The sequence below is a fragment of the Barbus barbus genome, assembly GCF_936440315.1.
Source record: "Barbus barbus genome assembly, chromosome: 13".
Classification (NCBI taxonomy): Eukaryota; Metazoa; Chordata; class Actinopteri; order Cypriniformes; family Cyprinidae; genus Barbus; species Barbus barbus.
In genome coordinates, this window is record NC_136741.1 from 3067417 (window position 1) to 3134674 (window position 67258).

At 37.1% G+C, this 67258-nt stretch overlaps 3 protein-coding genes across 6 annotated transcripts; 2 read left to right on the forward strand and 1 right to left on the reverse strand.

Annotated features, from left to right (window-relative positions):
- The first annotated feature begins 3033 nt into the window (after window positions 1-3033).
- On the forward strand, window positions 3034-26288 carry LOC306879377 (glutamate decarboxylase 1-like). 4 transcript variants are annotated; one of them, XM_079432255.1, is made up of 17 exons: window positions 3034-3304; window positions 4273-4403; window positions 6542-6604; window positions 8888-9031; window positions 9797-10039; window positions 11043-11133; window positions 18508-18620; window positions 18951-19066; window positions 19831-19910; window positions 20018-20072; window positions 20311-20427; window positions 20583-20647; window positions 20740-20818; window positions 21471-21620; window positions 22220-22327; window positions 22429-22518; window positions 24783-26288. In XM_079432255.1, the coding sequence occupies exons 2-17, from the start codon at window positions 4328-4330 to the stop codon at window positions 24954-24956; spliced, it is 1764 nt and encodes a 587-aa protein (XP_079288381.1). In that variant the 5' UTR covers window positions 3034-3304; window positions 4273-4327; the 3' UTR covers window positions 24957-26288. The 4 variants fall into 4 exon arrangements, with proteins under 4 accessions (XP_079288381.1, XP_079288383.1, XP_079288384.1 ...); XM_079432256.1 differs by lacking the exon at window positions 3034-3304 and adding an exon at window positions 3817-3948; XM_079432257.1 differs by lacking the exon at window positions 6542-6604.
- A 1032-nt stretch (window positions 26289-27320) lies between these two features.
- On the forward strand, window positions 27321-35579 carry LOC306879378 (Golgi reassembly-stacking protein 2-like). The gene is made up of 10 exons (XM_079432259.1): window positions 27321-27835; window positions 28907-28987; window positions 29375-29578; window positions 29844-29930; window positions 30856-30986; window positions 31062-31194; window positions 31268-31391; window positions 31502-31588; window positions 31698-31811; window positions 34045-35579. Exons 1-10 carry the CDS (start codon window positions 27773-27775, stop codon window positions 34314-34316), a joined length of 1296 nt encoding a protein of 431 aa, XP_079288385.1. The 5' UTR covers window positions 27321-27772; the 3' UTR covers window positions 34317-35579.
- Window positions 35580-37622: 2043 nt separating this feature from the next.
- Window positions 37623-58453, reverse strand: tlk1b (tousled-like kinase 1b). The gene is made up of 22 exons (XM_079432345.1): window positions 58130-58453; window positions 53998-54116; window positions 53144-53215; window positions 52992-53030; window positions 52310-52385; window positions 51676-51719; window positions 51326-51415; window positions 51148-51234; window positions 50542-50634; window positions 50347-50457; window positions 50121-50257; window positions 48203-48388; window positions 47867-47933; window positions 47584-47681; window positions 47284-47365; window positions 43417-43508; window positions 43244-43333; window positions 42991-43160; window positions 42517-42652; window positions 39953-40064; window positions 39738-39845; window positions 37623-38562 (listed from the first exon to the last, which is right to left on the reverse strand). The coding sequence occupies exons 1-22, from the start codon at window positions 58263-58265 to the stop codon at window positions 38398-38400; spliced, it is 2310 nt and encodes a 769-aa protein (XP_079288471.1). The 5' UTR covers window positions 58266-58453; the 3' UTR covers window positions 37623-38397.
- Window positions 58454-67258: the final 8805 nt, after the last annotated feature.

The following is a 67258-nucleotide window of genomic DNA, read 5'->3' on the forward strand; positions in this document are numbered from 1 at the left end:
ACGAATGTATTTTTACAAATAAGCATCTTTTCACTTCAGAAGATGCTAACTGATGGACTGGAGCGGTGTGGAATATTGTGATGTTTTTATCAGCTGTTTGGACTCTCATTCTGACGGCACCCATTCACTGCAGAGCATCCATTGTTGAGCAAGTGATGGAATGCTACATTTCTCCAAATCTTGAATGGGCTGAGGGTAAGGAAACTATTTCTTTAAACTTATTTACTTGAAATAAGAATGCTTATTTACAACATTTTTATTGTACTGATCCACTTCCGTCATCATTTAGATGCTTTGGTTTTGATTTTGTATATATAGGCAAATGAAAGCAAAACCTGGTGAAAAGACAGAGGGTCAGGATCCTTCTATAAAGACAGAGGTCAATCCTTCCCTGAACTCTGAAACATCAGATACCACACTCAAAGTGCACACTTCCAAGAGTTAAAAACAAAAGCAACAAGTTTTTTATACTAGAGAATTAGGATAGGTGCACAATACTAAAAGGAATAAAGAAACAATCTTATTTTTAATTTGAGTATATCAGTTGCTTTTTGTATTCCGGTCAGCATGCTCTTTGGGTCATGCATGGGATGTGGTTTATGGGCCGTACATGCATAAAGCAGGGAAGCTGATGGCATTCATTCGCTCCAGTGATCTCTAATAGTTTACCTTTTATCACCCATTTTTTTTTCGGCAGCAGAGGGTTTAATGCCTCTAAAGCTCCGTCCTTCAGAAATGTAACCACGCATGGACATAAACTACCTAAAAAGGTTCCTCCTATTATGACAGGCACTGAATCTGTTTTATCCTTTAGTTCTTTTCAGCACATTTATTGTTCAATCTATTTGTCTCAGAGTATCTGAAGCATTTTGTGATACCCATGATGTCCAAAATGGATTTTCTTTTTCAATTAAAGCATTAGAAAAACAAGGAGAATGTGATGTCCAGTCAGAAAGTGTGCATGAACTACATATCCAGGCCTCTCGAGTAGTGCTGTCTGCAAATGACCAGGATCCTCATGAGGCACAGAGAGAAGAGGATGGAAATGAGAGCGCTGAAGGACACGTGCCGCTAGAATTGTTTGCAGAGGTGATGCATGTAGGACACGTCATGTACCTGATGTGTTTGAAAATGACTGCTGACTAAACAAATGTTCTGTTTTTGTTTCTATGAATCCAGTTTCTAAAGGCCATGATGACAAAGAATTACCAACTTGCAAAGAAACTCTGTCAGATGAGTATGTAGCCATGTGACTTGGTGTTGTTTACAATTGCCACTTCTCATATAAATTATATTGATGTTTTCATCATTCTTTAAATTCTTTATGAGCCTCAGAACTCAGAGGCTAAGAGCTTCCTGACTCTCAGAGAAGAAAAATTACTGATAGGTGAGATTATAATCTATCTATCTATCTATCTATCTATCTATCTATCTATCTATCTATCTAGTTTCACTTTGCTTTGACCCTTAAATTGTTCAATTGTAGAATTTACATTCTTATGACAAAAACATAAGCTTTTTACTATGATTTTCCTCTTTAGTCTTTAAATTAACATAGTGATATGTATTTCTAAATTGCTTTAACCAAACATGTTTTCATAAGCACTGCAGACATTAATGAAAATTAAATACCATTAATTAATTAGAAGCAATGTTCCAAATGGGTAACTTATATAATGTGCGAGCGAAGACTTGAAATGTTAGTGTGGTGAACTCACCTTCTTTATGTGGATGCGATTAATAATTCTAGAAGCGAATGAGGAATCTGATGAGTCTGACACATCTGATGATGATGAGTCGTCAGATGATGAGCTCTCTGACACAGATGAAGAGTCCACTGACAGCACAGATGATACATTATCATCTTCATCATAAACAAGAAGCAAACAGTTTAGTAGATCTAGTGGTCCTAATCACGTACAGTATGGTTTTAGTATTAATACATCGTTTTAATTGGACGTTTGTCTAACATTTATCTAACATTCATAAATGTTGCTACTTGTTTTAGAATTTTCAGAGAACATTCAAAGCGTTCCCATAATATTTACGGAACAATAAGATGGAATATTCCTTCAACGTTCACATAAGTTAAAACATATAAAAACTGGACGTTTTGAACGTTAAGACAACATCCAGAAATAACTTGTCCTTAACTGAGCTGGAACATTAGAAAATGTTCTGAATTTTGTTTAATTAGGTCATTTTTATAATATAGTCTATAGTAGTCCAATTAAACAAATGCTTTTTTTTCTTTAGCAGTGACTGTGTTGAATTCAAACGTTGTCGTGAATTTTATTCTCTATAATCAGTTTAAAGTATAGTATTATTTTTGAAATAGCTGTTGCATGGGTGAACACAAAACCACAATGAGTTAAGAGGAAATAACGATGTTTGCGTTCACTACTTTTTTTTGTTGTTGTTGTTGTAGTTGTCACAGCTTGCGCCTACAGGGTTTGAATATGGAAAAACCCACCCAGAGAAATACTGAAAAATGCGTGACAACTAGCCCCGGTGTCTTCTGGATGCAGGTATGGACCGAGCGGAGCTGTCCAGGTGCTGAAAAGGCTGTAATGATACTGCGCGCTTATAATTAACAGCAACCAATGAAAAGTTGCCGTCAGTTTTGACAAGCGTAATCAGCAGAGGTTCTGAAATAAACCATCCTACAGGCATTTCAAGTGATTTTCCAGGGCGCTGCCCAAAAATCCTTCATTCAAGTACAAGTTGATCTGTTCTCTGTTGCCATCTCGTGGATGTCGGTGTTTGTTTTAGTTCCAGATGTCTCATCAAGGTTATACTGGGGCTGATCCACAAGTCATGCAATTAAAGAAAAACGAATTCTAAAATGTTGTTACATTAGAATACAACAAGTGTTTATGGTTTCCCTTTAAAATAACAAGAAAACACCTGAGCTCGTCCTCGTGATGTCTCTCTCTCTCTCTCTCTCTCTCTCTCTCTCTTTCTCTCACGCACCGGTTTCTCACTCCCACGGTATTTTGACATATATATATTTTACTCGGAGAATTAAACTTCATGTGTCAGATGGCTTGAGTCCATTTAATAATCTCGAGACAAACCCGTGGATATTAACCGGTGGAAAATACAGCAGAAGTGAATTTTGGAGATTCTCCTGCATGTCGCCTTTTGAAGGATAAACACTGAATCAAGAATTGGCGCTGGATGGGTTTTTATTTTCTTGTTTTTTTCAGTTCTGGTTTTCTGATATTAAGCGTCTCACGGCCACATCACGCGGTGTGAAACATCCTCAGTATTTCTGGATTTTATTGTGACACCTGTGACTAAGGTAAGCGCTCACCTTCTGCGTTTTGATCTAAATTCAAGCCCTTTTTTCTTGTCTACAATGTTAAGAGCGTACGAATATTTGAAAGAGGAGCAGAAACTTAATTGTGCTTTTATATTCGAAGATAATAAATGCATGTGCAGATATAAACCAGTTTATGCCATTATTGTGATCTTACAGGAACAGGTCTGGCAAAATAATGATCTAAAAACATGGTATAATTTAACACATGAGCAGCGCAATGATTTTTTGGCCATATTTCACTAACCCCGACAGTGATTGATGCGCGTTATTTGAAGATATTTAAAGATCATCTTAATTGAGAAATCAATAAGTCACTATTTGTTTGGGGGTGAGCATCGTTTAAAAGGACTGAGCATCTGACCTTCTTTAAAATCATCTGACACAAAGAAACATATTTATCATCGTCATCTTCACTAATAATGCATTCAAAATGATCATTTCTGTCCTGACTTCGTCGCCTTTGTTATGCTGCTGCTGAAGTGAGCAGATTCTTCATTTCTGGGTTTTAAATGCTTCGATTTAAAGACCTCGTTACAGAGCCAATTAAGTCAGACTTCACGGTCTGCTGCGCGCTGGAGCTCAGAGGTGCGTCTGGAGAACAAGCACCGGACCGAGTTATATAGGTCGGGGTATTTTCGGAACTTACTTACAATTCTTTTCGTTGTTTCTTAAGTGTGTTGCTTATTTCTCGCGCTTTGGATGTGCTGCTGCTCTATCAGAGCGCATTTCTGAACATGACAGAACACAAATGATCCTTGAGACGGGGAGTGAATTACTGCCATTTCAGAAGGAAATCACAGATGCGTGAAATTATGCTGGAGATTCCTTGAAAACAAAAACGCATGCTTTTATTTTTATAAGCAGTATTTGAGATACAGGACGGTATTATTTAGTATTATTTGTGCCATCACTTTGTTTTGTCCTAATTCCCCATATTTTCCGTTTAGTGTGGGGTTATTTTCTTCTTCAGTCTGAAAGCTGTGAGGTGTTTCTCCTGGACTGATGGCGTCTTCTGCACCTTCTTCCTCGGCTCCTGATATGGACCCAAACACGGCTAATTTACGACAACCTGCCACAAGTAGGTCTCTCTGGATAACGCGTTTTTCATTTGGCTTGTTTACTCCGTGGGGTGGCGATGTTCATCACTGCCTTAAAAAACACAGCACCGTGTGAAATATCTATTAGCTGACAGAGACAGCTAGAGAGACAAATGATCAATTATCTGATAGATAGATAGATAGATAGATAGATAGATAGATAGATAGATAGATAGATAGATAGATAGATAGATAGATAGATAGATAGATAGATAGATAGATAGATAGATAGATAGATAGATAGATAGATAGATAGATAGATAGATAGATGTTAAAACGGAAACTCTTTAATTTAGGCTTTTGTCAAAAAAATGAAAATTCTTAAATTTCAGGATCATGGAGGAATAAACAGACGATGTGTGCAGATGTGTAATGCTACTACTACAACTAATAATAATAATCTTATGTACGATTATTTTATCTCTTGTTCGTTTTTGGTATAATTTTAGTCTGAATGCAGATATGGAGATTGCAAATAAAATTATATTCTTAATTTTACTCTCAAATAAGAGCATCCTACTTCTGCCTACTTACGTGTTGCAGTTAATTATGGTACCGATTTGATAACAATAGTCCTGCTTTTTGCTACGTTTTTATGGCAGCTTAAATAACAGCAATCAGCCATCATCTGCTCTCAACAGTCCCACCTTAATAGCGTAATTACCAAAATTACCCGCCATCACGGTCCAATTCACAGTTTCCTTTGTAAATGTGCTTAAAATGCCCGAGTCAGGATAAAAAAAAAAATGCATAAAAGAAACGGATTTGATCTGATTTGATCGGGTTTAATAAACCTTAGTGTGTCTTTGTGCATATATGTAAAAATAAATAAATAAAATTATTTAAAATGTCATGCACAAAAATAAGCAATGCAATAATATAACGACTTAGTACATATGTTACATATTTTATGTCATATAAATTTAGTTATTAATCCATGTTGTCAAGAGAATGATATGTTTTGTTTTATTGTGCTTGCGTGCGCGCGCGCGTGTGCGTGTGTGTGTGTGTGCATGTTTATGTGGTTTATGAGGACACAAATTTGTATAATGACATGGGTATGACAGAGGTATTACAACATGAAGGTGGTTTATAAGGACACTGCCTATGTCCCCGTAATTCAAAAGGCTTAAAAAACATACTAAATGGTGTTTTTTTGAAAATCTAAAAATGCACAAAGTCTCCTGTGAGGGCTAAGTTTAGGTCTAGGGTTTGTGTAGGGCAATAGCACACACAGTTTGTTCAGTATAAAAACCATTACGCCTATGGAGAGTCCCCATAAACCACAAACACCAACGTGTGTGTGTGTGTGTGTGTGTGTGTGTGTGTGTGTGTGTGTGTGTGTGTGTGTGTGTGTGTGTGTGTGTGTGTAGGCTATACTGCGTGTTTTGCCATTATCTCACTGCCAAGCTCTATCTCACGCTCACTGACCTGAGGGGCGCGCGCTGTCTCTGCCTCGTGCTGAGGGCAGATAAAGCTAGATCAGCCTCCAGACACAACCCACCCGCGAGGATGACATCAATTCATATCAAACTGTTGATAATATGCCTAATAACAAATTTTCTTCGTTTCCTTTTCTATGCACATTTCATGCAAACACACTATATTATTTATATGCAATCTCAAAACGTTATGAATATTGTTGTTCTTGCTATTCAGTAGTAGCCTATATGCGAATGCTTTGTGATTGTGTGTGCTTTTTTGTTTCATTGGCATCTGTCTGGTCACTAATGCTGGAGGTCATCCATGGTACTTTTTCTCTGGTCTCACTGTATGACGGCTGGCAAGTCAAACACAAGCGTCTCACTCAATTAATTCCGAGACCTCATTTCATGCCCGCTTATTTTAAACCGCCTCTTTGCCGGATGTGTGCCACCATCTATTAGCTGCCTGCCTCTCTGATAGCCTCTATTGATTCCTTTCAAAAAACCTGAAATAGACACAGAAGAAGAAAAAAGCCACAGAGCCGGCAAAGACCCAAATCTGTTGCGCACATTCATTGCCTTCTGCGTCAATGCATGTTGACCCTGCCTTATTAAGCGCACACATCCTCACCCATAGCATAAAACATACAATGAAATATGGGATGTTGAACAGCTCTCCAAACGTCTCTTTTTAGCCGGCGACGCGTGGTACGGGGTTGCACACGGATGCACGAGGAAACTGGGCATGAAGATCTGTGGTAAGTTTCAGCCAACATCATTTCAGTCAGTGGGGTCACTCAAGGTGCCAAAACCAAAGGCACCTTTATCCATGCTGTTGTTGCTCTGTTGACCCAGGTGTGAATACATTTGTGCCCTAGATAGGGAGCAAGTGACTGTCATTGCGTGTTTCCATCACACCAAAGGTCAGCGAGCTGATATTTACCCTGTAGGCTACTGTGTGAACAGGGTCTTAGTCTTTTGTTCCCCCATATCACCCCTTGTTCACTCGCATTATTATTTTCCGGACAAAGGAATAGAAATCAGCCCGAAAGGAGAGGTTTACGTCAGCAAAAGAAGAGAAGAGTGCTGTGAATGGTCAGGGTTTGGATGGAAATATTCTCTCACGGTCATTTAGATAGGTGTTCGTAACTGGATTTGCTCTACAGTGAAACTCTATATATCAGGAGAAAAAAAGGGCTGCCGGTGTTGCTCTCTAGTCTATTAGTTTCCTAGTGGGTGGTTCTCTGTCTCTCTCTCTCTCAACTTGTCTTTTTACGCCACGCTGCTTTTTATAGCCTGCTAAAAGATGTGAAGAGGATTGGGTGTTTTTAAGATGATGACGTCTGGGAGGATGTGGCCATTGCTCCTGGTGAACTTTAAATCGTTTCATTCTCGTATAGCAATCCTCTGGATTTAATTTCGCCTTCATTTAAAAAAAATAAAATTGACATGTAATGATAATTATGCACTGATTATTGCAAAAACCATGATAGTAATTAATAATAAAATGCATATGCTACAACCTACAGGAAAGCACACACAAAATGAAAACCTGAATGATCATTCTGTCATTAAAAGTATTTTGTACTACAGGGAACGCACACGAATGCATAAAGTGAAAAAAACCTATAAATAATACAAATATATAAAAAAATTAAATTTCTTTAAAATGTGTTTTCTTTATGCATTCATGCATTTCATCATGTGTTTATTTTAGTATATTTCTTTGGAAAGAGCTCATGCAGAAATACATGTTGATTAAATTTAAAGAAACGAAAAGAAATTAAATGAATGCCTAATCCAGAGTGTGAAGTCATATCTTTTCTAATATTCAGAATATATCAAGCGTAAATGATTTTGTACAGCTATTTAATCAGAATGTGTGTTTTATTTAAATTGCATGCACAAATTGCTTGTGAAAACCAAAAGGCCTTTGGTCTTTAGCTTGAGAAAAAACAGAAAAATCCATTTTGATAGCCGCGATAAAATCGTGTCGCCTATTGATGTTCAGCGCATCGCCAAAGATTTACGGCATCGAATAGTCATTAGCTCTTATCAGAACCGAGCCTGAATGAGAGAGATGGGCTGCACGCGGGGCAGAGGGGGTCTGTTTTCTCTGATAATACTGTGTGATAGTCCTGCTCCAAATGAGAGAGATAACCGGGCCCTGGTGACCGACAGACTCTAAGGAAATATGCTGTTAAATATTGAGAAATATTCTTTATAATCTTACCAACCATCTGTGACCCATGTTTTACAATATTTAGTGGCTCTAAGCAGTCCTGCATAAATAAAACCAGTCAGTTCAAAATGTAGCCTATGAATTATGATTGAAATAAATATACACAGCCTATTTTGTATTGCTAACTATGGCGTTTGGTTTCTTTCACATTTAAAAATAATGAAGGTTCCAAATCGGGTTTTGATGAAACCCTGTGTTTTGAGTTCCCCAAAGAACCTTTCAGTGATCAGTTCTTAAAAGAACCATTGTTGGAATGCAAAGAACATTTTAAAACTCTAAAGAACGTTTTATCCATTATAAAGAACCTTTAATGGATTCTTCATGGAACAAATCGATGCCACTAAAGATCGTTTATTTTTAATTATAATTGGGTCTTTAAGCTTTGTCCATGATAATCACGTAAGATGCTGCAATGAAGCATCCTCGATAGATGGGAGCTTCGGTGTATTGAATGTGCCTGTTGGCAGTTAATGGCATGGATCATCTAGTCAGTCAAGCGGAATCTGTGAAGGATGACAGACCCAGACTCAATCCAAAAAACACACACCCTGCATGTCCTCTGATGTCATGGCTACTACAGTAACACCTCTGAACCTCCACCAATCTATAAACAGGCTTGCGCTGTCCTACTAAAACTCCAACCACTGGAATCAGCCTTAGGTATAAATATCAGAGAGCAAGCTGCTGTTAGTTGCTTATGTTAAAGCAACTGGTTGGAGATACAACTTTTTTCCTCTAGCATCCAGAATCAAGGCTGAGGATATGTTTTGCAATTCTTCCCCGTGTTGTAATGATGCAGGTTTCCTGCAGAAGAACAACAGTCTGGATGAGAAGAGTCGGATGGTGGGCTCCTTCAAGGAGAGCGCGAAGAACCAGATGTCTTGTGACAACAGCGAGCGCTTCACGCGCGCAGAGACAGACTTCTCCAACCTGTTCGCTCGAGGTAACGACTAACCTCATTTTGAATCATGTTTGCATGCGCTGCTGTATAGCACATATATGCCAGAAAGTGTTAAACTTCTGAATCTGATGCCTGGATCAAACACTTGAAGATTGTTCATATATTATTGTAAATTAAAACCATGAACACATATATCAGCAATATAGATAGATAGATAGATAGATAGATAGATAGATAGATAGATAGATAGATAGATAGATAGATAGATAGATAGATAGATAGATAGATAGATAGATAGATAGATAGATAGATAGATAGATAGATAGAATACAAACAAAAAATGTTTTTATTTATTTATTGCTGATATTTTCACTAGTTGTCTAAGGTGGAATAATGAACAAGAGATATATCAGGAAAATATATATTTTAATATTTATAAAATAAAATAAAATCTTTCCAACATGTATTATCAATAAAACTATTTAAAAGTTTATTTTAATTTATTTATTTATTGGTTTTATTTTTTTCAGAATTTTATGCATTTCCATGCAGAAACATGATCATGTCAGTACCTGATTATTGACCTATAAATAATGCAGAATCTTAAAATCTCTTATTTTAAAATCAGAACCAGATATTTTTAAGGATTAGATAAAAAAAAATCCATAATTTTTAGTGTGGGTTTTTAGACTTTTCACCTCCACTATATATTATTATTATTATTATTGCTTCACCTATCAACACATTGCACATAATCCATAGATATGTAAAATATGCTAACTCGCATGCTGGCTCACTCCATTCCAGAACTACTGCCTGCTAAAAATGGCGAGGAACCCACAATTCAGTTTCTTCTCGAGGTGGTGGAGATCCTCACCAATTATGTGCGCAAGACCTTCGACAGATCCACCAAAGTGCTGGATTTCCATCACCCTCACCAGCTCCTAGAGGGGATGGAGGGCTTCAACCTGGAGCTGTCTGACCAGCCAGAGTCGCTGGAGCAGATCCTGGTGGACTGCAGAGACACGCTCAAGTATGGAGTCAGAACAGGTACAGGCCATGGAGCAATTACCACAGCGTCCAATCATCGCGAACACCCGGCATGAGTCAACATGAGTCAAGCTTTAACTTTAATTAATATACTTTACAGATGACAACAGAGATATGAGCTGATTATGATATTAAATGATGATTCATTTATGACAGGTTCTTCCTATTTATTCACATAAGTTATATTTTGGTCATTTGAAAAGAGCAGTTTTGAATATTACTACATTGACAGTTGTTTTTATGTAAAGTACCGTGCAAAAGTTTTTTTTTTTTTTAAGAATATAATACTTTTATTCAGCAGGGATGCATTAAACTGATCAAAAGTGACAGTAAAGACATTTATTACATTTTTATTTCAAATAAATGCTGTTTTTTAAACTTTGTATTCAACAAAGAATCCTATAAAAATATAAATAAAATAATAAAATAATAATAAAAAATATATAAAAATAATAAAATATGTATTTATATATATGAAGAGTTCATTTGCAAAAACAGACAAGTTTTTAACAATTCTCAGAAATCATGTTTTTTCATTGTGCATTCCAGTTAATCTCAATCAAACTGCATTTGGGTTATTTTCACTAAATATATATATATATGTAAAGCACGGCTGTTTTTCCATATCAATAATAATCAGAAATGTTTCTTGAGCATCAAGCATATTAGAATGATTTCTGCAGAATCATGTGACACTGAAGACTGGGGTAATGATGCTAATAATTTAGCTTTGTATCACAGGAATAAATCATGTTTTAAAATATATTGCAAGAGAAAGCAGTTATACAAAGGGTTAAAAAATATTTCACAATATTACTGTATTTTTGGTTCAAATATACGCAGCCTCGGTGAGCATAAGAGTTTTTTTTTTTCAAAAATACTCAAAAAATCCTACTGACCTCAAACTTTTCAACAACAGTCTTCTGGTTGATTCATTTTATGATATTAAAGAGTACGTATTTGCAATTTGTGTTTATAGTTCCTGTAAAATGTCTTCTTCTAGGTCATCCTAGATTCTTCAATCAGCTTTCATCTGGTCTGGACATCATCGGTCTGGCTGGAGAATGGCTCACCTCTACTGCCAACACTAACATGTGAGTTACTCGAACCCACTGACCTCCTGTCCTCTCCCGTCCTCTCGCTGGGGTCATTCAGCAATAATAACACGTTGTCTGTGTTATGTATATAAGTATTTCCGTTGCTCTGAGGTTATGTATAGGGCTTGTTTGAACGCTATGGCTCGTGTCAAGGCTGTATCGAGTGATGTGTCTGAATGGTGAAGCCACCCCGTTGCCCTCCAGGCCTGTGAGATTGCATATTGATCAGCCCATAGAGTTACACATTTCACTGCTGATATCAAGAGCAAATTGAACGGAGCTGTTCTATTGGACATTTCTGTCTGATGAGTTGCTCATGCGATTTGCAAAGAAACGATAGTATAGATTGCACTGGCCCACTGAATATTTTTGTTTCCATTTAAATGGCAGAAAACACATACGCATGGGAAAGACTGAGGCTGCTTGTCACACATTTTCTCCAGGGAATATTTCTATTTTTTGCTTTTTTGAACACAGTAAAACAGTCCAAACTTAATTTAAGCAAATGACATTAACAAAACTGGCTTAATATAACACTTAACAATAACAGTCAGAAATATGACATTATAACATGAAAATGACATCTGACAATTGACCCCCCCCCAATTAAAAACACACACACAAAAAAAAATATATATATATATATAATTAAATAGAATATATACATATTTAGGGTTTAGACACACCACGGCCTCTTAGACTTTACATATATTTCTGCCATATATTTCCAGGGAATATTTCTATTTTTTAATGGCATTTTCTGTATCGACTCAATCCTTCAAATGTACCTAAAAATGTTCATAAAGTTAATGGTAAAATCCTGTTATTTACATTTCAATATACACAGTGAAAACTGCAAACATCCCATCTAATTTTACAGTAAAATTTACAGTTTTTGCACACATTATCTTATGATTTACAGTTGGAAAAACTCTAAATTGAATTCCCTTTGTGATACTTCACAATTTGATGGGTTTTCGTTGTATAATTATGTTTTGCTATCAGTTATGTACATTAGGGTATTATGTTATCTTATGTTGTTAAATGAATGTTGTTTATTGCATTATTTTAGTGTCGCTTGTGTTACCACGATGGTGTTTTGTTTATGACACTGTGCAACTTCTATATTTATCTCAGCTTGTGCCAATGTTACTTTACTATCATTAAAATATTAGTTTTTATTCATATTTAAAATAAGTTTTTATTTGTATATATTCATTTATATTAATTCATATTTAATATGAATTATATATTAATATGTTCTGCTTTCGTTTTAATTTGAGTTCAAATTGTAATAATTTTAAGTGGTTTTATCTTTTTTAGTAGTTCTTAATTAATATTTTATAAATGATTATATAATTTTTTTTCAGTATTAGTTTGAGCTATTTTAGTACATTGAGTTAAAATAAATAAAAATGAGAAATCAGTGAAATAAAGATCAATCGATTTTTATATTTTACAATATTTTATTTTATGGTTTTAATTTTAGTCAACTAAACCCTGGCTTGTGCTGAGATTTGATTCATCATGTGTCTTTATATTTACCACCTATGTTGTTATGTTATTAGTTAATATACTAACCTACTTTAGTGGGTTGGTATATTAACTTTATATAAAACATTTTTTTTACTGTAAATTTAAGTCAAATCCATAAAACCCTAAAACGTTGCTACCATAATTTTTGGTAAAGTTCTGGCCATTTTTTTCTTTACCATAAATTTTACTTAAATTTTTTTTTTAACTGAGTTCCTTATATACAATAAATCACCCAAATTATTACTAGAAAGAACAAGCATTTGTGCAACTGGACATTTGGAATCAAAATCCGGTACTTAATAAGCTATAACCGTTCCCCAGCTGAAAACTAGCCCCTTCTACAACAGAAGCTGATGGGTTTTTTCATGAATCGTATGCTGTTAGTGCAGCACTGAGGAGTCTTACAGCACTAAAGCACAGAATGGACTTGTACCAATCTATTTAACAGCCCATTGATTGCGTGTGACTGTGGGCTGGTAGGAAGTGTGTGCCAGCTGGGACCAGCCAGTCGAAGAGCGTGTCCCTGCGGGCCGAGCAGTCTGGCCATCGCATTTTACCCCCGGAGGCAATTTTGATCTCAGAGGACCGAGCACTTCATTACAGCTGTCTTTCTTAATATAAATAGAGAGCTTTTTATAATAGAAGTCAGTTAAGATGAAAAAAGCCTTATTAAATTGCCATAACTATGAACAATGGGCTTTGGCAAAAGGGAATTACTTTGATTAATATCCTCTTAAGCTAATTCATACCACATATGTAGAGGAAGAGCAGAGCCAAAAACATAAAAGAATCAAAGTTTTTACATCCATACCATATTTACACACTTGCATTTCTGTACTCGTTTCTCAATAGTGTGACATTGAATATTCATAGGATCTGTTCCATTGTGAGCTGCCTACATTTAAGGCATCATAATTGCATTCCAACATGAAATATGTTTGAATAGATCAGCATAAATATGTTGCTCTAGGATACCCTTATTCTGGTGTACATGTGATGCTGCTTTCAAGGTCATGTGTGAACCTCGTACCTCCAAGTCAGGAAAATAAAAAAACAAAATTAGCCTAAACAAAACAAAATAATTATATTATTTAAAAACAAAATCATCTGCATTCAAAATGATGAAAAGTATTCATTTCAACACTGAAAAAAAAAAAATTATACTTTGGACCAACTTGAAAATTACATTCAGACAAAATAAATAGATTTTTTTGTTATAAATTTAAACAATATACTATATAATCAATATACAATACTATTTGGCAACTATTTTTTGGCAATTATTTTTACAACTTAATTAAAAAATGATGCAGTAAATGTGTTAGCTTATACCTAATTACTATAAATAAAGACAGGAATATTCTGTTCAAAAGACTCATCTTTTTTTAAAATATGCATCTTATTTTCTCTTATATACCAAGAAAAGTCAGAAAATCTAGTCAGTGTCTGACCATCAGCATGTGGTGTCAAGCCAAAAAATTGTATTAAAATAAAATGTCTTTTTTTGTGTTAGAATGTTATTTTTCTTTCAGCCAAACTGAACTAACCAGGTTTAACCATGATTTTCTGTTAGACCGATACAAAAAAGGCACTTTAAATAAAGACGTTGTTTCATTTTTTCGGTTATTATACATGGTGTTACAACTAAATGTTTGTGTTACATACAGAAAATCACCAAAACTGAGTAATAAACTTGCTTTCCATTCACTGATCTTTATATATAGTTAATAATATCTATCTTTTAGATCAGTGTTTCTGCCATGTTTCATATCACCTCACTCCTTTAAACGTCACAACTCAACAAGTCGTGTATCATCTACAATTCAGAATTTGACTTTGCTTGGTCATTCATGTCCTTGGAACTCATAATTACAATATTTCCGACACCACTCTGAAGGGTGCATATAAAAAGATATTCCCAGAGAGCAGTGTGATAAGTTCAGTGTAATATTGTGGACAAAGCAAGAGCGTAACCCTAAATATGTATGTTTGCAATGTATTTTCATGCCATTAGTTTAGTATAATCTGTGTTTTTTGCATTTGTTTGATGCACACAGTCACCACAATTTTCATTTTACACATGCAGTGGATACTAAGGTTTCAGAACAGCTTGTAGTGTTTTCTTTTGTGACATTTTCTTTATATGATTTTTACCTCATTATAAATAAAGAACGTCCTCAAGTGCTGCTGACATTTGAGAAGCCAAGAGGTGTTCGATGTGTTGGACGGTTTTTCTGTATTAAACCTTGAATTTTGCCCTTTCTTCATATCTCATTCCTGTAAAGCACCAATATGAGGTTAAAAAGCACTATATTTGTATCTGAAGGCGGATGGAGCCAGGCTGGCTCTTGTGCATGAAGTACTAATGCCAGAGGTGTGTTAGTTCAGCAGATGAGAGTGTAGGAGTCTCTCTGGGAGGAGGATGTTGATTAGTGCTTCACTCTTACGCTGAAGTATTTTCAGAATCTCAGGATAAACGTTTCTCCATCTCTCCCACACGATGCCTTCGTCTTGCTCCAGGGATAAAGCTGTTCTGTCGGCCTCCCACCGCTCTCTGCCCCATTTTGAAGGATTTCACCTGCAATGTTTAAAAACGTTTAATTTCGTCACTGCTGAGAGTGTCGCTTCTGCTGTTGCCACCTTCACACAAACACACACACGTGCTATAGAAAGGGCTTTGTGAGAAGAGAAAGAGGAGTGTCCTCGTGTCTGTGATTCAGTGAATGGACGGGATGCAAATGCTGCTTATTCTGTCATTAATCACCGTGACTAATTTAGACCCATTATTTCTCATTGGCAGTGACACACACTGACAGGCAGCTAATGGACTGACACACACACACACACAACTACCCCAGCACCCTCAAAATAGCTTCACATAAAAGACAAGAAGAGATATTTACATGAAATCTTAGTAATATTTCCAGCTGGTTGCTGCATTGTAATGTGGTTGTGTATGTTTCTATGGTGTTGCTAGGTGGTTGCCAAGGTGTTTTGGGGTGGTTGATAGGGCTCTTTATCTCTTTGACAAATTATTTTCAATGGTTGATGAAGATATTGATAAGGCAATAAAATTCTGAACATTTAATGCATAATACAGTATATAGAATGTAAAATACACAATATTTACTCATAATTGAACTTGAGTAAATATTTGTATTACACTGCAAAAAAAAAAAAAAAATCATACTCAGTATTTTGTATTGTTATACAAATACCTAAACTTCTTAAATCAAGATACATTTACTTGAGAAACAAAAAGACAAGATATCAAGGCTTGTTTTCTGAAAAAAAATAATCTAAAGTGGATTTTTGCTTAAAATAAGAAAGAATATCTGCCAATGCACTTAATTTAAAAAAATAATAATAATAATTTCCCACCTCATATTTTTGTGATGGAAAACAAGATATTGTATATATATATATATATATATGATAAGAAAATTATTTTTGCTGTCTAAAGACAATTTGTAAACAGTCAAAAAAATTAATAAAAAAACAATATGTTCAGTATGGTCTCTTGTTCACTTGACCAACGTGTTGTGTTTATATTGAGCATTTGATTATGATTTTATGTTACGCACATTGCAAACGGTCGCAATATGCATTGTGCATTCAGGCAGATATTACATTTCCTGTTGGTTTCTCCTCCATTGTAGGCTATATGAAAATGTAATTTGTCAAATCCAACACATGTTATATGCCTGCGCAGGAAACATTGTTCTATTTATACGACATCATGACAGCTGGAATCATGTTTTCGCTGCGTGTTATTAATGATTCCCCGTTATTTTACTGTCTCAAATCTTTGTTCATTTTTGTGACGGAGCTGAACAATGAGAATGCCCGGGGCTGTTCCGTGTCCTAGTTGTGTTCCATCACACGTTCATCCACTTTCGTCCATCCTTTCTGTGAATGAGATGGATTTGTGCTGAAGCGTGGTCTTATCTCGCGCGCGCAGCCGTCCCCTCATTTGTGCGCTGCCTGTCCCCCTTCAGGCTGAACTCCTTCAGATAGCCATCAGAGTACTGACTCCCTTCATTAAAACAGCCTGAAATGAGCCCTTATCTAGTCTATCACAGCCATCTTTTAATTAGCGATATTCAAAGCAGCCGAGAGGGACACAATGTGTCTCTGATGGAACAGTATGTGATGTCTGAAGGAACTGGGATTCTCTAAAGCAGTTGTTGCCAGATTTGAACATTAATAGGCTGTTCATTTAATAGCACAAATACAAACCTCATAGCCATGTCCAAATTTGACATTTCCAGCCCAAAATCGAAGTAAAGTTAAATAAATAAATAAAAATACATTAAAAATAAACTTAATGTTGCTAGGTGAAATTAAGCTATTTTTTGGTTAAGGCTAGAAGGGATACATCTGCGGCTACTGCATGCGCTCAATTTTGTCACACAACAAGGCTAACTGTTTTTGCATTATTATAAGGGGTAGGGGTAACACTTTATTTTAAGGTCTCATAATACAGAGTAATTACCTAATTAAGTACTTAGTAGCCATTGTACGTACATGAAACAAAATGTACTTACCATGTAACTAAGTTATGGAGCAGCCTGTACAGTTTGTAATTATATAGATGTAATAGGCAGCTACTGTTACACATATGTAACAGACCGAGTCTGTTACACAGCTGCTTATGTAACCAAAAGATTGTTACATGTGTTGCAGACTTTATACAACGTAATTATAAATGTAAGTACACAGGCATAAGCTACTTAAAGTGTATCAAGATTGTACTTAAATGTACTAGTAGCTGTGTAACAGACTCGGCCTGTTACATATGTGTAACAGTAGCTGCCTATTACATCTATATAATTACAAACTGTACAGGATGCTCTATAACTTAGTTACATGGTAAGTACATTTAGTTTCATGTAAGTACAATGGCTACTAAGTACTTAATTAGGTAATTACTCTGTATTATGAGACCTTAAAATAAAGTGTTACCGGGGTAGGTTAATGTTTGCTGTAGGTGTAGAGTAGACGTTAATAAACCTGCTGAAAATACAACAACAGAAAATTTGTAATGGTTTTACTGGTTAGCCTATAATGGGACTTGTATTGGTTTTAATGGACCCTGTGGGTTTCTACTTGTAATTGGTCGCCTTCTATTGGTGGCTTGTTAAAACCAATAAGTCCTAAAGGAATATGTCCCAAAACACACTACAAAATCTTGATGGGCAATGTTTTTAATGGTATTGTAGTGGAAACCATGGTTTCTACTGGTTTTTTTGTTTGTTTGTTTGTTTTTCAGCAGGGAAAACACAATCTAGATATAACATTTATTGGCCGTAGCTTTATCCCTTATAGCCACAACCCTATTTATCGGTGGATGTGCGACACTTCCGATTCATTAGCTGCAATTAGTAAATATTAATTAAGTAGCCAAACTAAAAGTGCAGTTTCCCTGTTGAAAAACTCAAACCAGCAGCCATGCTTCAAAACATATAGCCTACGCTATCTATAACCAGCATATGCTGGATTTTCCAAAAGGGTTGCGCTAAATCAGTGTGTTAATGAATACGATAATAAATTAAAATAATATGAAAATAGCTACCAATTTACAATATTTAGAAGCGTAAAGTGCACTTTTTGTGCAGTTAAAATAACTAAAAGTCAATAACACCGGAGGTCTCGCATATACAAGTTACAAATGACCCACTGTTAGCCTACTTCAAAAAATAAGGTGGATACAAGAACTAAACATCTAGATATTTTTCTGTACTGGAAAAGATGAGTACATTTTACAAGAAAATACCATTTCAGTCTTTCTGCTTCAAGTCTCTCATTAATCTGGTCTTCCTGTGTGTTGCTCAGGTTCACATATGAAATCGCTCCTGTGTTTGTTCTGATGGAGCAGCTGACGCTCAAGAAGATGAGAGAGATCATTGGATGGCCTAATGGTGATGGCGATGGACTCTTCTCACCAGGTAAACTGGTCCATAACAAACTGAATAATATCACCATTGCAAACGTAACCCAAATACATAGCCTAATAAAAATACCATAGGTTGTTCTTAAAATTAGGGGATGGGGAAATAAATGGCTGCCCGCTGCTCCGGGTGTGTGTTCACGGTGTGTGTGTGTTCACTGCTGTGTGTGTGTGTGCATGTTGGATGGGTTAAATGCAGAGCATGGGTCACCATACTTGGCAGTATGTCACTTCACTTATTATGACATTTTCGTGTTGGCTGAACTATTCCTTTGGCTAACACATTTTATTTTGGTGCTGTAGCCTACTGTGATGAATCTGTTCACAGGTGGTGCCATATCAAACATGTACAGTGTGATGGTTGCGCGGTATAAGTATTTCCCTGAAGTCAAAACCAAAGGCATGTCTGCAGCACCAAGGCTCGTGCTTTTCACTTCTGAACATGTAAGTCCTCACTTTCACTGCAGTTAAGCAGAGGATTTGTCTCCCTCTAGGGATCATATATTACACAGCCCTGCATCTTGAAAATAAAATCGTCTGATTTGCCAAGAACACCTAATAATACCTAATTTGATGCTGGAGCTCAAAAATATCTTTGGTAAATTATATATCACATTTGATAAGTATATATTAGCTTTAATGCACTTACTAAAATAACAAAAGCAGTCAAAAGTTTTGGTTTTAATGCCAAAAGAAATAGTTAGAATGTATCATTTATCTTACAAACTGCAAAGAACTGTAAAAAAAAAAAAAAAATGCATTCAAATATTCAATGTAATATAAAATAACTTTTTTTTTTCACAAAATCTGCAATTTTCTGTCGCTCTCTAAAACACCCACATATGTAGCAGAAAACATCTGTCTCATGTTTGCATTTTCTTCTGTCACTTGCCATGATTATAACCTTAAAAATCACACGTGAAAATCAGCTGAGAATTGTTTTTAATAATTGTAACCTGGCATGTTTTAGTGGCAGTTTTTAAAAGGATATACAAAAATTCACCTTACAAATGATCATAGAAAGCAAATATGATATGAAATGTGTGGCTTACTCATGCAAAACAAGCACTATTATTACAAAAATTAGTATTTATATTTCAATCAGGAAATATGGTAGGCTATTATTTTTGAAGTAGTGTGCAGTTGCATTCATTTTATGCTATTTGGCCATTTGATTAATTGGCAACTCCACTGTTTGTTTTTTGCAGAGTCATTATTCAATCAAAAAGGCAGGAGCAGTGCTGGGATTTGGCAGAGAAAACGTAATTCTCCTGAAGACAGATGAGAGGTATCATCTTCTTTTGAGCTCGTAACCACTACGTTACTTTCTTTCAAAGCTCATGTTTTATTTGCTAGAGTCCCTCCCATTACACCTAATTGGCTGTCTTGTTTCAGGGGGCGTGTCATACCTGCTGACTTAGAGGCCAAGATCATTGATGCCAAACAGAAGGTAAGTAGATGCTCAGACTCACTGCGCTGTTCTGTGTTGCTGAGACAAGTGAGTGAGAGTATTTAACCTCAGTGCCTGGAGAGTTCAGTGGATCAATACTGAAGCAGGTATTCTCAAGCTGATGGATGATTTGACCTTTAAGTACCAATTCTAAGTCTCTCTGTTAATGTTAGGGCACTATCTTTAGGCCATGTACTGTACTATCAGCAGTGGATGTAATTTTGAATGTTTATTTTAGGGTTACGTGCCACTGTTTGTGAACGCAACAGCTGGAACCACAGTATATGGAGCATTCGATCCCATCAACGACATTGCCGACATCTGTGAGAAGTACAACCTGTGGCTACATGTGGATGTAAGTTTGATTCAAATATATACATGCATTTCCAATTAGTGCTTTCAGAATTCGCTGAAATGGTAACTACATAGATGAACATAATAAATGGAGCATTGATTAAATGAATTAATACATCTTAAATCATTCAGTCAATGGTGTTTGTACATGTCTAGGGTGCTTGGGGTGGAGGACTGTTGATGTCCAGGAAACACCGTCACAAGTTAAGCGGCATTGAGAGGTATGTAAAAATGACACGAGATGAGGTGCTAAAATGACTGTATATCAAAATAAAGGTGCAGCGTGACCTGAAAACCCACATGTCTGTTTCAGAGCAAACTCAGTCACATGGAACCCTCATAAGATGATGGGTGTACCACTGCAATGCTCAGCCATCCTGGTTAGAGAAAAGGTGAGACAGTAAACAGTCAAACGACATAAACAGTCAGGATTTATCACAGACTTGGGCCCCATTTATATTTGGAATGAACATTTGCCTCGGAAAAGCCCATCTATATACATTACTGTTTGGGGTCAGTAAGATTTTTTTAAAGAAAGTAGTACTTTTATTCAGCAAGGACACACAAAATTGACCAGAAGTGTCAATTTTCAAAAAAATCAGTAGCACACCTGATTTCTGCATTGATGATAATAAGAAATGTTTCTTGAGCAGCAAATCAGTATATTAGAATGATTTCTGAAGGATCATGTGACACTGAAGACTGGAGTAATGATGCTGAAAATTCAGCTTTGATCACAGGAATAAATGATGACATTGAATATATAATATATGCAAACAGAAAACAGTTTTTTAAATGGTAATATTTCTCAATATTTTTGTTCTTACTGTATTTTCGATCAAATAAATGCAGCCTTAGTGAGCAGAAGACACTTCTTTCAAAAACATTAAAAATCCTTTACAAGTCTAAAAAAGATTAAAAAATCTTGGATATGCAGATGCAGATTTGGATAAATGTGTCTGCTAAATGAATTCAAGTCAATTCAAATGCATTTAAAGTTTAGTTATACAGCTACTGATCACAGGAGATGTGTTTCTGTTGCAGGGCATTCTGCAGGGCTGCAACTCCATGTGCGCTGGATACCTCTTCCAACCAGACAAACAGTACGATGTGAACTACGACACCGGCGACAAGGCCATCCAGTGTGGCAGACATGTAGACATCTTCAAATTCTGGCTCATGTGGAAGGCCAAGGTGGGTCACAACAGCTGCTGTTATGCCATGTCAAATCAGTTAATATACCGTATATAGTGCTTTTCACAATACACATTGCTTCAAAAACAGCTTCACAGAAATGATGATGTATCTTAATATCTTCATGCCTTATGCTGTAGTTGTATTTAGCAGATTAGAGCTGGGCGATAATATAGTTTACATTTTGTGACAAAATAAACAATCAAGCAGGTATTTACAAGTATACTGTATACGTGTGTGACATATACTTATATGTCCAACTTTATATATAGAGCTGGGTTATACATTTTGCAACAAAATAAAACATTTAGGTAGTTGAGATTTGCTATATACTAAATGTTGCTTTATATATGCTGTATATATGCAAACAAAGTTGGATATAATATCTGCAATAATAGTTAAAATTTTTGCAACAAGATAAACAATCACAAAACCAAGATTTGCTATACAGTGTATTTCTTTATATATATATTATATATTATACTGTAATGCAGTATATTCCCACATTTTTAAATAAAAACAATTATGTGGCTATAGCAATGAGTATTGTGCTGAGAAACACACATTATTATTCTGACTGGTGAATTTTATCTGTGCAGGGCACAATTGGGTTTGAGCAGCATATTGACACATGTCTGGAGCTTTCTGAATATCTCTACAATAAAATCAAGAACCGTGAGGGATATGAAATGGTCTTTGAGGGCCAGGTTTGTATCAGGCATATGCATACTTAAGTACAGATTGAAAAAACTGCTTACCTAATACTGAAAGTGATGACTTTTTTATTGCTTGCTTTTGTCCTCTGCAGCCCCAGCACACAAATGTTTGCTTCTGGTATATTCCACCAAGCTTGCGTGGCATGCCACATGGAGACGAACGAAGAGAGAAACTACACAGGGTACTTCATCACATTTCAATTATACAAAATTTCAACAGATGAGGCTATGTTACGTCATACTTTTTTGAACCTTTAAAAAAAATCAAAATGACAAGGATTCCATTTTGGGTTCCCCAGATAAACTTTAAGCTCAGAACAGTCCTTAAAGGAATAGTTCAGTAGAATATTTACTCACCCTCAAGCTATTCTAGATGTATCAGTTTGTCTCTTCATTGGAACAGATTTGGAGAAATGTAACATTACATCACTTGCTCAGCAATGGATGCTCTGCAGTGAATGGGTGCCGTCAGAATGAGAGTCCAAACAGCTGATAAAAACATCACAATAATCCACACCACTCCAGTCCATCAACTAATGTTTTATGAAGTGAAAAGTTGCATGTTTGTAAGAAACAAATCCATAGTTCTGGCTAAAATATGAGTCTATGATCCATAATAACACTTGTGAAAAAGTCATTTCATCTGAATCAGGAGAGAAATGTGCACAGATCAAGACAACAAGACCTTGTGTTTTAAAGTTAAGTTTAAAGTTAAAACAAGACATTAATTAATGGACTGGAGTCATGTGGATTGCTTGTGGATGTTTTGATCAGCTGTTTGGACTCTCATTCTGACGGCACCCATTCACTGCAGAGGATCCACTGGTGAACGAGTGATGGATGATGCTACATTTCTCCAAATCTGTTCAGATGAAGAAACAAGCTCTTTCACATCTTGAATGGCTTGAGGATAAGGAAATTGTCTGCAAATTTTCATTTTTTGGTGAACTGTTACTTTAAAAGGACATATTCTTCTTAGTGTGAAGAAAATTTGTATAATCTAAAGAAGCTTTTTCACTACAAATAAAACTTTTTTGGAAAAGAAAGGTCCCTGGATATTAAAGGATCTTCAAGGAACCATCGATGCCAATAAAGGAATTTTATTTTTAAGAGTATACAGTGAGGGAAAAAATTATTTGATCCCCTGCTGATTTTGTACGTTGGCCCACTGACAAAGAAATGATCAGTCTATAATTTTAATGTTTATTTGAACAGTGAGAGACAGAATAACAACAAAAAAATTCAGAAAAACGCATTTCAAAAAAGTTATAAATTGATTTGCATATTAATGAGTGAAATAAGTATTTGATCCCCTATCAATCAGCAAGATTTCAGGCTCCCAGGTGTCTTTTATGCAGGTAAGGAGCTGAGATTAGGAGCACTCTCTTAAAGGGAGTCTCAGTTTGTTACCTGTATAAAAGACACCTGTCCACAGAAGCAATCAATCAATCAGATTCCAAACTCTCCACCATGGCCAAGACCACAGAGCTGTTCAAGGATGTCAGGGACAAGATTGTAGACCTACACAAGGCTGGAATGGGCTACAAGACCTTCGCCAAGCAGCTTGTTGAGAAGGTGACAACAGTTGGTGTGATTATTGGCAAATGGAAGAAACACAAATGAACTGTCAACCTCCTTCGGTCTGGGGCGCCGTGCAAGATCTCAGCTCGTGGAGTTTCAATGATCATGAGAACGGTGAGGAATCAGTCCAGAACTACACGGGAGGATCTTGTCAATGATCTCAAGGCAGCTGGGACCATAGTCACCAAGAAAACAATTGATAACACACTACGCCGTGAAGGACTGAAATCCTGCAGCGCCCACAAGGTCCCCCTGCTCAAGAAAGCACATGTACAGCCCGTCTGAAGTTTGCCAGTGATTCAGAGGAGAACTGGGTGAAAGTCTTGTTGTCAGATGAGATTATCAACTCAACTCGTCGTGTTTGGAGGAGGAAGAATGCTGCCTATGACCCCAAGAACACCATCCCCACCGTCAAACATGGAGGTGGAAACGTTATGCTTTGGGGGTGTTTTTCTGCTTAGGGGACAGGACAACTGTACCCCATCAAAGGGACGATCATGTTTTGCGAAGGGGTCAAATTTGTCAGTGGACAAACGTGCAAAATCAGCAGGGGATCAAATATTTTTTTCTCCCCACTGTATATGCTGTTGATCTTGTGGACCCATGTTCTTTAATGGTATTTAATTATTCGTAGATTGCATGTAATAACACTTTCATGAAAACATTTGCAATTATAGTTTGTAGAGGATGTCATCATATGTACATATTTGGGTTGCCTTTTCATTCCATTTACACCATTTTGAGTCAGAATGTGCCACCTGTGCTTTGAAACAATGAATCGTTTTACAAAGAAAATTGGTTTAGCTGAGCTTCATTTCTCCCATCACTACAAACTTGTCATAATTACTCTCCGTCTCCCCTGCAGGTGGCGCCGAAGATCAAGGCACTGATGATGGAGTGCGGCACAACCATGGTAGGATACCAACCACAGGGAGACAAGGTCAACTTCTTCCGAATGGTTGTCTCCAATCACGCCGTCACCAAGTCTGACATTGATTTCCTCATCGATGAGATCGAGAGGCTGGGTCACGACCTGTAACTAAGAGCAGAGAACTGCAGCTCTGTGGCTATATTCAAGGCTCAGGCGTCTTGACAGGATGGTTGCCCGGTCTACACATTTAATGGCTATGTTTCAACGTCGTACTGTGGTCCAATATGTTCTGTCCTTCTTCTCAATGTCCTTAGATCTTTAACTTACAGATTACATATAGCTAAACTGTCACATTATAACATAATCCATTGGGATCAAGTGTAACAGTCGGTGCTTGGGTTTGTAAATACAACATAAAGACGCGCCACCCTTTTAATGAAGCTCGTACCCCTTTCTGTGTAGTAGTGGGGTCTGTGTGTAAACCAGTGGTTGATCTGTACTTTAGTGTTGTGTTTCCTAAACTAACCTTGTAGTAGGTCATGTAAAGTGTTTAATCAACACCTTTGTGAGGTGAAACATAAGTATTCAATTTTCAGTTTGAAATGTACTGATATAAATTATTTATATTGTGAGCCAACGGTGCTCAAAGGTATTTCTCTCATTCGTAACAGTTCTTCATTTGTATTTTAACACAAGTTATATATAATCAAACAAGTTTAGGCTAATGTTTTATGGTCCAGTAGTGTACTTGTGAGCCAAAGACAGAACTAGTGCCATGCATTTTACAATATACTCAATAATCTTTGAAATAAGCAAGCGTATAAATTATATCATAAATCTATACACATTTATTTATATATGAATATATTGTATATGTTTGTCGTTGAGGCCCTTAACTCTGTGCAATCAGTGCGTTAGTGTTATAATGTTATCGTGTGTATCTTTGACTGAATGTTATAAGCAATCCTATCAATTATATGAAGGTAGTTAGTTACCAGATGTATATTACTAATTATTGATATTCAACTCAGGCGATTATAGCATCATATTTAAAAAAAGAGAAGAAAGAAAAGAAAACAAAAAGCACAAATTTAGAAGGAAGGCTGGAAATGTCCTCAGGATGCTGGAAGATTGTGTTCATGTTCATACTTATTAAAAGTTTATTGCTATGCGGTATTTAGATTCAGCTGTTGTCTTTGGAATATGTGAAAGATGACTGTTTGTTCAAAGTGTTTTTGACAAATGCACAATAATCGTTTTCCTCTATTGCTGTAAATGGTTGACTGTATATGTTGAATGTGAGGAGGGCGATCTGGTCTCCTCAGTAAGGCTGGCACTTTAAAATGCAATCGCATTATATGTAAACTGTCATTAACACATGTACATGGCACAATAAAAAGCTATTAAAGTATAAGAATGTTCTGTTAGTCGTCTTTTTAAAATGTAGAAATCTTGCACCTTTATTTTAAAGCATTTAATAAACTTGCACTTTACACTGAGTTTGTTTGTGTTTTCTTTTATTTCATTCTTATTTTAAACCAGCTGCTCTCAGGCACATGTCATAATGACAATATTCAAATATTTCAAAATGTACAGAAAAAAAAGTGCATTCGCTCAAATTTATTTCAATTTTTTTTTAAGGAAATATATTTTCTAACAATATATTATTGGCCATTGAAAGTATATATTTAAAAAATCCACTTTTGCATTTAGCCTAAACCCTGGAGCACAAAAGCAGTCATAAGTAGCTTGGTTATATTTGTAGCAGTAGCCAAAAATACACTGTATGGGTCAAAATTATCGATTTTTCTTTTATGCCAAAAATCATTAGGATATTAAGTAAAGATCATGTTCCATGAAGATATTTAGTAAATTTCCTAAATACATTAATTAGTAATATGCATTGCTAAGAACTTCATTTGGACAACTTTAAAGGCGATTTTCTCAATATTTTGATTTTTTTTTTTTTTTTTTTGCGCCTTCAGATTCCAGATTTTCCAGAATAGTTGTATTTCAGCCAAATACTGTCCTATCTTAACAAACCACACATCAAAGCTTATTTATTCAGCTTTCAGATGATTTATAATCTAAACAAATAGATTATTCATTTTAAAATTGGTTTTGTGGTCCACAAATGCAGGCTAAATACATGCTGTAAACGACTGTTTGCAACATATATTTAGCATATATTCATATATTTTGGCAATAGACACTATAAACACTTTTTAATCATTAAAATCTTGTTTATATATGAAAAATAATGTCAAAGTGCCCTAAAAAAAAATATTGTGGCAACAAATACTTATAACAAATAATGGTGTAAGTTGATAATACCTTTGCACTTTGATATATAAAATAACCTTAATACCGAATGATCAGCCTTTGATATTCTTATGCCATGCTACTATTAGAAAAATATAGATATAATGCTATTATAATTGCATGTTGCACACATATGACTTCCTCCAGGGGGCGCTATTTGATCTCTGCTGTTTGTCAGGAACTAAATTACATGGCAATATGCCCCCTAGTGGACAACATAAAATCAAACCCTAATCGATGCATAGTAAAATTTGACTGCTACCTAATCAAGCTAGCAAATACTCCCAGCTTCTATATCTAATGTTTGGAGATTAAAAACGTTATGCATTATTTGTATTGGTAGAGTAAATGCAAATACACACAAACACAGAAAAAGATTGTATTCGTGCACGAATTCGACATCGCTACTGTGCTTTCTATGGTTGCATGTCTTATCGTTCACATGCATTACACTTAGAAATGAGAAATAAACTATGATTTCTTTATTCATAATATGAGAAAAGGCTCGCCGCAGTCTCACCTGTGCGCCACACGAGCACGAGCCCTCCTTGCACTGCCACGTCATTCGCCGCCGTCGAGACCCGTCTGTCCACAAAACCAGCTGGTGATAGAGAAACGACTAAAACGGGTTATATTCTCACCGGTGACACGGAGCGGGGATCATGGGGGGATCACAGAGCGTGGAAATTCCCGGAGGTGGTTCGGAGGGCTATCACGTTCTCAGAGTGAGTGTGTTTTTGGAGGGTGTTTCTCGCGTTCACTCATGCCGTACATCGCGTGTTGCTAGCGGCACAAAGTTCAAATCGAGGCCGGGGATATCAGTGCGGCCTGTTAACCGTGGCTAAATGCTAATGTGGCTAAACGAAAATCTCTGCTGTTAAATGTAAATATAATGCATGGGAGTTTTCATCAGATGACATGCAAAGACCCTTTAAAAAGCACATCTTAATTTATCCTACTGTACAATGTGTGTTTTAATAATTGTTGGATGGACTATTGAAGAATACATGTCATGATGCTTTACTGTTTAAATGTTTAGTTTTGATCTGTCATAACTCGAATTGGCCCAACTTAAAGCAAAGTTTGCTTATGATCCTCGTGAAATATGTAGGAAATGACATGCTGTTCCTACACGCATCGGGGTTTTTTTCTTGCTTTTTTTAATTATTGGGTGCATGACTGATCAATGGTTTGCATCCCAGTCAGGAATCTGATAGAAAGGTTGGTAACTTAAGTGTCTACTTTGGCATTTACTTGTTGCAAAGCTTATTATTTCATGATCTTTGATATATGTGACAAAAACCAGTCTTAAGTCGCTGGGGTGTATTTGTAGCAATAGCCAAAAATGCATTGTATATATAAAATATATAACAAAAATCATTAGGACATTAAGTAAAGATCGTGTTCCATGAATATATTTTGTATATGTCCCACTGTAAATATATCAAAATAAGTAATATGCATTTCTAAGAACTTAATTTTGACAACTTTAAAGGTGATTTTATCAATATTTCGATTTTTTTGCATCCTCTGATTCCAGATTTTCAAATAGTAATGTATCTCGGCCAAATATTATCCAATCCTAACAAACCATACATCAATGGAAAGTTTATTTATTCAGCTTTCAGATTATGTATAAGTCTCAATTTTGTAAAATTGACACTTATGACTGGTTTTGTGGTCACATATGCCAGTTTGGAGTTTTGCTAGACGATTGTAATGTTTGTTTTTGGTTTTAATAGGTTATTAATTGGTTCTATTTGATTGTTAAATGGGGTGTTTTCTGTGTTCTGCAGGTGCAGGAGAATTCTCCCGGTCATAGAGCAGGTCTGGAACCGTTCTTTGACTTCATCGTGTCCATCAACAACACCAGACTGGTAGGTTCGTTGCACGAGGTGAAGGTCATCTATCGGCTATTCATTGAGCCAAGAAGCAAGCTTGACTTACCCTGTTTGAGCAGGTGTTAGGAATTTCAAATGGAAAATTGGTTTATGTATTGAATAACTGTGTAATAATGACAATCATGGGATAATCCAGTGAGTTAAACTCATTATAAATGAAAATCTGACATTATCTAATGCTTTAAAGGCTCTGAACTGTAAAACTGACAGTTCTGACTGTAAAATCTGATTGGATGAACCACATTTGAAGCCATTGTAAAAGCTGATATATGTACACCTGGATCACATGCCGTAGATCATGAGTATAGTGATAGTAGAAATGTGTCAACCGTATATGTTGTTTTTGCTTTATTCCCCCCTAAGAACAAGGATAATGACACGTTGAAAGACGTACTGAAGGCTAGTGTTGAAAAACCTGTGAAAATGCTGGTGTACAGCAGCAAAACCCTGGAGCTGCGGGAAGCTACTGTTACTCCCAGCAACATGTGGGGCGGTCAGGGTCTTCTGGGGGTCAGCATCCGCTTTTGCAGCTTTGAGGGAGCCAATGAGAACGTCTGGCATGTTTTGGTGAGTGCTGAATGCAATCATAGAAAGCTGAAGGCTTGAGTTATTTACATGGCATATTTTGTATGGGTGGGGTGGCGTTTGATGAAAATAGCATGTTTGCTTTGAGCTCATTTTGATTAACAACTTCTGGTCAATTAGTCGTAATTCAGCGAAGTGTTCAAAAAGGGTGTGTTCTTGTAAGACAGACCGGTCGGTTGAGCTGTAAGATGAAATGCAAGCCTCGCATGAGTTTTTTTTTCCATGCATAATTTACCTGTTTTTGTAGGAAGTGGAGCCAAATTCTCCAGCAGCATTAGCAGGTTTAAGACCACACACGGATTACATCATCGGAGCAGACACAGTCATGAACGAAGTATGTTTCTCTCTTCATTTCTTACTCTTTTCAGATGTCTTGATCATTGTGCACAGACATACAGAAATGTACTAAAATTCTAGAGTACATGTGTTTTTTTGGTTTTGGATAAAAAACAAACAAACGCTTGGTTTGCAAACAAACGCTGGTTTTTCAGACTCCACAGAAAAGAGCTGAAATGACCAAAAATTGTTGCGGTCATTATCCATTAATAATATAAAAAGACTAGTTTTAATTTTTAGCAGTGCATTTTTATATTAGAATAATTTGTATTCTTTAATAAATGTTGTTCACTTTACAAATTCCCCTTATAAAAAAAGAAAGAAAGTGAAATAAAATAAGCTGTGAATTACACCGCTAAAATCTAATTTTAAAAATTAATGAGCACAAATTTTCTGGAACACGATGGCGTACAATGCCAAACTAATTGCTTTGTAGTTTAACACAATGCTGGTGTTGAAAACAGCAGTAGTTATTGTTAACTTACACTATTAAAAATGATTTTTGAAAAGTTTTGCTGTGGCAACTAACTGAAATAAGTTTACAATAAAAAAAAAAGTCTAAAATGGTTAACTTAAAATAAAAATACTAAAAAATTACTGAAAGTAAAATTAAATCTGAAAATATAAGAAAATGCTACTTCAAAATATGAATAATTACTATAATAGTATATCAATTATACTAAAATAAGAAGTCATCTGTGTTAGCCAGCTAGATGGCATTATTTAGATGACAAATCAGCAGAATTTGCTACAATGAACATCACAAAGATCACAGAAAAGCGAATGTTGCAAGGTATTAAAAAAATGAATGTTCAAATCATAATGTAAAAATTTTAGTGGCACAGCAGCACTAACCCAAAAAAGGCAAATGACTGCTTCATCAACTGGTTTTTGATTTTTCATTTTGTGTGCTCTTTCTCCAGTCAGAGGACTTATTCTCATTGATAGAAACCCATGAGGGCAAAGGCCTGAAACTCTACGTCTATAACACTGACACGGACAACTGCACAGAAGTGATCATTACACCCAACAGTGCCTGGGGTGGAGAGGGCAGGTGTGTGTGAAACTCTCACTTTCTCTGCTTCCTGCCTCTGTGCGCATGTCTGACATGATTATTTCCTTCCTTCAGTCTTGGCTGTGGTATCGGCTATGGTTACCTGCACAGAATCCCTACTCGGCCCTTCGAAGAGGGCAAGAAAATCAGCTTCCCCGGACACACCCCCAGTGAGCCCGCCAGCCCGCTAAAGGACGGCTTCACAGAGGTTAGCATGTGTTTCACATGGTGTGTTATGATAGATTTGGTCAGACGTTTGACTTCTGTGATGTTTTGTTTAGGTTCAGTTGTCTGCAGTAACTCCGCCCCCTGTGTCACAGCCTGTTCCCACAGGGCTTGAGGACAGTCTGTCTGGCCTGTCGTTCAGCTCTGCCCCGTCCTCAATACCCAGAGAGCTCCACACAGGTGAATTGTTTCTGCTTTTATTTTGTGCTTCATATTTTTCCTACATTGCGCATAATTCATGAAATAATTAAATGTAGTGCAAAATGTAAAATTGGTGTCATTTCTGGCAGGTGTTCCCACAGTCCCTCTGCTGCCCACTCAGGTGACCCCGGGGCTGGGTCCGCTTCCCATTGTCAACCCCTCCACCACCATACCGGGTAAAGAACATACACTCATCTCTGTTTTTTATTAAGTGAATGAAATGCCACAGCAGGTATAATATTCAAATATTCATGTGGCTAAATGATTTTGATTTTGTCTCTTCAGGTTTGATGTCCTTACCGTCTGGACTTCCTCCCCTTCCAAACCTGCCTAACCTCCCAAACCTCAATCTACCGTTATCGTTAGCTGGAATCAGTGGGTTACCTCCCACTACAGCAGGTACACACACCAAAACTGTATTACAGCTTATTCTGACCAAGAGCCGCCCACTTAAACTGGGTTCCTGCAGTTCCTTACATAACACACACCGCTTCACCCAATCTCATGTTAATTTTGAGTACCTATAGAGTAGTACTGCATCCTTCATAGCTTCAAAAAGTCTTTAGTTTTATCATATTTATAAAAGAAAGATACACTTTACGATTCTCTCCGAAAAAAGCCGAGCTCCTGGAGGCGCGCCGTGGGCTTACGGCCTGCAGTTCTGAATCATGAGCGGGATCTTTTATAGCTGGGACCGCTCCATCTTTCCGTATCAAACGATGTGCAAATCCAGTGTCGAACTGGGCCTTGTTTATAAAACCTTCGTCAACAAACACGCTTGAGAAACTCTGTTGCTGCCCCGAAAAACAAACTGCATCCACTGTTTACATAATGCTGGGTTCTTCGGGAAGCTGAACAAGGTTATCTTTCCCTTACAACCAAAAACACACTTCTTTAGGGACATTCTTCCCGAGCGAGTCCTGTGCAGCGCTGCTGAATGAAGCGCGTTGATGGGCGCGCGCTTGCTCTCGCTCCGGTCGATGCGTGCATGGGCGTGTTCTTCCGGGAGAAATGCCCATATAAGGAGTTCCACCCTCGTTTACATCATCAAGAGCCACGATTGAAAAAAAACTTTCCGAAACTTGTACGAACCCAGAAGGAAGATTTTTGGCACATAAATACTTTTTTTTTTTTTTTTACTTTGGCCATGCTTAGCATGAGAATCCAACTCTTTAACAGTGTAAATAACTGGATAGTTCACCCAAAAATTTAAATTCTGTCATTTACTCACCCTCATGTCGTTCCAAACCCGTGAAAGCTTCGTTCATCTTCGGAACAAAAATTAAGGTATTTTTGATGAGATACGAGAGCTTTCTGACCCTCCACAGAAATTCATCAAATTACGGTTGAACTGCTGATGTCACATGAACTATTTTAACTATGTTCTCGGTACCTTTCTGGACCTTGATCGTGTAAGGACCCTTGCTGTCTGGAGGATCAGAAAGCTCTCGGATTTTATCAAAAATGTCTTAATTTGTGTTCCAAAGATGAACGAAGGCCTTACGGGTTTGGAACGAAATGAGGGTGAGTAGACGATGACAGAATTTACATTTTTGGGTGAACTAACCCTTTAAGTCTTAAAATCAGGTTGATCAGATTTAAGATCATAAAAAGTGTTAAATATCTGCAACAGAAGTCCTAATTGTTATTTTAATAGGTCTCAAATTTGGAGACTGAAAAGCAGTAATCCCAGTGTGATATTTATTGAAATTCAAAAGAAAAATATTTAATTACATTAACATTAGGGCTTCAGCGCTGATGCGTGTTCCACAAGCTTGCGGTTTCAGAGCCGTTCACAATCAGTACCGTTCATTTATGCCAAGTAAATGCTTATGATCGACTATTAACGTACTGTATTAAAGCTTAGCAGCAGTAGCATTTACAAATAGCAGAATATATGTAAAATTATGAGACGACAACAAACGAACATACCATTAAGGCAACATTTCTCGTTTATTTTTAAAGTTGAATTACTAAAATAACTAAAACATAAAAAAAAAACGATGTAGATGTAATTAGGGGAAAAACAAACAAAAAAGTAATAAATATGACAAAGCACACTACAAATAAAATGAATAAAACAGTACCATTAAAATGAAAACATAAAACATTGAAAATAATAAATGTATTGATTCAGCATATTATTACTTGGTAAGTTAACATAAACCAGTTTCATCACATATTAAATCAAATTTCTCGAGTAAATGAGTGTTACTTGCAGTTCCCATTTTGCTAATAAGCAGTGTTAAAACCTTGTTGATTGTAGTGGTGGGCAGAGCGAGGCTTCGTGAAACACTGAAGTGTCGAGGCTTCGAAACATTTCGACACCCGTCTCTATGGTGACACCTAGTTGTCATTTTCAAGTATTGCTCTGAAATAATTGCTCTGTTTAATCAAGTAAAGGAATCTGAGATGTGTGATTTATTTTGAGATCTGTTCTGAATTGACACACTGTATTAATTTTGTGCAGGTCCTTAATAAGGTCTTAAAAAGCCTTAAATTAGATTTTTATAAATCCTGCAGAAACCCTGTGTAAAGTAACCACTAACCAGCCATAATGAAAAAACCTGTTTTAATTTCTGTGACTTTATTAATTAAGACTGCTGAATATTGATCCGATCTCTCTCTGCAGGTTTGCCTCCTCTCCCTCCTCTGAACCTGCCCGGCATCTCTCCTCTGCCCATGCACACTGTTCTCCCTTCCACACTTCCCAGCATGCCCGGGGTCACGCTGCCATCTTCCCTGGCAACATCTGACCACATGCCGGCCATCTCTTTAGCTGCCGAGCAAACTCCAGCGCTCATACTGGATGCCACGCTCACCCCTGCGGTCAAAGACAGGCCTTCAGAGAAGCCTGCTGCGACGGAGACGACGGATGCGCAGGCGGCCCCAGAGTCCTCGTAACGGCCGGACCGGGGCCGGAGGGCGTCTCTCCGTACGTCTCTATTGTATTTATTCAGTACAAAAAGATTCCAGTGTGTGAACACACACAGAGATAAACACGGTTCTGTTGAGAGACGCCAGTGTCTGAGAGTAATGAGCGTGTGGATGGACGGCTAATATAGAAAAATACATTTAAAAAAAAACAGAGATGGTTTGCGCTCTCCTCAGAATCGGTGCCATCTCGTGCTTTTTCTTTCTGTACATCCTGTAATCAACTTTCAAATGTTAGTATAGCATTCCCTGTACAATTGCTATGTGATTTTACAATGTAATGTCTGACTTCTTTCTTCCTTTGCACCGTTTGTTTCGAATGCTTTGATTTCCTCAGAAACAACTATATTCATGGTCAGACTGGGCTCTGGGCCTGTCTCTCTCTCGCGTGTGCTCTCACACACTCTCTGTATGATAGCTCTGCCATCATGATGAACGGGAACACAGTTACAAATGCCCTGCAGGGCTGAATGTGCGCTTGTGCAGTTTGAAGCTTGAAGGAATCTCTTATTCAAACATACACAAGCAATAAACTACCCAGTTTTACACTAGGGCTGTCTCGTCTCTTTAATTTGGTCATTTGTGAGTTGAGTATAAATTACATGAGTTTAAGTATAGTTTGCATGAAATCACATTGCAATTCCTTGCTTTTACCATAGTCAAGCAATAAAGGTTTTCAGTGTTCATTTTTAGACAGCAGGTTGGATAAGGATGTATGTGGGCGTACAGTTAGAAGGTCATCACAAAATAAACCCATCGATGATCAGGGCCCTGATATAAAGCAGAAATCTTTAACCACTGACATATCAGAATCAAGTATTCTAGAAAGCAGTGTAATAAATAGATAAAATGTAGAAATTGCTGAATTAACACTTGTTTTACACATTTCACTTAATGCTTATAAAATGAACATTATGAACAAGGATAATCTGAAGATGAAACCTGGTAGAATGTTTAACCAGGCAAGCAGTTAGTAGTTATAGACAACTATTGGCCAGTAAATCGTGTGGGTCAGTGTCATGTAGTTCTGGGATTCTCAGCCATTGGGACTCGGTAGCTAAGATTTTTCTATGCATGCTATGTCTTTATACAACTTAATTTATAGCAACTGTAAGAGTTGCAATATAGAATCATCAAAAACTGAATGTTCAGACTTTTTATTAATATTTTCCAGTTGTTCAAGATTGTATTTTTAAAATTCCCTCATTTACACTCTCAAGGTTCTTGATTCTTAAATAAAAAACAGTTGTTGAGGGAACACATTAAAATAAGAAGTATATATGCATCTTTATTTGTAGCTGTTTTAGTTTGTTTGCTCATCTTACATCATGTTAAGTCATCTTGTGGCCCCCTGGTTGAGAACCACTTGTGTACTTTAAGAATTTCTGGTAATAGACACACAAATAAAACAAGCATTTAAAGGCTGTTAGGAATTGCCATTTAACATATAGGGCTCCCACAGCCCTGAAAAAACAGTAATTATCTATTTCCAGATCTGGAAAACTCATGGAAATCATTTTTGCACCATCATACATTTAAAAAGATAAATATACAGTTAAATGAAACCAGACATTTCTATAGTGAATATTTGCCTACCTATGCTCAGCTTTAAAATATTTCATCAAAGGATTTTTTTCTCCATACTATGGCTTTAAAATATAATTATCACTCGGCTGTGAAATACAGGTTGACTTTTGATTCTGTCCAGCAAGACCCTGAGAGCAAACATATAACAACAGCTCTGCTATTACAAGAAACTGTCCAAGAAATTAGGGAAAGAAAGCACATGTATCCAAATATTTTCAAAAATGTTTATTTCTCTTTTGGCTACATTCTCTACAATTGCAGCAGCACTTGGAGACAGATCACAATATGTTGAGCTGAAAACTGCTTCTGGGTTTGAAAGAGTATTTAGAGAGAGGGGACAACAAAAGCTGAGATTAGTCCCCTGAAAACAGACTCTGGAAGCTTCGAGCGTGGTCCGGTCCACGTCGTTCGGAGATGCTGGCCTTACTCAGGCTCCGGGATCAGCGAGGGTTGCTAAGCAACATGACAGCACTGGGTCTGGGCATAAAGGGGTTGATGAACAAGGGTGGGGTCCGGCCCACCTTCCGTCTGTTCTGTCAATCATCGCTCGCGTCACACACACACACACACACCTCTCATTCACAACCACAATGGAGGTTTATTCATGCTGTTTCCTGGTAAATCAAATTCATATTTGGTCTGAATCATAATCTGAGTAAATCGTGAAACTAAAAGCAACATCAGGGTGCAGCGAGGTGTTGATGCCGCATCAGACAACAAAAGTCACCAACAAACTGAGAAAATATGAAACCCTGCACAGGCTCGATTCATTAATGTACTCGTATGTGATGTTTGAGATCTGCTATAGGAGGTCTATTCTACTGAGATGATTTCACGGTTTCTCCTCCTACATGCAGGACAAACAGCTGAATCTCATGAAACTGGTCAACAACATGTCCAGGTCATTTTCCACTCCAAAATCTAAAGAAATAAAGAACCCGATTTTATTTGGCTGAAAATTACTCACTGTAATACGAAAGACACATATCGTATATACACAGTATTTATTATATTGCCTTTAATTCATGCTGATGTAAATGAAAAGTACTTTAAAAAGCACACTCACACACTTTTTCCATTCCCCTCACAGAACTGTCTGTCTGTGTGTGTGTGTGTGTCTGTCTGTCTGTCTGTCTGTGTGTGTGTGTGTGTGTGTGTCTGTCTGTGTGTGTGTGTGTGTGTGTGTGTGTGTGTGTGTCTGTCTGTCTGTCTGTCTGTGTGTGTCTGTCTGTCTGTGTGTGTGTGTGTGTGTGTGTGTCTGTCTGTCTGTGTGTGTGCGTGTGTCTTGTCTGTCTGTGTCTAAGACAATTTTCATGACAGTTGAACTTTTACAGGGAACAAATTTCTACAACATGTATATATACAAATATATTTATACACATTATATAAAATTAAAAAATATATTTACATCAGCATATATAGTGTGTATTTGTATGCATGTATGTGTGTATATATAAATACACGTGTGTGTGTGTGCATGTGTGTGTATATATCAATACACGTGTGTGTGTGTGTATGCATGTATGTGTGTATATATAAATACACGTGTGTGTGTGTGTATGTGTATGCATGTATGTGTGTATATATAAATACACGTGTGTGTGTGTGTGCGTGCATACTGATGTAAAATAAACATACATGTGTTCATTCACACACACATTCAAATACATAATTTTTATAAAACAATATAAAAATACTACATATATTTTTTTTATTGTTTAACTGTCATGAAAACTGAAAATATGCATTAAAAAAAAACTTCATTTCTTTCACGTAAATTAAGCAACCTTTTCCCCTTGATTTTGGGGTGAAATGTGACCTGGACATTTTTGGTGAGATTCACCCATCCACATTTTATAAATATTAAGCCCATTTAAACAAACTGACATGTAAATATACATGTTACTTTGAAGTGAAATAGACAGCATTTTTGTAACACACACACACCTTGCAATCTGTGCCTAACACATGTATGTTATGAACAGCCAACATATAACGCTGTGGTGTAAAACATCCATTTACAGGCGCTCACACACAAATTCTCTTACAGACACTATTGTGCCACATTAAAACACTCATTCTTCTATTTCCAATCACACTACAATTAATTGTCTCTAAATTTCACACTTACACAAAACGAAACACCCCGTTACAGAGGCGTAGCTCAGGGAGGATATCAACAAGAAGCTAAAACTTTAGCGCGACCCTCCCAAATCTACTCCACAAAATGCCTCGTGTAAAAAACAAATATCCATTTTCAAATGGTTCTAGCTCTGACTGACATCTGGATCCACACAGGAAATGACATCAGTCATTCCTGCCCCAATATCAATGGCAGTCACTGTGTCCGCTGTGGGCGTGTCCTACAGCAGACATACATAGCTCCTCCCCCTTCCTGTCCACCCCGAGGTGATGAAGGGAGGGAACTCGCCATGAGAACCGTCAATCAAGATCGATCAGCCAATCAGTAGGAGATGATTCCTGAAGAGGCGGGGCCTGCGGGCATGGCCTGCAAATTCCCAGACGAATTGGATCGTCTCATGTGAGGAAGAAGGTACGAGTCGCTGCCCAGCTGATGGACGTCAAAGCGATCCTCCTTCCTGTAAGCCAGACAGCGGCGGATAAACGCCTGCGGAGGACAAGAAAGAAACTCAGACCGTGGTTCCCACTAGTGGTCGAACAATATATTGTCAAGGCCGATATATCGGCCGATATTTGGCATTTTTCAAATATACGTTTTTCTGTTTGACCGATGTGTGAGACGGGACTTTTATTTTGACGGCGCTGAACAGTGCTCACATTCTCTCCCTTGTTTGCGGTCGTCGTTTAACAGTTCTGTCTAATACTGATAGAAGTCTAATAAACAGATAGAACTGTTAAAGAAAGGAATTCAAATGTATACAAAAAAATATTATAATGATTGCATTTATATTATTAGTAATAGAAAAAAAAATAGAGCAAGCTAGTGTTAGAGGCTTTTTTTTGCTTTTGTTAGTTGTATAATGAATAAAAAGAAAACAAATAGTATACAAAAAGAATAGAGAAGCTAGTTTTTTTTTTTTTTTTAACAAGCAGTTAGTAAATGAAAGAGTGCAAGTCTAAAAGGGACAAGTTTTTTTTTTTTTAAGAATAGAATTAGAATAGAGAGTGCTAGAGTTAGATGGTCACGTAAAGATGGAAGAGATGTGTTTTTAGCCGATTCTTGAAGATGGGTAAGGATTCAGCTGCTGGGATTGAGTTGGGCAGGTCATTCCACCAGATGGGAACAGTTAATGTAAAAGTCCGTGAATGTGATTTTGTGCCTCTTTGGGATGGCACGATAATGCGCCGTTCACTTGCAAAAATTAATGCCTTGAATTTTATGCAAGTAGCTATTGGTAGCCAGTGCAAACTGATGAACAGAGGTGTGACGTGCGTTCTTTTCGGCTCATTAATAACTAATCTTGCTGCCACGTTCTGGATTAATTGTAAAGGTTTGATAGAACTGGCTGGAAGACCTGCCAAGAGAGCATTGCAATAGTCCAGCCTGGACAGAACAAGAGCTTGAACAAGGAGTTGTGAAGCATGTTCCGAAAGAAATCTTGATGTTGAATAAAGCAAATCTGCAGGACCGGGCAGTTTTAGCAATGTGGTCTGAGAAAGTCAGCGGATCAATCATAACTTCAAGTTTTTTGGCTGTTTTTGAAAGAGTTATGGTTGATGTGCCTGGTGAAATTGTGATGAAACGATGGGTTTGATGGAACTGGGATGCGAGCAACTTATGCGTATAAATGATATAAAAGCGTATTTATGTCTCAAACTGACCTTGGCCTCGTTGCTTGCCACAGGTTTGGCAGGAAACTGCACCTCGGTGGCTTTCAGGATGGTGTTCTCTTGAAGGATGTCTTGCTGGGATTGATTGTGACCAAACGGCTACAGAACAACAAAAGATTCAATGCGGCGTCATCCTAAAATGCTTTTTACGTCAGTAGCTGTGTGTGGCTGTAGCTAGTAGAGAGTGGTTTCTTAATTTGCCTCACCTTTCGTCCATACAGGCACTGGAAGAAAATGACGCCCACAGACCACACGTCTACTTTATTAGAGATCTTTGGAGGTTCTTTACCAACGACAAAACACTCTGGTGGCAAATACCTGAAACATCAGAACATTTCATTTCCATTAGAACATTTAACTAGAGATGCACCGATTGCAATATTCTTGGCCGATTCTGATTTTTTTTTGGAAGTGTGACCTGCCGATACCGATTTTTGCCGATTCGGATTTTCTAAGAACTATAATTGACAGCATAAAGAAACAAAAATCTATGCAAATTTCAATGCAAAAATTATTTACATCATAAAAGAAATGATTAAACATTACAATTCCCCCAATCTGGACTAAGTTACAGATTTTCTCTCACTTAACTCTCAAAATAAAGTGCTCTGTGACTGGAAAGAGGAAGAAATAGTTAACTTAAAATGAGTTGCTGTATGTAACAAAACAGATGTAATTTCCCACTATGTTTATAAAAGGTAATTTTTTTCCCCTAACCTTATTAAGTCATCTTTCACATTTCAATTAATTCAGTTAGCATAATAAGAAACTGTAGAGTTGTTACCATTCAAATGAAATTAGTATTAACAAACTATCTTTCCACTGCTGAGGAAACAGAAGCTGCATCTGAAGTGGTATTAGATGCATTTACAGACAGTTTGATGAAGCTGAGGTGCCATAAACGCATTTACACTGCAACATTTCAAATGCATAAATAATTTTATAAGATTAATTTTTTACATATTCTTTTTAAACATACAAATACATGTTGAAAAATGCAATGATACTTTTAAATATGACTAAACCACCGGCGGCAAGTGTCTGTTTTCATGAGTGAGTCTTTTATTCATTCATTCATTCAACCGATTCATTCAAACGGCTGCTTCATTCAGAAACGAGGCAAGTGACTGGCCGTTTCTCAATATGCGTACTTGTCTGTACTTGTGTTCTTGTGGACTTGTGAAACGTCATCAGTCGCTGCCCAAGTACTGTTCCAATTCAAAGTTCACATCTAGCCAAGTCCAGTTCAAATCCCCGGATGTGTTCTTGATCCGCCCCTTTTACCGAGGATGCATCGAGAGGTGACTTGTGCGGACTTGATACGGGCCATAACCCAGAATTCAGTTCGTCCTCCCGTCCTCGAGAGTTCGTTCTTCTGAGTCGAACTTGGAAAGTCCAAACTCGAAAGGACGGAAGTCCAGACTCTGCGAACTTGGTATTGAGAAACGGCCACTGTCTTTATGAATGGGCCACTGAATCACTGACTCACTCGATTCATTCAAAAACGTGGATGCATTCAGTAACAAAACACTGCCGTGTGTTGCTCGTAGACACTCCGTTCTGCTGTGGCTTTGATCGGAACTATTTTCGTCAGCGAAATTGAGCAAAAACGTTCAATATTTTGTCTAAAATCTAAGTCACTTAATTTTAATTTCTTGTTTATTGAAATACTATTGTATAAAATCAGAGTCACATTGCAATCGTGTTGATATTGATATTTGGGGAAACATCATGGCCATATAATGTTGCTTATCTAAATCATATTTTGTAAATGTTTTTTTTTTTTACCGCAGTATGCCTCTATACCAGGGTTCCTGTAGCTCAAATAGTAGAGCATGGCGCTAGCAACGCCAAGGTCATGGGTTCGATTCCCAGGGAAAGCAAGAGCTGATAAAATGTAAAAACTGTAACTTGAATGCAATGTAAGTTGCTTTGGATAAAAGCGTCTGCTAAATGCATAAATGTAAATGTAAATACCAGGGTTCCTCAAATCTTTCCCTGAACCCCATTCACACCTGTATTTAGAATTATCCACTTGTGATCATTTAAACAAAAATGCATCTTATTACAAGGTGTATACAGGGCCATAAGTTTTTAAAAGTTTCTGGACTAAAGTGTGTAAGTCATATGTCAAGTCAAGTCAAGTCAAGTCACCTTTACTTATATAGCGCTTTTTACAATGCAAATTGTGTCAAAGCACTGCACAATATCAAAAAAAAAGGAAAATAAAGTGTCATATGGACAAATGTACGCTTCTATTTTGTCCTTTTTGGAGCTTTAGAGCAGGGGTGTCAAACTCAATTCCTGGAAGGCCCTGCAGAGTTTAGATTCAACCCTAATTAAACACACCTGATGCAACTAATCAAGTCCTTCAGGCTTATTTGAAAACGACATGGTATGTCTGTTGGAGCAGGGTTGGAACAAAACTCTGCAGGGCTCCGGCCCTCCAAGAATTGAGTTTGACACCCCTGCTTTAGAGCATATAAATCAGGGGTATCCAAACTCGGTCCTGGAGGGCCGGTGTCCTACAGAGTTTAGCTCCAACCCTAATTAAACACACCTGAAGCAGCTGATCAAGCTCTTACTAGGCATACTAGAAGCTTCAATGCAGGTGTGTTGAGGCAAGTTGGAGCTAAACTCTACAGGACACCGGCCCTCCAGGACTGAGTTTGGACAGCCCCGTTATAAATATCTACAATTAAAATGTGTTTGTAAAGATATGAGTTTGAGTTTAACACTGAAGTAATGTTCTGTAGTGCATTGAACTGACCAGTAGGTTCCAGCTCCCTGCGATGTCAGGTCCATCCCGTCCACACCATAGCTGTCGTCATCCATGATTTTAGACAGGCCAAAGTCTGTGATCTTTATCTCCCCACATGCCGTTCCATCCACCAACAGGATATTTCCTGAGCAACCAAAAATAAAGTCTGTGACAAATAACCGCCAACCATCCTTAAAAAAAAAAAAGCATTGCTGCACCAATTCAATGTGCTACATGAATTGCACTAGTGAATGATCCAGCAGTTAAAACAATAGTTCAGCCAAAAAAGAAAATCTGCTGAAAATTTTGCACAAGATGTAGATGAGTTTGTCTCTTCATGGGAACAGATAGGACTACATCACTTGCTCACCAATGGATCCTCTGCAGTGAATGGGTGCCATCAGAATGAGTCCAAACAGCTGATAAAAGGCAGTGGTTTAAAGTTAGGGTTAACTATTCGTTTATCATGTGTGTTGCATTCACCTGGTTTCAGGTCGTAGTGGATGATGGGTGGTTTGATCTCATTGAGGTATCGGAGGGCGTTGACTATCTGCATGACGATGGAGCGAGCCTCTTTCTCAGACATCAGCTTGTGTTGCTTCAGATAGAAATCGAGATCATTCCCCTCACAGAACTCGAGAACAGTGCAGAATCTAGAACAGAAACACATTAAGTCAATATCTGTATGGTTGCAAAAACTAGCACTGGTTTATCAGAACAAGTAACAGAGACTTACGTGTCAGTGTCCAGGGAAAAGTAGTCATAGAGTTTGACTATTCTGGGATGGTCCAGTTGCTTGTGGATTCTATATTCTCTACAGGCATGTCTGGAGTGGACAAAATAACAAATGAGCATGTCCATAAAAGAAAGTGAGAGAGACAGAAACTGGAAAAAAGATGCCCAACATACTTGTGGTAATTCTCCTTCTTTTCTTCTCTCCAGTTCTTGTTGAGCTGGTGGATCTTCACAGCTGCATATCGCTGCTCAAACAGGTCAAATGCCTTCACGCAACAACATAAACAGGTTAAACAAGCCACACTCTCTCACAAAATAAACCCTGAAATATAAGCTAAGGTTAATAGTTGATCTCTATGGCTGTCTGTATACATTTTGTAAGATGTCCTTTTTTTACTACTATCAAACAGGTTTTGTATTATAATATAGAAATGCGTGTCTTTTACGATATGGCATTTGCTGTTTGATAAGAGCATTAAGTCATGTACAGTTGGGCAAAAAAGTATTTAATCAGCCACCAATTGTGCAAGTTCTCCCACTTAAAAAGATGAGAGAGGCCTGTAATCTTCATCATAGGTACACTTCAACTATGAGAGACAGAATGGGGGGAAAGAATCCAGGAAATCACTGTCTGTTTTTTAAAGAATTTATTTGCAAATTATGGTGGAAAATAAGTATTTGGTCAATAACAAAAGTTCATCTCAATATTTTGTTATATACCCTTTGTTGGCAATGACAGAGGTCAAACGTTTTCTGTAAGTCTTCACAAGGTTTACACACACTGTTGCTGGTATTTTGGCCCATTCCTCCATGCAGATCTCCTCTAGAGCAGTGATGTTTTGGGGCTGTCGCTGGACAACACAGACTTTCAACTCCCTCCAAAGATTTTCTATGGTGTTGAGATCTGGAGACTGGCTAGGCCACTCCAGGACCTTGAAATGCTTCTTACGAAGCCACTCCTTCGTTGCCCGGGCGGTGTGTTTGGGATCATTGTCATGCTGAAAGACCCAGCCACGTTTCATCTTCAATGCCCTTGCTGATGGAAGGAGGTTTTCACTCAAAATCTCACGATACATGGCCCCATTCATTCTTTCCTTTACACGGATCAGTCGTCCTGGTCCCTTTGCAGAAAATCAGCCCCAAAGCATGATGTTTCCTCCCCATGCTTCACAGTAGGTATGGTGTTCTTTGGATGCAACTCAGCATTCTTTCTCCTCCAAACACGACGAGTTGAGTTTTTACCAAAGAGTTCTATTTTGGTTTCATCTGACCATATGACATTCCCCCAATCCTCTTCTGGATCATCCAAATGCTCTCTAGCAAACTTCAGACGGGCCAGACATGTACTGGCTTAAGCTGGGGGACACGTCTGGCACTGCAGGATTTGAGTCCCTGGTGGCGTAGTGTGTTACTGATGGTAGCCTTTGTTACTTTGGTCCCAGCTCTCTGCAGGTCATTCACTAGGTCCCCCCGTGTGGTTCTGGGATTTTTGCTCACCGTTCTTGTGATCATTTTGACCCCACGGGGTGAGATCTTGCGTGGAGCCCCAGATCGAGGGAGATCATCAGTGGTCTTGTATGTCTTCCATTTTTTAATAATTGCTCCCACAGTTGATTTCTTCACACCAAGCTGCTTGCCTATTGCCGATTCAGTCTTCCCAGCCTGGTGCAGGGCTACAATTGTGTTTCTGGTGTCCTTCGACAGCTCTTTGGTCTTGGCCATTTATATACTGATAACGAGTTCAAACAGGTGCCATTAATACAGGTAACGAGTGGAGGACAGAGGAGCCTCTTAAAGAAGTAGTTACAGGTCTGTGAGAGCCAGAAATCTTGCTTGTTTGTAGGTGACCAAATACTTATTTTACAGAGGAATTTACCAATTAATTCATTAAAAATCCTACAATGTGATTTCCTGGATTCTTTCCCCCCATTCTGTCTCTCATAGTTGAAGTGTACCTATGATGAAAATTACAGGCTTCTCTCATCTTTTTAAGTGGGAGAACTTGCACAATCGGTGGCTGACTAAATACTTTTTTGCCCAACTGTAAGCCTGTGTGTTATTTTACCATGGTTAAAGATGTTTTCCCCCGTTAAACACATTTCTTACATGTCTTATGGGGAATGATCCAAAATAATATATACTTTGTTATAAAGAAAAAAAAAGTCTTGGTAATGTTTTATCAAAATATTATAACTTGATCCACCTTTGAAACAACTATGTAATAGTTTCCTCATCCAATACAGTTCTGATAAAAGTTCTGTTCTACACGTTTCTCATTAAATTTCACTCGCAAGTATGTCACTTTACAGATACAGAAGTAAAATGGGTTGTGAAAATGATTTTAACATGCACTAATGTAAAAAAGTTTGGGGTCTTTCTATGACTCTCACCTCCCAAAATTATATTTATTGTTTTTGAAAAGTCTCCTACACTCACCAAGGCTGTAAAAACAGTAATAAAATAGTGTAACTACATTGTGTATATTATATAAAATACTGTGTAAGCAACCTTCCTGGTAGCATTTCTGGTTTTGAAGCCACCTGGGAACCCTTTTTTAATCATCTATCGAAAGTCAAGGATAACAGTTTAAAGGTTTGACCCTCTTATTTTCTTTGCATGATCAACATATTGCCTGTGCCCACTGGCCTAGAAATATACGTGTAACATTGTTATAATATGTATAAAACTCCAGGAACAGATGCAATTCAACAGTTGTAAAATCCCTTTTTTGTACTGTTCTGTGTTGCTTTAATGTAAAACACAAAAAATTCACGGTTCGGTTCGATACAACAGTGGGGTTTTCGATAAGGGGGGCGGGGCAATTGGTTACGTCGCAAGACTCGCAATGTTGGAAATAAACCACGTTTTAAACCATGAAGGTAAGCCAATGCATATCACACAAACTTTGCGCAATATTTATACCGGTGAACGTCTAATCTCAGTCAATTCACTATAAGAAGAAAGTGAAAGTAAAAACAGAAGGACGGAGTAACGATGGAGGTTTCAGCATCTGACGCCGCTTATTCTCTCAGAGACAAAGACAGACGATTCTACTTCAACATATGCTGATAACGATATAGGTTAAGCTGTTTTCATTTATTCCATTAATATTTCTCTTGTGGCCCGCACATAGTGAAAAAAAAAGAAAGAGAAGAAACGTAGGCTATTTCGTGTTAAACAGGTTGTTTTTGAAAGTCGGTGCTTGAAATAAAAGCTTTTTATTTCATTGATTTTTATTGATGACTGCAGTGTTAATATTTTAATTATATGACTATAATTTATTGTATAACCTAATAGACCTGTTTTAATTGAGGAGTAAATAGACTAATCTTATCCTTGTCAGTTATGTGGTAATTATTGCGGGGCAAATTAATAGTAATTTTAATTTAATAATAAAACTTCTTAATAATAGGGCTAATAAAAATAAGAATGTAACAGGCCTACATTAATTGGAAATGCCAAATACTCTTAATATTGTCAATAATTGATGTTTTTGACAATATCTCTGGCTATCGTTGATACAGGATCATCGTCTTTCGACGCACCCCAGGAATCGGTGCAATGCGTACCGAACCGAAAGCCTTGTACCGAACGGTTCGATATGAATACGCGTATCGTTACATCCCTAATATATATTGGAAGATTGTAAAATATTATTACAATTGTTTTCTGTGTGACTATATTTTAAAATGCAGTTTATTTCTGTGATGTAAAGCACCAGTCTTCAGTGTCAAACGCACCTTCAGAAATCATTGTAACATGCTGATTTGCTGCTCAAGAAACATTTCTTATTATAAATGATGAAAACAGCTGTCCCGCTTTATATTTTTGTGGAAACAGCATTTATTTGAAAAAGACATCTTTTGTATCACAAATGTCTTTACTGTCACTTTCAATAAATTTAACGCATCCTTGCTGAATGAAAGCATAAATGTCTTTGAAGAAAAACCCCAAACTTATGAAGAGTAGTGTATACATGTTGATCAAGCAAAAACTGTATCAAAAGTGTGCAAGTGCATCTAATGACAAAAAATAACATACCTTATAAACTTCACTGAAACCACCTCTTCCCAGCAAGTGTAAGAGAAGATACCTTTCGTTTAGGGTTGGATGGTCTTTAAATCTATAAACACAAATAGAGTGCGATTATTCCATTTCAAAAGAAACATAATGGAGCAAACAGCAAACAAAACTAAAGGAAGAAAGAAATAGCACTATATTTACAATACTCAATGTCTGCCAATTACAGTTTATTGCTGAATGCCTTTTAAGAATTTCACAAGACCTCCACAAGCCATATTTAAGATTTTAATATTTAAATATAATCTGGGCGGGACTTACTGAGAACTGTCTTCATTGTTGATTCTTTTAAGTTCTCGAATGTGCAGATTCCTCACACGCTCCAACCGCTCCAGCTCCGCCTGGATCTCTGCCTCCTCCTGAACACACACACACACACACACACACGTGAGCACATACTAACATACTCATGTATGAATGGCAGATACCACGAAAAGGACAAAGAGACTATCTGAAACAGCATTTCTGCATGACTGCTTATGCATGAAGCATTACCCTAATGCACATGAGAGTGTGTGTATTGTGTGTTTATACAGAGACTAACCTTTTTGAGATGACCCAGTCTCAGTTTGAAGATTTCTTCCTGCTCGTGATACTCTGCTACAGTCAGCCTGCACATTCAATACAGAAGCATTTCAATAACAGCGTGTGTTTCTGGACCATTTTTGAAGAGAATATTGCAGAAAATACTTTGAACTTATTTAAATCGCAGCCTTTGGTTTTCTATAGATCACACATTCTTACACAATGATCTTAAAATGATGAATTGTGCAGCCCTGTTCTATATTAATCCTAATTGTCTCATTCTAATGCCATTAGAAGTCAACGGGAAGTCTCCATTTGGAAAGGAAGTAAATGAGTGTATGTGTTAATGTCTTACAGTGTAGGCAGGCTGGGTTTGAGGAAGGGGTCGTTGTCGGCTCCATTGACGGCTTTGGTCTTTCTCTGTTTGGACTCATTGGGGGTCGGGCTATGGGAGGAGGGTGTGCTGGGAGGTTTGCGCTTTGCTAGAAGTTTCCGCTGCCTCTCGATCTCTTCCCTCTGCTGGTTTATCCACTCCTGCTGCCTATTAACACAGTAAAAATTAAAAAACACCTATAAAAACAACACATGCAAATGCAGAATAGAAAGCACTTGCCCTATTATTATTTACAATGGAAGTGATCTACAGTGCATTCAAAGTTCCCCACACTTTTCTTACATAACAGTTTTTGCTGCCATGCCTGATCAAGGTTATTATAGTTAAAAAAAATAAAAAATGTGTTACTAAGACATAAAAAAAACTTTAAACGCATTTTATTTTAGTATATCAAGTTGAAACATTTTAATTTAGTTTATCTTGATATACTAAAATAACTCAATTTACATTAAAAGAAACTAAAATTATTCTAAATATTAATAACAAAAAGGGGTCATGATGCGATTTCAAGTTTTCCTTTCTCTTTGGGAGTGTTTCAAGCTGATTGTGCATAGATAAGATCCCTGAAGTTGCAAAGACTAGTCTCAAAACCAAAGAGATATTCTCTATCAAAAGTTAAGACTCATCCACACCCCCTAAATACGCCCCCACATGTCTACGTCACGGTGTGGGAAGATTTGCATAACACCGCCCAAATGTTTACGCAATGAAAGGGGGCGTGATTTTTATTCTCGCTGTAGTATTGTTGCTGTGTTACGTTGTTAAAGTGAAAGTATTTTGTTTGGGCTTCCAAAAGAGGACACAACTAGAAATCAGTGGTTAAGTTGTATTTACAACACTGTAAAATGCGCTGCACACACTCTAATATTTGGGTTGAACTGTTCTGGAACAGAGGATTATTTCCTGGACCTGGTAGAGTAGCCTACAATGCTGGCTGCACAAAGGCTGTTTCTATGAAGTGGGGCAATTCCAAATTTGCAAGGACAGTTTGGCGCTTCGGACTCACAGCCTGTAAGTATGTTTTATTATTTAAAGAATTTGCCACCGATTATTCAAACGCGAGTTGAGCAGTGTAGAGTAGCACTTGTTTGTCGTTTCTCCAATCACAATTGCAGACATGGTAATGTTGCATCACACCGCCTAAAAGACAGTATAAGTCATTATAATCAGTAATTATGTCTCCACTGGATGCAACAAATGCCTCGTTTATAATGGGTTTTATTGTTTTTGTGTCGTTGCGCCGGGACACGGCATCACAATACGGTAAGGGGCGTAACATTTCCATCTCACGCTTGAGGTATTCGGCCAATCACAACGCACTGGATAGCTGGCCAATCAGAGCACGCCTCGCTTCTCAGAATGATTAGCTTTGAGAAAAGGCGGGGCATAGAGGAACTACAATAAATACATAAATTTTATTTATGATAGCAGCCCCAGGGTTAAATAAACTAAAACCATAAAAAACACATTTAAGTTACGTGAAATAAAATAAACTAACTGGAAAAAAACAAAAACAAAATAATTATTTTATTTATTAATTTAGTAATTATTTCAAGACAATATTTCTCATTTTCATTTAGTTAATATACTACAATAAAATTGAATTTTTTTTTATAAAATAAATAAACAAAACTAAATTTACTAAAACTTTTAAAGGAAATGAAAATGAAAACAGAAAATATAAAAATAAAAACTAATTCAAAATAATGAAAATTATAATAGTATCTCAGCGATGCTAAAATGACACAGAGCAGAACATTGGCATCCTGGTCAAGTACTGAATATCGCAAAATGATGATTTTGGACAACGGTAGATTTTTGCACCTTTTCCAGTACTGTAGAAAACCAGCTTTAGTGTGTGTCTGCATGAGACTCTTACTTGACCAGGTTCTGGAAGGCATATCCATCTGTCCACTGCTCCGTGTAGGACGCTCCGTGCCGGACTGTGGTGAAATGCCCCAGACGCAGCCGGTCCTGCATGCTCTTCTCACGGCAGGACTGCTTCTCTTGAGTGCTCTAGCGAGTCGATAACACACTCGAGAGTCACTCAACCACCCCTGACACATGAGAAATAAGCAGCTGCCAGCATATCAAACACAGCTCACCTTCTCAATGAGCAGTTTTTTACTCATCGTAGTGCATTTGTTCAGACGCTCCTTGACACGTTCCAGCAGCTTCTGCTGCTCATCTATCTGTCTGCGGAGGTCACAGTTCGCCTGGGGAGAAAACATTAAAACCGCTCAATGTCTGAATTCAAATGCCACAAAGAAAAAAAAAACTCAAGGACAGGTGACACTCACCCTGAGTAGATCATCTATTCTGCCCTCCTTCTTCTCAAGGTCAAGATTCTTATTGCTCTCAAGTGCAGCCAGTTTCAACCGTGTCAAATCCGTCTGAAAGCAGAGAAGGAAAGAGAGTTAAACGTGGAGAGAACATCCATGACGGCATGTGTGATCAACAGATATACAGTAAACAATGCATCATATACAGTACCACTGGGCTTGTTTAACAGCGGCAGAGCATGAAGTACATATTTAAGGGTCAGTTTGTGCAGTGCATGTTTAATAATGTAAATGTGTGCATGCAGTGCATATATAGAAGTTGTTCCAACACAGTGTCAGAATAGTGTGCACGTGTGAGAGAGTATATTAAACAGCGGCAGAGCATGCAGTGCATATATGTAATAGCAGCAGTGAATGTTTTACAGTGTCAGGGTGCAAGGCACTTTTTGCAGTGTCAGAGCATGCAATACACACACTCAGTGTCAGAGCATGCAATACACACACTCAGTGTCAGAGTGTGGATGTTTAACGGAGTCAGTGTGCAATGCAAATAAAGCATACACTGCACGTCAGACTGAAACATTTAACAGAATCAGAGAGAAGAGCATGTGATGCAAGTATTACCTGGACACTTCTGCTGCTCAGCTGTTTTGGATTCATCGTATGATCCATGAAACACAGGCTGGTGGGTGAGGAGCTGTTCTGTCTGACCTGAAGAGTGAAAAATAGCAACATAAATTTTTTTTTTAAAAACATCACTGGCTCCTTACATGATATTCAAATCTCAAAGATCAGCGCTTACGATAGAGCCGGGTGCAGAGTGAGAGTTCTGTGGTGAGCGCAGGACCGGAGGAAGCCCCCTGACTGGACTTGATCCGTTTCCTCCCTGGAACTTCAGGAAGGAGATATGCTGAGTTTGTTTGGTTTTTTTAACAGCACCATACAACATACTAACAGGATGTGACATCATCACAACGTTACTAACGACGCTCAAGCAATTTCACAACTCTACAAGTCAAAACATCTACTGAAGCAAGCAGCCATTAGATGATGAAAAAAGCAGCATTACTCGGACTAAAAGCTCTCTGACACATGACTGACATTTAATACAGAGCTGACTAAACACAGTCATCCACACAAAGCTTTACTTACATCAAAATAATCGCTGATCTTGGGCCCTCGGCCGGAAGACTTTCCTGAGAGGTTAAATAAAAAACACGGTCATTGGTAACAATCACTTTTCTGTCAGTGTACTGCATCATTTCTGCGCTACACATTAAACGCTCTATTTCCTAATAAACATGAAGCGCGTGATTCTCAGCTCCAAAATGCTAGGTTTGTTAACAATTTATTGAAAAACTTACTCTATTATGTCTCATTAAGATGTACTTCATTCATACACACAGGAAGTTACAGGAACACTCCACTTTTTTTTGGAAATAGGCTCATTTTCCAACTCCCCTAGCGTTAAACAGTTGAGTTTTACCGTTTTTAATGCATTCAGCCGATCTCCGGGTCTAGCACTTTTAGTTTAGTTTAGCATAGATCATGGGATTAGACCGTTACCATCTCGATGTAACTACAGTAGAGTCAAGTTTTAAATAGGAAAAATATCAAAACTCTTTGGTCATTTTTGAGCAAGATGCTGAGCTACGCTAAAGTGCTACCGCCAGACCCGGAGATCGGCTGAATGGGTTCGAAAACGGTAAAACTCAACTGTTTAACTCTTGGGGAGTTGGAAAATTAGCCTATTTTCAAAAAAAGTGGAGCGGGCCTTTAACATTACCTTGACTGCTCTCTGATTGGTTGTCAACCTTCCTCTTTCTTCCTCTGGACGACTCGGAGTGCTTCTTCTCTGGAGTCTTGGGAAAACAGGAAAAAGCGTTACTTTTCTATTCAATCAATACTTTTGTTTGCTAAACAATGCAATCAATAGTAAATGGTTTAGGCAAGCTCCAAGCTGAATTTAGCTCAAAGCAGCTTTAAAAGGTTCACCGGTGAGGCTGCCACACTGCATTTGTACAAAACATCATTTACCATGTCATTCCAGCGTTGTTTGACTTTTATTAGTGCTCTTTACAGTGTAATGAAAGTGAATATGGACAAGTGCTCACAAGCTCCAAAATGACAAAAATGATTCATAAGAGTTTTGCCCTTAGAAGACAGCGAATACAGCATTGTGGAAGGAAGAGACTGAAATATAAGTTATATAAGTAATAAATATAAGCTTTCTAATTATGGAATGTCACATTTGACATCAACAACATTATCACATAACTGTACCTTCATAACTCAAATGCACCAGTTTAATGATTCTTATTCATCATTTCCATTAATTTTCATCAAGATATTCAAAAATGCACCTTTTGCATCCCATGAAAGAAAACGTATGGTCTTATGGATTTGGAACATTATTATATATGTTTTTAAGACTCAATCCTATTCAAATAAGATCAAGTCAAACTCACTGAATATGCAGGCGATCCTCCTTTCTTTATGTCAGAGTTCTTTACAGGGAAAAAAAACATTTCAGACACAGACAGCACATAAACAAATTGTTGAAACAGATCTGTTCAGTAAATACAAAGCTTCAATGAGCATGCATGCGTGTAATGTTCACCTCGGACTCCTTGTCACTAGATGACCCCAGGCTGCCAAAACTGTGACTGGAACATTCGTTATTGTTCAAACCCTAAATAGAAAGATCAAAGCAGGTTTGGTTCAGGTTATGACCATATATATATAAAATATTCATACTGATATCACTATGATATAAACATTAACATGAGTGTGTTGGGAAATACGGTTATAGCAGTGCCTCTGATTTAAAGAGTTGGTTCATTTCTGTAAATCATTTCAAACTGACTGAATTAATTCACTACTCTCATTCAATGACTTATTTTTAGTCATCACTCCAAATGAAATAGGTTCACAAAGTCCATGAATGGAATTTTTCTTTATTTTTTTACTAAAGTAAATTTGGCTTTTCAATAAATTTTTTTAAATTGATGCATAAGAAAATGAGCAAATCTTTAGTGAAAAACGTAAACATTTACTGTGGAAAAATAATGATATACTATATTCTACAACTTACATTAAACCTTTTGTTTAATTACCCAGATGATGCTTTTTCGGTTTTAAAAACAAGAAATCCAATTTACATTTCCAAGTAAATAAATAAATTGCTGCTGATTGAATAGCGCCAGTAAATGAAATGTCACACTTTTGCACTGTGCTTTGAAAATGGCAGTGGGTAGACTAGATTTATGCTTTCAGTTTGAATAGAAATCCTATACAGTACAGTTTGTTGATCTAAAATATTAATTGTGCATTAACAGGTGTCACTCATGCACACCACCCCTGTACATAAGACACATTTAAATCAAAAATAAAATTAATTAAAATCATATAATCCAAAACATCATCCAGCCCAAATGTACTCAAACTAAGCATATGAGCATGCGTGTGCATTACTTTAGGTCCTCCACTCGCGCTCCCGGTGCTTCCTCCTGTATTTCCACTAACTGCTCCGATGAAACGTGCCTCCAAAAGCTCCTGCCGGCGTGGATCCAGAGAATGCAGTTCATCCATACCTACAGACACACACACAATCACATGTCAATCTCAACATGTTCTCACACAGGTACACAGGGTTGAGTTTCGGGAGGGGTGTGATCCCGGTGACACATCCTTCTGGAATCTTACGAGACCATCCAGTCATTGTTTTCTGATCCTGTGCCACCCTAACGGAGCCAGAAGATCATACACCTACTCCTATCACTGATTTAAAGGCAAAGTACTTCTAAAAGGTTTACAGCTACACTCACATCAGGCTTACATATACTCATTTGTTTCAAAATGTCCAGACAACGATGTGTGAACAATAAGATGTGCTTCATATCTGACCGTCCACAAGCTCATCCATATTTTTCATCCGCTCTTTTACCCATTTTCATTTTTCACAGCAAACTTCAACAGAGCTTCTTCCTGCTGGAGTGAGGATTACAAACAGGAAGTACTTTGAGAAGTTTCCTGCTCATTATCAGCTGATGCCACTGACAGCATAGCTCCATCGCCTTATTTTAGTCTCAGTAAACATTGATGACACAATCTACCATAATACATAACATTTTTATGTTGTACGTAAATATAATGCGTTTCCACATATCACTGTGAGCTCAATATTACAGATAATATAGACTCCATACATACGCCGCTGTTCAAAATGTATTTTAACTTTCATTCATCAAGAATGCATTAAATTGATCAAAAGTGATTTCCATTTCAAATGAATGCTGTTCTTTTGAACTTTCTAACAATATATCATGTTTTTACACAAATATGAACATATATTCAACTTTGACAATAATCAGAAATGTTTCTTGAGCAGCAAATCAGTATATTATTATGATTTCTGAAGGATCATGTGACTCTGAAGACTGGACTAATGATGCTGAAAATCCAGCTTTGATCACAGGAATACATTACATTTTATGATACATTCACATAAAAAAAAAGTTATTTTAAAATGTAATAATGTTTCATAATATTATAGTTTTTCTTGCATTTCTGACCAAATAAATGCAGCCTTTGAGCAAAACAGACTTTATTAAAAAAAAAAAAAAAACGATTTTAAATCCTACCGACCCCAAACTTTTGAATGTTACTGTAAATTGTATGCAAACCACATTTTTTCCTGCTAAGAATTCTGATTAAATATTCTTTAAGGATTACATTTTTGGTTAAACTATTCCTTCCATGTTTGACATGATCTGGCAGCAGATGCCTGGAGACAGAATTCATCATCATCATCATCATCGATGCAGCAGCCAAATGGCCCCGTTTCTTCAGCACATGAGACTAATACAGTACCAGCAGCCGATAAGAACAACCAACTAATAACGGCATGAATCATCATTATAAAACCTGCCTAAAGAAATCATCTGGTCTTCAAACTCTACAGTGAGTAGACAAAACAGCTCATCTTCACTAGTGTTCTCCAGCCATAAACACCGGCGCAGCGGATGTGTCCGACACCACTGCCATGATAAGACTCGTGCCAGAGAGAGCTCCAAGCCAAAGAGATCCCAAGATGGTGGATGGGTGGAAAATTATGAAGGTCAACAGGGCAGGAAGAGCACAGCTGCCCAGATAAAGGACACGGATGATAAATCAAAACACTGGGAATGAATAAACATAAACCTAAGGCCACGTCTGCTTTAGCAAATAACCCGAGTAGCAAAGAAAACAGCGCTGGGCTAAATAAGACACCTCCCAAACACGCGAAAGGTGGAGTGGAAATGAATGAGAGGTCCGGAAAAGACCAGGAAACACATAAGCCACATCCTCGTTTGTGCACTGATGCACAGGTGATTATAAAACAATAATGATCCAACTTCTTATAGAAGATGAAGACATTGAATAGCCTACTTTTATATTATGCACCATGGCAATCTTGTGCATTTTTACAGCTGTTTTTATATCTGATGTTGATTTAATTTTAATAAATAAAAGCCATAATTGTTTAAATTGAAAATTTCAGTTACTCGGACAAAAAAAAAAAATGGATGACACACAAACATGTGTTTTACATGCTAAAAACGCCTGAAAATCAATTCCTGGGGTATATATTAATGCCACTTAACTTTTTAAAAACTCTTGAAATGGTAAATTATTATTTAAAATGTCTGAAATATTTTAAGAATAAAAAATATTTTTTTATTTTAATATATTTAAAAATGTAATTTATTCCTGTGATGAAATGCTGAATTTCCAGCATCATTACTCCAGTCTTCAGTGTCAGGTGATCCTTCGGAAGTAATTCTTATATGCTGATTTGCTACTTTTTTATTATTATCATCATCAATGCTGAAAACAGTGGTTCTGCTTCATATTTTTGTGGAAATCAATGCATTTTTGGGAGGATTCTTGGATAATTACAAATTAGAAGAACAGCATTTATTTTAAATAAACACTTTTATGCAAAAGAGCACAAAAAAAAAACCTCTTTGATAAAAAATTAAAGGTAGAGCCTGCCATAACATGGCTGAGAACTTATTCTTGGACATGAGAATCTGAGTAATGCATTAACACACATATGATGTTACACTCATCAGTGCACATAGGCATGTTTGCAGCACATATTAACACACACCAGTCTGAGTCTCTGGTGGATATGACAGATATCACAGCAAACAACCGGTTCAATAAAAAAGGAAACCGTATGACCTAAATAATGCATTTCAATCAGATGGGGATCAGATCTTTTGCTTCAACGTTCAAAGCCATTTGGATGATTCCAGGGAAAAAAAAAATACATAAGCTGCAACAACACACACACACACAAAATTCAAATATCCATAAAGATGCAACACCTCTCCAACAAATGCCTATTTTTTTGTGAAATAAACCACACCAATTCATGTGTATCCAAAATTTGACATGGCTTCCCAGAAACCATTTCATACTCTCTCACACATAAACACCAACTACTGGGTATCAAGTACTAGTTTTGTCTCAAAACCTAGACTGCTGCCTACCTAGACTGCATTTTGAGCGACTGCATAACATGCACTGAGTGCTAGATAAATAATTCAATACTTTCAAGCACAAAAACATAAATTCCTGTTTATCAGGTACTTGGCATCTTATTCAAATCCAGTGAGATGTCCACCTACACATCATCCTACATGCACTGCTGACTGGATTCTCAAACGTAAACATCAGCTTAGATACAGACCTGCCAAACTATACAACATTTTAGAATCACTGCATCAACTTGTTTCATATGTATCATATAGCTGGCTGTCTCTCAAAGTCATGCAAGCGTGCATGAGAAAATATATCTAAATATATACTGTCAACCTTAAAATATCACTTAATCTGCCTACCTAGACAGCCATTGCATGACATGCATAGAGTGCTAGGTAAATAAATACCAATAAAAGCAGCAAATTGTGTTTATCAGATACTGCCAATGTCCTAAACCCTAGTTAGGTTCTACCTAGCTAGCATTTCAGGCCGTTGCATTGCATGCATGGGTGATAAACACTCTCAAGCACACAGACAGCAGCTCATGTTTATCAGGTACAGTCTCTGTCTCATTGTAAGCATTGCCCACAAGTGATAAATACATACTCTTAAACCTCAACAACATCAATTTATCAGACTGGCCACATGTCAAAACTCAAGGAAATGTCTAACTTACCTAGACACAAAGACAGCATTCTGGGGCATCATAAAAATGCACAAAAAATACGCACCTATGATGCCCACAAATGCAGTCTAGGTAGACATCTCGCAAGGTTTTGAGACACAGCCCCTAATAGGTGACCATGGGCATCCTCGCGTCAAATTAAGCGTGCGATCAACACAAAAAGCGACAGAATTCCCTCGCAAACAGTTTAAAACACAGCAGCTCGTGTCTCGGACTCGATGCTTGTTATAAAAACACAGAGAGTCACAGTCAGCAGACGAGAGATCAGCGGCCTCCGACACGACCGCTTCGATTAAAGCCCAGATTTGCTCAAAATCACACGTCAATCTAACACAATCCCGACCGATTTCACATGAACAAACTTCAGATTTACATTCACGCCGGTTTTACCTTCCTTACGCGTCCGCGGAGCGCAGATATCGAGCGAAGAAACTGAGCCCGGGGTCGGAGATCCAGTCGAGAACTGAGAGCAAGATGGCGCTCCGTCCAAACTTCCACTGCTGTTGCTGTTACTTTGGACACTCATGAAGACGCTTTCCACGCGAAGAGACGCTCGAGCGCATCGCACGCAGGATCTCGGTCAAATCACACCTGTGTGTGGCTAATGCATCATGCACAAACCCTGATCATCAATGCAACACTGCTCATGTTTTCAGCTCCGCACTGCGCACTGAGATCCTCGCTCACTCTCATCAGTGTGTGTGTGTGTGTGTGACGCCAGTTGCAAAGGTTACACACATGTACACGCTCACACACATCAGTGCAAAACTTCAGATCACACCTCAGATGCTTCAATCCTTCTAGCAAATTCTATTATGGATAAAATTACTCTTTGCCTCTATAAAGTAAAGGCTATGCACGATCAGTCAGCTGATCATTAGTGCAAAATAAACAGGTTTGACATTAAGTGGTCATAAGCAGCTTTTAACTTTTATATAAGGCCATAGTAGCCTGAAGTATATTTAAAAGTGTCAAAAAAAAATGATCAACTGCCTGCATTACTGCATTGGTATTAAATGGCTACTTATCAAATCAATAGCTATACATGATCATATTGATGTAGATATGATGGGAGTTGAAATTAAATTATTTTCTGAGACCACAGAGAGGTGTCAGTCAGGGACTGCTCAGTCATTACTCGGAAATATTTGATGATATTAATGTTCTATATATAATATAATATTGTAATCATTAATAAAAATGCATACAGTGCCCTCCATAAGTACTGGAACAATAAAGACAAAATTGCTCTGTTGGCTGTGGAGTCTAAACATTTACAAATATGATTAAAAGATGAATATGAGACAAAACTACAGAATGTCACATTTTATTATTAGCTGTTTCAACACATATATGTTTTACCAAATAAAAAGAACAGCACTTTTAGAGTTCATCCCACTCATTGATGCGAGCATAAGTATTGGGACAGTTGAACATAAGGCAGATATAAAAGATTAAAAGCTATTATTTAGTTGCAGATCTCTTGCACACAATCACAGCAGTGAGTCTGTGACCCATAGACATCACCAGACTCTTGCTCTCATCCTTTGAAATACTTTTCCCAGCCTTTAATGCAGCCAATTCCAATTGTTGCTTGTTTGGGGGAGTTTCTGCCTTTACTCTCCTCTTCAGCTGGTGAAATTCATGTTCAATCAGATTTAAATCTGGAGATTTACTTGGGCAGTCTAAGACTATCCATTTCTTTGCCCTTATACATTCCTTGACTGAACTGGCAGGGTGTTTTGGGTCATTGTCCTGATGCAATATGAAGCACTTCCCAATGAATCTGGTGGCATTTTCTTGAATATTGGTAGGCAAGATGGTTTTGTACCCTTCCAAATTCATTCTGCTACTGTCATCATACATTAAGTCATCAGTAAAGTTGAGAGGGCCTGTTCCAGAGACAGCATGCACGCCCATGCCATGACACCACCTCCACCATGCTTTACAGATGAGGCCGTATGTTTGGGATCATTGCAGTTCCCTTTCTTTCTCCACATTTTTGCTTTCCCATCACTTAGATAAAGGTTCATCTTTGTCTCATCGGTCCATAAACACAGTTTCAAAATTCTTCTGGCTCACCTTTGTGCTTTTTTGCAAACTCTAATCTTGCCTTTCTGTTTGTGGTGCTGGTCAGAGGTTTGCATCTTGCTGTGTAGCATCTGTAATTCTGTGTCAAAGTCTCCTGAGGACAGTAGATTGTCAGAGCACCACCCCAGCTTTCTGGAAGTTGTTGGTGATTTTACAGACACGTCTTTTAGGGTTCATTTTCACAGCTTTTATGATTTGTCTGTCATCAACTACTGTTGTTTTCTCAGCCGATCAGGTCGTTGTTGGTTGCTGGTGGTTTCCAAACTCTTGATTTCTCCATGCCCTTTGTTTTTGCTAGAGCTCTAACTGACTTCCTCTTTTCTTTTAGCATCCAAATTGCTTGCTTTTCTCTCAAAGTCAGCTCCCTCATCTTCATCCTGGTTTGTGTGCGTCATCATCGAATGCGAGATTCAGAATACAGAAGTAATGGATATAACTGATGTGACACATTCCCTGGTTTTAATATCTGAAGAATTAATGCAACAGGAGACAGCTGATCACTGAGAAAGACCTGTGAGGCAACTGCTCCAATACTTATGCTCACATCAGATAGAGGGATGAACTCTAAAAGTGCTGAACTTCTTAGCTGGTAAAACATATATGTGCTGAATCACCCAATAATAAAATGTGACATTCTGTATTTTTGTCTCATATTCATCTTTTAATCATATTTGTAAATGTCTTGACTCCACAGCCAACAGAGCAATTTTCTCTATATAGTAATAATACTATGTAAATAATAATAATAATAATGTTTATTTACAAACATCTTCGCAAAAATAAGTGCATTATTAAGTACATTAAGGTCATATATATTCATTAGAACTAAAATAATTATTAAAATATCAATAATTAATGTCCTAGGCAGCTGATATCATGTATTATAATTAATAAATATAATGTAATAATTATGTATTTACAATAATATATTACAAGTGTATTTACAAGCTTCTTCACAAATTATGTACACATTTTTATTCAAGTTTGTGCATATTCATTAGAACATTAGAACTATAGCCTATAGTAACAGCACTGTAATATAAAGTGAGATTGTATTAGTTTATTGGATGAAACTTCCTTGTGTGTGTGTGTGTGTGTAAATGGTTGTATATGCATATTTATCTGCACCACAGACGTCTTCATCTGTGATTTGCTGACTCAGAGATCTGCCCAGAGCTGAGCTTTACCCTCTGAACAGCTCCAGACATATTTCACAACATCACACTACAGTGAACTCACCACAGAGGAATTCACAGATTTCACTGGAATAAGAACACTCATTATATATTCTGCTGAAATGAAGATTGTTTTAAAATGCAAATATATGTTCTGCCTTTTCAGATGACAGCTGTATCGGCTTACAGGGTTTATGAGTTTATGAATAGATGCTGCTGAATCACACCAGCCTCTGAGGAACTGCTTTTTGCCATCTGACCGGAAATGTGTCAGGTTCCTCCTTCACAATCCGAAGGTGTTCGTGGCTCAGTCTACAATTTCCACAGACATCATTTCTCTTCCATAGTCATAAAGTTATAAAAGGAAAATACATCAACTCTACAGTTATAGGCATATTTGCAATTTCACTGACACTTATCCTGCCTGCAGTAATCTGAATGAAGTGTCTTGCTCAAGGATAAATGGTGATTGGTCACCATTTATAAGGTTTCTTTATCTTTCCAACTTGTGCTTATTAGGTACCAGCTAATGGCTGTTTTGAGGAAGAAAAAGTTATTTTTTTTGGTGCAATCTTTTGTTTAAAGCACTTATCAAACTTTGTGAGCTGATTCTGTAAGATCATAATAACATGTTTGTCCTCTGATTAGAACTGTCACATGATCATGTGCAGGTAACATGAACATTCACATCAGTTAAGAGGAGATAAGAGATTTCCTTTTTATGATTCTCTAGGAAAGGAAGAAGCATCCAGTTGATCCCTGACATGTCTTATCTTTCAGCCCAGAGAGAGCAAACAGAGGATTAAGGAGCCTTTTCCTTAATTAATTTTTTTATAGACTTAGTTTACATGTCAGGACTTGATGGTCTATAAAATGAAAGAACAACATTTTAACAAATTTGCTTAAAGGAACAGTTTACCCAAAATGAAAATTTGCTGAAAATGTATACACCTCAGCTCATCCAAGATGTAGATCAGTTTCTTCATCAGAGCAGATTTGGAGAAATTTAGCATTACATCAATTGCTCACCAATGGATCCTTTGCGGTGAATGCTTTTTAGCTGAATTTCTTGTCTCAAAGTTGATGAACTTCAAACTGTTATTGATCTGAACTGAACCAACACTGAACTGACTTTGCAGCACAATCTGAATAGTCTCCATAGTTGAGTTTCCATATTGATTCTGTTATGTTCCTGTTTATGACTGTGAAGCTGCTTTGCTTTTTCTGTATAAAGCACTATAGAAATTAACATGGCTTTACTGGGTGCCATCAGAATGAGAGTTCAAACAGCTGAAAAAAATTGATGCATGTTTATAAGAAACAAATCTTTAATCAAGACAATTACATTTCTAACCTTTGCTTTTGGCTAAAATATGAGTCCATAATATTGCTTTCTCCAGTGAAAAAGTAATCTGAATCAGGAGAGAAATATTCACAGATCAAGCACCAAGTGAAAACAGTCCAAAACAGCTCTAAACAAATATGTGTGTGGATTCCGATGTGAGAGACAACAGGAGATGGAGTTTTTCACTGGAGGAAGCGTTATTGTGGATTATGGAATCATGTATTTTGGCCAGAAGTGAAGGTTTAAAGATAAAACATCTTTTTGATGGATTTGTTTCTTACACCACACAGCTTTTCACTTCACAAGATGTTAACTGGTGGACTGGAGTGATGTGGATTATTGTGTGATGTTTTATCAGCTGTTTGGACTCTCATTCTGACGGCACCCATTCACTACAGAGCATCCACTGATGAGCAAGTGATGGAATGCTACATTTCTCCAAATCTGTTCCCCTGAACAAACAAACTCATCTTCATCTTGGATGGCCTGAGGGTGAGAAAATGTTCACCTAATTTTTGGATACACTATTTCTGTAATAAAATAATGTTTAATTTATGCCGTTTTTTTTCAAGATATATCTCTGCTTTTTCTGCCCTTCAATATCAGACCATAGTTAAACTAATGTGGTCGTGGTTACAGGTGACTTTTATGCCTGTTGCAGATATATTTCCTCAGATGCTGAGGGAGTGTGATTGATGTGGGGTGATAAAATACACAAAACATCTGCAGATATAGAAACATGCATGTTCATGCACCTGCTAACCCATAACCTGATTTTTAGTCACAGACATGTTGCCATGGAAACTACAACGGCCTTTTACAGCCATTGTCATATGGCAAAAGACAAAGGAGATGTGGGTTACCTTTGCTCATCTCTTCCACACACACACAGAAATTACTTCACCATAAAATAAGTCTCTGAATCACACACACAAGCACCAGCATTCACACGCACACACTATTCAGGTTGTCATATTTCTCCCCATATATACAAATTCACAACACTTCATGAATGAAATCACCAAATGCATTGGCAAACAGGGTGTGGTGGGAAAAGAAAAGCAGTTTTATTTTTCACTTGCATTGTTTTTAGCCAGCTTTGGTGTCATTTACCATTGGTTCACACATATGTTATTACACAGTGCACTATTTTGTATATGCAGAATGGAGAATGTGCATTTTTTTGTGATTTCTTTTTAAATCTGTTTGAACCCATACAATCGAATTGTGTTGGTATAAATTAATGCATTTAGGTTGCATCAATAATGTTAAATTAAATTTTTGACTTTTTTTCAGTGCATTTCTCACAAATGTATATGTATACAGTATGTATATAAATGACTAAAGAGAAGTAACGTGCTGTGCAGACTAATTAGGATGTTTTTGTTGTTGTTTGATATTCTTAGTCACTATGAATTATCATCCCATATTGTCATATGGAAAAAGAGATGCAAATAAATTGCTGAATTGCTCATTTTTGGGTGAACTATTGCTCTAGCTCTTTTTATTACTGATGGCAGTATCCAGGAGAGAAAGTAAGTGAATCATCAAGACATTCATTTATATTTCAGAACTGATTATGCAAAAATGTTTGCACTTTCTGCTAACTGAAAATACACTACATTCAGACTGACATTTATTCAACTATAAGACACTTAAACAAGGACAATAACACCTGACGAAGCATGAACCAGTGCCATAAATAGAGCTCTGCATCTACCGCCTACACATGTTCATCTTTCCTTTTATAACAGAAAAGTGCCAGTCTGGAGTGGCTGAACACAAAAGAACAAAAATCCTTTACTCACTGCTTAAATGTCATGCTCATACATCAGGTATGTGAACCCATTCCTCTGACGGAACAACTGCAAAGAGACATCTGTATTAAATATCACAGAAACTTTATATTCATATATGCCGCAAACAAAGATTTTTTTCTGCCCAAATTATATACAGCGGGTAAAATAAGTATTGAACACGTCACCATTTTTTTTCTTCACGTCACCAATGGACCGGGGGGGGGGGGGGGGGGGGGGTTCCCCCTCGGCTAGGGGCATCATGATTCACGATTTTATTATGATTCTTTGTCATGTTGGTTCTTCTATTTTGCAACATTTTACAGCCAAACTAATTTCCCTATTATAAAGACAAAGCCTTTCAAGGTAACAAAATATAAAAAAAGTATGGCAGATATTTAGGCCAAAGTGGGTGAAGATAAAAATCTGTCATTATTTTATCTTTGTTATTAAAAAATGAGAGCAAAGATACACACAATATACAAATAAAATGAACCGTGTTTTATTTTCAGGTACAATAGGTGTATTTAGCAGGAGCATTCACGAAACTGAATGAACAAATATAAAAATGAAACACTATATAGATTGATTCCTATTAAAGCAACTGTATTCAAGTTTTTCAGTCAAGAGTAGTGAGTGATTTTTCTCTTTGTGTTTGATGTTTTATTAACATTAAAGGAATAATTCACCCAAGAATTAAAATAGGCTAGTTTTTTATTTTTATACCATCATTTACTCAAAAGTTGTATTAAACCTGAATGAGTTTCTTTCTTCTGCTGAACATAAATGCTTTGTGAAGAAGGTGGAAAACCAAACAGTTGCAGGTCCACAGTGACTTCCATAAGATTTTTTCCTCTACTGTCAAAGTCAAGTGGACCATCAACTGTTTGGTTACCTGCATTCTTCAAAATATTGTGCCTGTATGTGGCACTGTACAGTATATTGAACTGCAGCTGATAGAATGTGTGCTGTAGCAAGATACAACGCCCCCTGCCTTAAATATCATGGAAGTAACAAAAAAAACACCTACCATTGGGGTCAAAATAGAACTTTAATAAAATATAAAAGTAAATAAATTGTATTATTTACAAATGACAATTGTAGCTCTAGTCTAGACAGTTCCCTATGGCAGTAATACATTTGTCTGATTGATGTTATGGTCTCAAGCATTCAGAAATCAATGTTTTTTGTTGAAGAAATTATAGAGGCTGTGTCATCTATAGCAAAAAGGTGGCCAAAAATGAAAGATTAAGTGGATATTTGAATTAAATGTTTGGTCAATAGCCTATTAAACAAGGACTTGATCGTCCTGTAAGTCTAACAGCAGCAATTACCAGGCCTTCGGCTCCCTTTGCAGGCATTTTTAATAACATGTAATGTTGAAAAAAACAATAGACACCATCACAAAATGTGTAATGGCTTTACTGGTTATAATGGGACTTGTATTGGTTTTAATGGAAACTGTAATGGACCCTCTATTGGTAGTTAGTCACCTTTTATTGGTGGCTTGTTAAAACCAATAAATCCTAATGGAATATGTCCCAAAACACACTACACAAAACCATTTTTTATGGTTTTAATGGTTAAAAGTTGATGGTTTTAATGGCATTTGTGATTCATTTGTGATGGTGTTAGAATGGTTTTTTGTTTTTTTCAGCAGGGTTGCCTCATTGTTTTTATATAATGCAATTTTGACGTTTTAAAGGCTGTTGTTGGCTTAGGTTTGCATTTATAACCAAACAGCATGCATAAGAAAGCGATTGCACGCTTTAGCAGCACACACACACACCTGAGCAATGCATGCGACTAGTTTCTCCTACAGGAGGCGTCTTGAAGCTGTCATTACAGCAAAGGCTTTTGTAGGAAGTATTAAAGGGGTCATATAATGCTACATGCACTTTTACAAGTTGTTTGAACTGAAATGTGTTGGCAGTGTGTGTACACAACCACCCTATAATGATAAAAATCCACCCAGTGTTTTTTTTCTATCTACTAAAATCTTTACTCCTTTCTCAAATCAAGCCGATCTCAGATACCTGTCTGTGTGACGTCACAAGGACGAAGGCCCTCCCACGATAGTTTGACTGACAGTAGGTTTAAGCACAGACTGCACTGGTGTCTTATCTCAGACCTGCCCTGAGTGAGCTGTCATCAGTTGTTTCACCGCTGGAGCAGATGTAGACAAGAATGACTCCTAAGCGACTGATGTGTTTTGTTGTTGGATGTAATAATGAACATAGCAGTAGTCATTTACCCCCGACATCTGAGCAGCTGAAGAGGATTACGTTTGTTTTTGAAGGGAATGCGCCCTCGATCTACCTAAAAAGTGTTTTTTACACTACCAATGAGATATTTTAAACTTATTTATTCAAACTATGTTACAGACTTTTCATTAAGACCCTAAAGAATAATTTCAACTTGTGGAAAATAGGCCTCATGTGACCCCTTTAAATAAATTTCATTAGTAATACTTTTTCCCTGTGTCATTCCATTTTATTACACATAACTTAATTTCTGAATTTATTTGTTTTGTTTTATTTGTATGTATGGATTCGTTTGGTTGTTACAGACATCTGGTGAAAATTTCATATCAACAGCACTTTTAGAAACTTATTTACTGGGAAAAATGGTGACGTGTTCAATACTTATTTTACCCGCTGTATATAAATATATGCTAAATATATGTTGTTAACAGTGAAGCTCAATATGAATTTAATCTTGAAATCAAAAATATCATACCTAAACAGACTTTAAAATGTATTTTGGGGGCAAGAAAATACATTTCCAAACTTACTGTAGCCTACATAAAGGCTAATGCAAAGGTGAATGCAAATTTTAGATTTTTCTTTTACACTGTAAAGTATGGTCCTTGCTGATTTTTACTCAGATGTGTTACAGACAAATAACGTTTTTCAGAAATTTGACATGTGAATGTATTTTCTTGGCTTAAAAAAATATTAATTTAAATATATTTTTAAATGCTTTGAATGTATTTTCAAAAATACCCACACACAAAAAAAGGAAATAATATATAGGTAGAAAATATATTTACATAAATACATTTCGAAATGTATTTAGCAAATATATATTTTCTGATATATATATATATATA

Bases quoted from the DNA above. Each gene is read 5' to 3' on its own strand.
- LOC306879377 (XM_079432255.1), top strand. From the start codon at position 4,328: ATGGCGTCTTCTGCACCTTCTTCCTCGGCTCCTGATATGGACCCAAAC. The intron at 18,621-18,950 runs GTAAACTGGTCC...ATCTGTTCACAG, and splicing joins CGATGGACTCTTCTCACCAG to GTGGTGCCATATCAAACATG. The intron at 19,067-19,830 runs GTAAGTCCTCAC...TGTTTTTTGCAG, and splicing joins TGCTTTTCACTTCTGAACAT to AGTCATTATTCAATCAAAAA.
- LOC306879378 (XM_079432259.1), top strand. From the start codon at position 27,773: ATGGGGGGATCACAGAGCGTGGAAATTCCCGGAGGTGGTTCGGAGGGC. The intron at 27,836-28,906 runs GTGAGTGTGTTT...TGTGTTCTGCAG, and splicing joins AGGGCTATCACGTTCTCAGA to GTGCAGGAGAATTCTCCCGG. The intron at 31,812-34,044 runs GTACACACACCA...CTCTCTCTGCAG, and splicing joins GTTACCTCCCACTACAGCAG to GTTTGCCTCCTCTCCCTCCT.
- tlk1b (XM_079432345.1), bottom strand. From the start codon at position 58,265: ATGAGTGTCCAAAGTAACAGCAACAGCAGTGGAAGTTTGGACGGAGCG. The intron at 51,720-52,309 runs GTAATGTTAAAG...TTAACCTCTCAG, and splicing joins CCAATCAGAGAGCAGTCAAG to GAAAGTCTTCCGGCCGAGGG. The intron at 43,161-43,243 runs GTAAGTCTCTGT...TTTCTGTTCTAG, and splicing joins TTTTCCCTGGACACTGACAC to ATTCTGCACTGTTCTCGAGT.